The sequence below is a fragment of the Cricetulus griseus genome, chromosome 6 (assembly GCF_003668045.3).
Source record: "Cricetulus griseus strain 17A/GY chromosome 6, alternate assembly CriGri-PICRH-1.0, whole genome shotgun sequence".
In the NCBI taxonomy this organism is placed as follows: Eukaryota; Metazoa; Chordata; class Mammalia; order Rodentia; family Cricetidae; genus Cricetulus; species Cricetulus griseus.
Genome location: NC_048599.1, coordinates 49,544,571 through 49,616,659, shown reverse-complemented (window position 1 = coordinate 49,616,659; position 72,089 = coordinate 49,544,571). Strand labels below are relative to the sequence as shown.

At 38.8% G+C, this 72,089-nt stretch overlaps 2 protein-coding genes across 5 annotated transcripts in view; one reads left to right on the top strand and one right to left on the bottom strand.

Annotated features, from left to right (window-relative positions):
- The window catches only part of Zc3h8 (zinc finger CCCH-type containing 8), an 18,554-nt gene extending 1,978 nt beyond the window's left edge, over window positions 1-16,576 (bottom strand). Inside the window, exons 1-9 of one of the 3 annotated variants that reach the window (XM_027421841.2) lie at window positions 16,383-16,537; window positions 15,925-16,117; window positions 12,377-12,508; window positions 8,043-8,277; window positions 6,134-6,267; window positions 4,081-4,203; window positions 3,444-3,555; window positions 2,479-2,588; window positions 1,506-1,547 (exon numbers count right to left, since the gene is read on the bottom strand). In XM_027421841.2, coding sequence (XP_027277642.1) covers window positions 1,515-1,547; window positions 2,479-2,588; window positions 3,444-3,555; window positions 4,081-4,203; window positions 6,134-6,267; window positions 8,043-8,277; window positions 12,377-12,382 — 753 coding nt within the window. In that variant the 5' untranslated portion in view covers window positions 12,383-12,508; window positions 15,925-16,117; window positions 16,383-16,537 and the 3' untranslated portion in view covers window positions 1,506-1,514. Of the gene's footprint in view, window positions 1-1,505; window positions 1,548-2,478; window positions 2,589-3,443; window positions 3,556-4,080; window positions 4,204-6,133; window positions 6,268-8,042; window positions 8,278-12,376; window positions 12,509-15,924; window positions 16,118-16,382 lie in introns of all 3 variants that reach the window. The other 2 variants (XM_027421840.2, XM_027421839.2) reach the window with 2 other exon arrangements.
- Window positions 16,577-20,557: 3,981 nt separating this feature from the next.
- On the top strand, window positions 20,558-71,416 carry Zc3h6 (zinc finger CCCH-type containing 6). 2 transcript variants are annotated; one of them, XM_035446257.1, is made up of 12 exons: window positions 20,558-20,633; window positions 43,689-43,869; window positions 45,780-45,902; window positions 55,437-55,701; window positions 56,393-56,526; window positions 57,727-57,843; window positions 58,432-58,543; window positions 62,082-62,191; window positions 63,617-63,870; window positions 65,688-66,190; window positions 66,522-66,755; window positions 68,967-70,432. In XM_035446257.1, the coding sequence occupies exons 3-12, from the start codon at window positions 45,840-45,842 to the stop codon at window positions 70,430-70,432; spliced, it is 3,258 nt and encodes a 1,085-aa protein (XP_035302148.1). In that variant the 5' UTR covers window positions 20,558-20,633; window positions 43,689-43,869; window positions 45,780-45,839. The 2 variants fall into 2 exon arrangements, with proteins under 2 accessions (XP_035302148.1, XP_027277639.1); XM_027421838.2 differs by having other exon boundaries at window positions 20,607-21,027; window positions 68,967-71,416.
- The last annotated feature ends 673 nt before the right edge of the window (window positions 71,417-72,089 follow it).

Sequence of the window (72,089 nt, the reverse complement as noted above, 5' to 3'; positions counted from 1 at the left end):
CCCACTTGTGTTCAAGAGGGGGCCTTCAGGCTCTTTCCCATCACTCTTGCTGCCCTCGTGACTGGTGTGTGGTGTTGTCTCTGAATGCTAATTCTGCCATCCCATCCAGCCCACTGCCAATAAACAGCTATTTAAGGGGGAAAAAAAAAAATATATATATATATATATATATATATATATATATATATATATATATATATATTCCGGAACTCGGGAGGCAGAGGCAGGCAGATCTCTGTGAGTTGGAGACCAGCCTGATCTACAGACCAGGCTGTCTTCCAGGACAGCCTCCAAAGCCACAGAGAAACACTGTCTCGAAAAACAACAACCAAAAAAAAAAAAAACCAAAAAACCAAATTCACATATAGGCCAAGCAGTGGTGGTGCATGCCTTTACTCCTAGTACTTGGGAGGCTACAGAGAGAAATCCCATCTCAAAAATTAAATAAATAAATAAAAATAAAAAATAAATCATATATAGAATCTGAATCTAAAAGATCTTGAATAACTAAAACATTGGAAAAGAGTAACACATGGCAAGACCCTACCTCAAAAAAAGCTGGGCATTGTGACATATACCTTTAATCCCAGGACTCGGGAGTCAGAGGCAGGCAGAACTCTATATATCAGAGGCCAGCCTGGTCTACAGAGCTAGTTTCTGGACTGCCAAGGCTGTTATACACAGAAAGCCTGTCTTGAAAAACCAAAACCAAAACAAAAGATAAAAAGAAAGACACCTTACAAAATGGGAAATGACCCAACACTCTTCACAAAGGATGAGGAACATATAAAAACAATGCAAAAGGATAAACAGAACCCTTTGGCCAGTAGGCTGAAGATGTTGTATTTCATGCAAATAAGCTATGGGACACCATTTTTACATCCACTAAGTTTGGGGAAAAATTAAAATACAAAGTATTAACAAGTATGGGACAGAAATTCTCTGACTTATAGAAATGTAAACTGTTACAAAACACTTTAGAAAAATTGTGTTACCTTAAACCAATCCATTAATTCTACTCCTTGGTACAGACCCTGAGTAACTGCAAATTATAGCAAGAGATATTTATAAAGAGTTACAGTAACAATGTGCATTCCAAAAACTGACAATAGTCTAAAGCTCCATTAATGACATCTAATCATAACACAGTCATAAAATAAAATGTTATATAGGGCCAGGTGTGGTAGTGCGTATGTTTAATCTTGGCACTCAGAAGGTAGAGGCAGGTGGATCTCTGTGAGTTTAAGACCAGCAAGTTCCAGGACAGCCAGGACTACATAGAACCTATCTCAAAAATCAGACAGATGGACAGACAGAACTCAAGAGGAGAATTTTAAAAAACACATGACAGGCAAAACTAGAGAAGCAGGTATGCACATATTTTTATTGAGGAAGGAAGGAAAAGATGCTTTCATTGAAAAAGACAGAAAAACCTCTATTAAAGCTGTTATCTCAATTTCAAGACATGATTCAGAGAATAAGAACATTAGCAGAGTCACTTTTACCTTTTTAGTCTATTTACATGACTTCTTTTCAGTATCCAAAACCTAAACAACAAAGAAAATGTGAATTAAAAAAAAATCATTAACACCTACTATGTACACTGTCCTATCTTATACTTCTCAAATGGTTCTAACAACATTAGATCCAACAGCATGCGGTACTACAACAAGAAATAAAAACCTCATTTCACATAAGTAAGTATTGGCATGATTTCTAGTTCCATAGACACCTTCTCTATTTTAGACATAAAAGTGTCTACCAATAAGTACTTCCCTTTCTCATACTGGCCTATGCTCAGGGCACTTTTGCTGCAGGCAGTTTTAGGATTATTTTTTAATTTCCACATTTTATTTAAATTTAAATTTGGAGACACTATCCTTACCTAATCTATGGGAAGAGAATGTTAACAACCGTAACTTCACAAAAACCTTTTCTCAGAGACTAAGAATATCAGAAGACAAACTACATGGCCAGTTGTTGATGTAGCTAAAATGTTTGTCAGCAATGACTTTGGATTTCCTTCTGAGCTTGTAACAAGAGGACTATGCTATGCCTCTATTTCCTTTGCTTGTCTTGATCTAAAACAGCTATTTAAGTTGCCAACCAGGGTAAAGTGATGCCTCAGTGAGTAAAAGTGGTTGCTGCCAGGTGAGTTTGATCCTATGGACCCACATCATGAAAGAACCAACTGTAAGAGTTTTTTCTGAATGCCAGAAATCTGCACACACACACACATAGTAAACCATAAAAATTGTAAATCTAGAATAATAGTGAATTTAAGAACATTCTAATTCATACTATTAATGGATATTAATTTTCCTTTTAGTGACAATAAGATAAAAATAATTTTCCAAACCTAAGTAAACTTAGATTATCATATACTAGCCCATGAAGCTCTCTCTCTTTTTTCAAATGTTATCCTTGGTCCAAACATATTCTTTTAAAAAAGAAAAACAAAATAACCACAGTACTTACTCTAGCCAACAGTTCTTGTGTTTCTGCAGTCAGCGGAGCATGAGAAAAATTACAGTGATCACCCTGATAACATTTTGTTCCTGTGTGATAAAACTTGCAAGGGTATTCATGTAGCACAGTGTTAAGGGAAAGAACAATTTTAATTCAACTGAAATAATTCAATATTAATTTAATAATACTTTTCCTCTAAAATCTTTCTACCAGTAAAATCACTGAGTTTCCTATTTAAAATATGAGACAATAAAAGGCCTCATTTTAGAAAGACAATTTTTTTCTCCCTCATATATATTCTCATAATAGGCCACAGGTTTCATTCACAGATGAAAGAAATGTATTTTAATTCCTTGAGAGATGTGGTTATTTTAAAATGTTCTTTGAGGATGGGGTAAATTAAAGTCAATGATAACAATCAGGATGTTCTACAAATCTGGATTTTTTTTTTTAATGCATTATGTTTGTTAAAGTAGAACTAATTTATATAACATTGTTATCCAGAAAATATCAAGTTAGAATCTGATATTCTATGATATATGACTATAAAGAAACAACTTTTGTGTGATCAATGGTGCTATTACCTTAAGTGCCTGTATTTCATGTTTTTTTTTTTTTTTTTTTTTTTTTAACAAGTCTGTGCTATTAGAACTAAAGCTACCTTTCAAATTAAGGGAACCTCTATAAAATATCTCTTTTTCTATATGAATACAGACTCAATAAGACATGATCACAACAGAAACTGACATCTTCCGGGGCCTGACCTGGTCTCATGAACCTTCTACTACACAGGCTGAACCGAACAGACTTATATTTAGGAGGTTTTCTGAAGGGTCCCTTTCTTTCTTATGTAAAAGTGTATACAATGCAATCACTTTGATATCAACTTGGGCTTAGAACACTTTGTTAAAGCAACAGCTATGGTTTATTTAAATGTTCATGTTATAAGAAGGGAATCTTGTGATAAAGGATATTATGCAAATACAGGCAGTTCTCTCCTTTGGTGCAGTACCCTTGTACATAATACTTACACATTTCCTTTTTCTTCTCTATCTCTGCATCATGATCAAACTTACACTGGTCTCCCTGGGGGTAAGAATAAACACAAGTTATCAATCACAGTTAGACCTTTGCAACTTAACTTCTACTAAACTTCAAATGAGCAAGCCAGTCCAGAAAGAGTCCTGACAAGCTAGTGCCTCAGCATATGACAACATGCTGAACATTTTTTTGTTTTGTTTTGTTTTGGTTTTGTTTTTCGAGACAGGGTTTCCTCTGTGGCTTTGGAGGCTGTCCTGGAACTAGCTCTTGAAGACCAGGCTGGTCTCGAACTCATAGAGATCCACCTGCCTCCCGAGTGCTGGGATTAAAGGCGTGCAACACCAACGCCCGGCTCAACATGCTGAACTTTTAAAAATTCTTAAACATCTTTAGTAAATTACCTTTAAAAGCATAAAGTGGCATATCACTAATTTCCTAATTAAACTTTTTCCAAGAGCAAGTTTTTAAAATTTTAGAGGTATGTTTTTAAAAGGCTCAAACAGAGACAGCAGTTCTCATAGACTTATGCCATAAACACAGTGTAGTGTGTTTTTGTTAACACACTCATACCTTAATACATTTCCTTTCAAGAAAGTATTTGCACACTTGCTTCCCCTTACGTTCCACCGTGTGCTGATTGATGAAGCCTTGACTCATCCTTACACGAGGCTGCTTCTCTTCAGGTTCATCCATCTTTATACAACAAAAAACCAAAAAAAAAAAAAAAAAAAAAAGGAGAAAAAATTAAGTATTTCATTCTGTTTTACAAAATTGCTTTAAGCTACTTTAATACATTAGAATGTGCCTCTTTTCTTTTAGCTGGGCATGGTGACACATGTGTCATCTCAGCATTCCAAAGACAAAGCAGGGTTACAAGTTCAAGGCCAGCCTGAGCTATACAGCAAGAACCTGGCTCAAAAACATGTCTCTCCTAAAAGAGCTTTAAAGTTGGACTGTAGTATATCAGTTCATAAAATAAGTGTTCATTGGTTTCAACAGCATTCAACCACTGAGTAGTAGTGTTTGTAAAATTTGAATATCTTATTGTACTTTGTCCTTATTTTATAAAAATGAATTAAAAAACTAAAAAAGGAAAGAATGTTATTTGTAATAAAAAGTCTACAATAGAAAGCTTTAGGATTATGGAAACAAAGCTGGGACTCATGATAAACAAGAAGCACCAAAAACACTCTAGTTCCAATGATAGTTTTACAGCTTAATATTTAAAAAAGAAATGAGAGCCTTAAAATCTGTTTTAGCTCTTTAGAAACAAAAACTATTTTTAATGTGTTAACTTGTGACAGACAGAGCATAACGCTTCTGTGTGCCTAAGTAATAAACACAGTTTTTCGAATATGGTATATGCAATTAAGGAGCTAACCCATCTCCTAAGAGGCCTGTTTGGCAAAAATACCAAGTTATTGATTTATTAAGACCATAAAAATCATACGTGTATTTCAGCTCAAATCTTTGGTTTTAGATCATTATGCTGTGAGAGCCTAACATGTTTAGAACTTGCTCTTCATGTCAGTTCTGGGTGAAGAATCATCAGAGCCAATGTTAAGACTCAGAAGAGGGGGAGGAAAAAAGTGCAGCCCTGGCTTAGCCCTGTGTGCAAGCAGCAGTGATCTGAACTGAGTTTAGATTCCCCATTTGCAAAATATGTATAAAGAGACAGCTCTCATGTAAGTTTATTTCAATCTTTTTTTGTTTTGCTTTGTTTTTCAAGACAGGGTTTTTCTGTGTAGCTTCGGAGCCTATTCTGACACTCACTCTGTAGACCAGGCTGGCCTGAACTCACAGAGAACCACCTGCCTCTGCCTCCCGAGTGCTGGGATTGAAGGTGTGCGCCACCAACGCCCAGCAGTTTATTTCAATCTTTAACATTTGGTATTCCTCCTCCCTTTTATTGATATGGAATCTCACTGTCTGTTACCCAGGATGGTCTCGAACTCCTGCTACCACTCCAAAGCAGTAGGGACAAGGCATCCACAACCATATTTAGGTAATACGTTGTATTCTAGTATTTTAACCTCTCCAAACTCTTGACCCCGTGACTAAGCTGAGTAAAAAGCCTGCCATTCAGTTTAAAGGTCTTAAGAAGAGCAGTCACTTATTATCCTATGCTGAGTGCATATGCATGTCAAGGAAGAACACTTACAAAGCACAGTCAAAGAACCAGGAGCAGGACTGGAAGATCTGGTAAGATAAGTACTCAGAAATAGCTGTTTGTAATTCCAGAAGGAATCAGCCCAAAGCCTGGGGGGCTGTAATATATCAGCTGTGCAAGACTATTTGGCCTTTCAACTGCCTCCAAGGCTCTTTCCTTCTGCCCCACTCCAGTTTACTACAGTTAGTGATGGTCCAACACACAGAGACCAAAGGGCTGGTACACCTGTATTCTGGACCAACAGGGAAATCCCTGAGGCTAAAGATGGGCGCTGGCAGCCCATGCTGAGAGGGCAGGAAGCAGTGGTTAAGAAGAAAGACCACCAAGTCAACATAACCCTGATGAGTGGGATGCTCCTGCCTCTCCACATCACTGAGCACTTCTTGAAACTGAGGTGAAAGATAAAAACCAGGAAGCATGTGGGCATCCTCCTACAAGCACAGCTCTTTTTACCTTTTTCTGGGATACACTGTTCTTGAGGGAAACATTCGGCCCTTTGTCCCCAGTGCCAGGCCACTTTCGCTTCATCTTCTTCTGTTTAACTTTCTTGTGACCAGCTTTAGATTTTTTATTTTTCTGTTTGGCAGCTAAAAACAAACAAGTTCATTTTTTAAAATAGCATAAAGGTATGATATCAGTTTAACCTTCAGAAATAGGCCTTATAATTCGGGGAACCTGCACCTCAGTGAAGGAAAATGGGTAGGACAGTGACCTGACTCTCTAGAAGCTTTGCTATTAAGAAGCAAACAGAGAATTCTGATATCCTAATTTCAAATGCATTGTTTTGAAAAGAAGTGCTGGATGGGAGGGAAAAGCAAGATAATTAAATCAGTCTTGCACACCAGAGACCAGAACATTCTGAAGACATCAGCAATCAACCTATCTAACTACAACTGCCACAACATCTGTAGAAAAAAGCTAGAGTGGTTTAAAATGATCTCATATATTGTAGATTTTCTTTTGAAAATGTGTCAGAGCTGAGGATGACAACACATACTTGTGTGCTAGCTAGTTTGTTGTTTTTTGTTTTGTTTTTGTTTTTTTTTTTTTTTGTCAATTTGACATAAACTAGAATTATTTGGGAAGGGACATCTTAACTGGTGACTCCAACAGATGGCCTCCAGACAGGGCATGTTCTTGATTAATAACTAATGTGAGAGCCCAGCTCACTGTGGGTGGTGCCACCCTGGACAGGTGGACCTGGATGGTATAAGAAAGCAGGCTGAACAAGTCACAGGGAGCAAGCAAGCAAAGAGCACCCCTCCATGGTCTCTGCTTCATTTCCCACCTCTGTGTCCTTGCTGTGGCTTCTTTCAGTAAAGGACTGCTTGTTACCTGGAAGTATAATATGAGATAAACCCTTTCTTCCACAAGGTGCTGTCATGGTGTTTTCTCACAGCAATATACAGCCAAGTAAGACAACTGTAAGCCTCACACTGAGGAAACTGGGATTGGAGAATGAGAGGTACCAGGTTATCTTCAACTACATAGCAAGTTTCAGACTACCTGGACTACATGAGATCCCATCACAAAATATCTCACACATGCACGCACATACTCACAAGTGCCAAAAAAGAAAACATTCCATATACACTAAATTTACCTATAGCTGCATCTTGAATAGAAGAAATACTTGGAGGAAATCACAGTAAATGGAAAGCATTAAGAATTTCATTTATGCTGGGAAGTTATGGCATGTCTTTAATCCCAGTACTTGGGAGGCAATGACAGGAGGATCTCTGGGTTTGAGGCCAGCCTGATCTACAAGAGCTAGTTCCAGGATACCCTCCAAAGCCACAGAGAAACCCTGTCTCAAAAACAACAACAACAACAACAACAAAAAACCCCTCATTTACAGATTGTTATGTGTCCTCATATCTATGGCTAAATTCTATTGTAATAATTTAAAGTAGTACATTTCAATTTAAAATTTAAAAAGATTTTAAAAAGAAATACATTTCTATGCTGGGGATATAGTTCTGTGGTAGAATGTACCCTTAATACACATGAGTCCTGGGTGATCAACCCCAGCACTTAAAAATATATAGACTTATACACAATCATCCAGCAGTCAATTCTTTAAACAAGGGCCATATAAGCAGGCACAGCCCAACCTTCATACATACAGAAGCCAGTGATTCAGACTTTGATAACCTGCCAGCAGCTGCCAGTGTCTCCTACATATCAAGCAACCAAGTCTCAGGTTATGTCTCACATCAAACAAGTTCGTATCTGGCATAAAGAGCAACAAAAGTCACCTTCTCACCATAAGATAAAGTGCAGGTAAAAAAAACACTAAATACAGACAACCATGACAACTGCTGCATACAAACTCTAAGTGATAAAACAGTTTATCACTTACTCTGCTGGGTGTCTTCTGCTCCCTTTTTTTTCACAGATTCTTCAGGAAGTAGTGATGGTTGAGCAGCATTTGCCATTTCTTTGGCTTGTATGTATTGCTGAAGCTCTTTGTCAAAATTATCTTCTGATTCCTGACTGCAGGTCTCACCATCACTGTACGGGTCATAGTCCTTACTTCTCGATTTTATACGTGGCAAACTCTTTGGTGATGCTGTAGAGTTTCCAAGGTGCTTAAACTAAGTAAAGATGAAAAGATGATGTGTTTACTTAATTATTCTTTATCAATAAGAACTCCGAATCAGATAGAGGGGTAAGAATCTGAACGATCAGAGAAGCAGCAGCGAAGCGACCAGTGACCTCCTGTCTCTCTCAATCCTCCATCCAAAAGGGCCAAGACCCCCTCTGAGCTCTGTCCTAATACTTCCTGTGTCTATCTGTCCTCAGCCCTCCAAAACCTATATGGTTGATTTTGGTCAGCTAGTAGCTAGCTTCACCCTCTGATTTCAAAACAAAGTTTAGCCGAGCAGTGGTGGCACATGCCTTTAGTCCCAGCCCTCAGGAGGCAGAGGCAGGTGGATCTCTGTGAGTTCAAGGCCAGCCTGGTCTACAGAGCGAGTGCCAGGATAGGCTCCAAAGCCACAGTAAAACCCTGTCTCAAAAAAACAAAAAACAAAACAAAAGTAGATTTAAAAAAAAAATTATCAGTCTCAGGAACATCAAAATACAATCAAAATATCACACATACACACACACACACACACACACACACACACACACACACACAGAGAGAGAGAGAGAGAGAGAGAGAGAGAGAGAGAGAGAGAGAGAGAGAGAGAGACTGCAATACAGGCCATTAATTGACTATTATTGCATTTGTATGATGGGTACATAGGTTTCATATAGCATTCTCTACACTCTTTTTTTAAACACCTGAAAATTTTTGCAGAATTAAAAATGGGCTGGAGAAATGGCTCAGTGGTTAGTAGCACATAGCACTCTTCCAGAAGACCCAAGTTTAGCTCCTAGTACCATGTCCAGCAGCTTACACCTGTAACTCCAGCTCCAGAGGAATCTGATGCTTCTAGCTTTGAAGGGCAAACCGCACAAATGCATGCACACACACACACACACACACACACACCACAAACAAACACACACACACACACCACAAACACACACACACACACACACACACACACACACACACACACACACACACACACACACGAAGGACTAGGGAGATGATTCAGTCAGTAAAGTTCCTGCTATGCAGGCACAAGAACTCAAGTTCAGATCTCTAGTACCCATGTAAAAGCTGGTCTGGTAGCCTCATCTGTAGCCCTAGGAGACAGCACTAGTGAGTAGAGACAGACAGATCCCTGGAGTTGACTGGATAGCCAACCCAACTACATCAATGAACTCAAGGTTCAGAGACCCGTCTCAAAAAAATAGAGAACTGAGGAAGATAGCCAATATCAACCACTGGCCTACAGATGTATTCACATATGCGTACATAATTAGACACACACACACATTCACATACTTCCACACACATAAGCTTCTGCCAACGCTCATACACAATAAGCTTAGAAAATGCTTAGAAAAATTCAGGACAAAGACTGTACACTATTCTAAATATTCCAATTCCCCTCTAAATTATCTATAAATTTCACACATTCCCAATGAAAATCCTACCAAGACTTTCTGTGGTACCCAACAAACTGACTTTAAATTTACATAGATAGGCCTATGGCTCAGAATAGCTAAGACAAGTCAGGTGTGGTTTGGTGCACACCTTCAAACCCAGCACTTGAGAGGTAGAAACAGGCAGATCCCTGAATTTGAGGCCAGTCTGGTCTACAGAGTAAGTTCCAGAATAACAAGGACTACACAAAGAAACCCTGTTTTAAAAAACCAAACTCAAAAAAAATAAATAAATAAAACACTTCAAAGAAAACAAACAAAGATGCCAGGACTTGCTAATACAACACCAAATCATTATAAAACTGCAATAATTAACTCTAAGTACTAGGAAAGGAACAGATAATTCAGAGGACAAGAACAGATAGTTGAGAAAACTGAACATATACACTTGATTTTAACAAAATTGACAATGTAAAACCACAGGGACAAGACAGCACCTTACTGATAAATGAATGGTCCTCAAACAATTAGGTATGATAATAACAAAGTAAAGAAATAGGTTGCCTGCACCCCATCGTGATTATAAATTTCAATGTAAAAGGTAAAACAAAGCTTTAGAAGGTAATATATGTTCATCAATACACAAAGGACTAAATATACATTCTTAAAACCACTTATCACTGGATAAAAAAACAACTAACATGAGCAGGTATCTGTGACACATAACATACAGGAATGACAACCAAAAGCTACTCGTAAAGAACTGTAAGAAAACAATAATAATAGCAAAACAGGTAATCTCAATGAAGGCAAGGAGGACAGAAAGACTAGAACAAGTGGAAGTAAACAGAAAATTCACATGGGGAAAGGGCTGTCATGGCATCCTCAGACAGAGCCACATAGTCCTTCTCATCCATGGTATTGGAATAAAAACCGGTATAACCACTTTCTGACACAATTAAGTATTAATACAACAGCAATGATGTTCATGTGTGAGGATCTAGCATCATCTCTCCCAGGACAATGCAGAGTGCACATGCATGATATAAGTGAAAGAATGTCATAGCAGTGCTAATAAAAGCAAACCCAGGACCTATCCACATAGGGTGTTCTATGTTCAAATGATGGACTACTGCACTTCCATAAAGATAGCAAGCATACACTAGATGTATGGATTTTAAACTGTAATCTTAGGGATGACCACATAAGCAGTAAAACTGTAAAGAGCATGGAAGCAACCAGTATACAAGCTAGAACTGCTCATCTCAGGGGCTAACACAGAGGAAGGAGGCAGGAATACTCTTTTCTGGACCTGCAGTTCTTACCTGAGTACCCAACTAAGTTAGCCATAACCCTATATATATTTATATTAGTATCTGAAAAGCCTGGGCTGAGGATAACCTGGGTGTCTATCTTTTCCTATAACTTCCTTGGAAATTAGTTAAGATACAATGCTCTATCTGTCTATCTACTAGAGAGGCAGTACACAGATTGTGAACTGTGGGCACTACCCCTGTGGGATAATAAAGCTGCAGTTTCAGGATGTCAGCCTCGGTTCTTTTGTTTTTATTTCTTTTTTGTTTTTGTTTTTGTTTTTTTTTCCAAGACAGGGTTTCTCAGTGTAGCTTTGTAGACTAAGCGGGCTTCGAACTCACAGAAATCTGCCTGTATCTGCCTCCCGGCTTCAGCCTAGGTTCTTATGCTTGGCAGCTACACATGCAAAGACAGTATTTATGTGGTAGCTTAGAGCCTTCCCCAGGAGACAATGATGCCATGCCAGCTGTATCATCTCTCTTGGATCTTTTTATAAAGCCCATTTGTGCCTTACATTGCCAATATGAACATATTCTTAGGTAATACATTAGCATTTACTGCCTCCCTGCCAAAAAATAACTTCACAAAGAGAGGAGCTTATTCACTTTGTGATGGACTGAACATGAGTCTCCCTGACTCTAAATTTTTTTTTTTAAAGATTTATTTATTATGTATACAACATTCTGTCTGCATGTATCCCTGCATGCCTGAAGAGGGCATCGGATCTCATTATAGATGGTTGTAAGCCACCATGTGGTTGCTGGGAATTGAACTCAGGACCTCTGGAAGAGCAGTCAGTTCTCTTAAACTCTGAGCCATCTCTCCAGCCCCCGACTCTAAATTCTTATGTGTAAGTCTTGAGTCCTTCAGAAGGGGGCCTATTTGGAAGTCAGGTCATTGCACAGGAGGTCAGGATGCTTTCTAGAGTCATGGAAAACCAAAAAGCACCAGAGGGGTCTGGAACAGATCCCTCCTTACACATCCCAGAAGGAACCACCTTGCCAACACCTTGCTCTCAGCCCAAGAACTACAGGATAATACATTTTGTTTGTTCATGCTGCCATGTTTATATCCTGCTACACACTAATCTGGGTTTTAAGTTAGTAATTACTGAGGCTGCTTAAGTAGTGAGTCAGACATGTAGATTTTACATCTAATTTGATAGGAAAGAAACTTTTCAAAAACAGTTTACAGTCCATTTCAGAAATGGGAAATCGATCTTGTTATAACACTGGTACATTCTCCATCTGATGGTGAGGGAGTTCAAGCCACAAGGTAAGAAAGTTATTGAAAGATGATTCTGAGTTTCCTTGACCAAAGTAACTGGGCCCCAAATGCTGGATACAACGAGACAAACAGGGTCCCTCATGTTCTCACATCCATCCAAAGCTGTCTGTCCAGCTGAACCTTACTTTCTTGGGATTTGGCTCACAGTTCCGCTTTGCTTTCCATTTTACTTTCTCTGTCTGTGTTTCTTCAACTTCAGCACCATGTACTTCATCATCAATTCTGCATCGAAAATAACAAATAACACAAAAGTGTTTATTACGTTAAAACGCATTGCTTGGGTTAAGATAAACTGCAAATTCGAAGACTATTCAAAATACTCTATAACAAAAACATTAATAAAAAACAGCAATATAGGCCAGGTATAGTGGTGCAGTCCATTAATCCCAGCACTCAGGAGGCAAGGGTGGATCTGTTTGAGGCCAGTATGCTCTACACAGCAAGTTCTAGGCTAGCCAGGGCTACATAGTGAGGCTCTGTCTCAGAATAACAACAATGCAATGATGATGATGGCCAGTAAATGTTAATATGTATACACAACCTATAAAACTGAAAACTTTCCATTATATAATCTCAATGCTTAAGAATTTTCACACACACACACACACACACACACACACACACACGTCATCACTCACTCACCATTCCAGTCATTCAGTACATACTAAGTATTCGCCACATGTCAGGCTGTGGCCTCATATCATCAGGTACAACAATGAAAAAGACGAGTTGTCCCTGCCTCCTAAGGGCTTCCTAGCTGCTTTCGAGAAAAACAATACAGGTACATATATAAAGAACACTTTGTTCTTATGTTAGACTTGGGGTTTTCTAAACAGAAACGATATGGAAGAATTATTCAAAAGGAGCATAAAAAGAGAAGGGTATGCCAGGTACAGTGCAGGAGGCTTTTGGAGGTTAGGAGACAAACACCCGAAGTGAAGATGAAGACTCTTTTCAGACTCAGGCATGAGAAACTGATCATGAGTAGACATTGTGTGAGGCAATTACTGAGCATACTCTAGCATTGGTTCTCAGCCAGGGGGTGGGTGGTCAGCCAGGGGGGGGTGGGTGGGTGGGTGGGTGGGTGTGTGTGTGTGTGTGTGTGTGTGTGTGTGTGTAACAACCAACCCTTCCACAGGGCCACATATAAGATATCTTGCATATCAGTTATTTCCATTATGGTTCATAATAGTTGCAAAATTACAGTTATGAAGTAGCAATGAAAATAATTTTATGGTTGGGGATCACCACAACATAAGGGACTGTATTAAAGGGATGCAGCATTAGGAAGGTTGAGAACTGCTGCTTTAACAGAAAAATCAACCCAAGATGAAAGGACAGAAAACATCAGAAATGGAGAACCGTGTCTTGAATCACACCCTGTCATTCTACCCTGCCCTCTCCGCTTCACTGTTCCATTAAGGGCCATGATTCTCAGTCCTATTTCTTGACTCACCCATAAGCTAGTAAGCCAGCTCCAGTGGAACTGAGCTGTCCCTGTCTTTTCCCCTATTGCTGCTGCTACTTTTTTTAAAAAATGGGATCTTAGTTAGGGTTTCTATTGCTGTGAAGAGACACCAGGATCACAGCAATTCTTATGAAAGGAAACATTTAATTGGGGTGGCTTACAGGTTCAGAAGTTTAGTCCATTATCATCATGGCAGGATATGGAAGCATGCAGGCAGACATGGTGTTGAAGGAGCTGAGAGTTCTACACCCTGATCCACAGGCAACAGAAAGTGAACTGTTACTGGGTGTAGCTTGAGCAAAGGAGACCTCAAAGCCTACCCCCACAGTGACACACGACCTCCAACAAGGCCACATATACTCCAACAAAGCCACATCTCCTGATAGTATCACTCCCTATGAGCTGATGGGGACAAACTACATTCAAACTACCAGTGTCACTATGTAGACCAGGCTGGCCCCAATCTATCTGCTTCTGCCTCCCTATGACTGGGATTATAGGTGTGACACCATGCCCAGTTGCTACTTCTTTATCTCCTCACTTGGCTCCTCATCTTTGCAACTCTTAACAAAGCCAGTCCTCATCTTTCTTTCTCTACTTTCATTCTTGGTGACGTCTTTCAGTCTCCTGGCTTCTAGTATCATCTGTATATAGCTGATTCCAACATCCTAGTCTCCAACTTCCTGCCCTTAACAACCAAACAGGTGACTTTCGTTAAGGCTTTTCCTTAACTGTCTTCTTTGAATACTATCTACACTATCCTCATTATTCCACAAGTACTTCTTAACTCCTCACTCAGTTTCCATTTGCCCTGTGGTTTCCATTATCTTTAATACCATGTATCTGTCATCCACCACAATTACAATTCATGAGCATTAGTACTTTTCTACATTCCATTTATGGTTCTATCACCATGACCTAGAATGATGTGTTTTATGTAGCAGGAACTCATTAAAAATTGCTTTAAATGAATGAGTATTCCCATAATGAGCAAAAAGCCAGAAACTTAAAGACTGACTCACTTGCAAGATCGTACACACACACTCTTATCAGGTCGGAGAAATGGCTTAGTTGTTAAGAGCGCTGGCTGCTCTTCCAGAGGACCTACATGATGGTTAACAAACATGGTTAACACCTGTTTCATGGGAGCCAATGCTCTCTTCTGGCCTCCAAGGGCAAGGCACACATGTGGTGCAGAGACATAGATGCAGGCAAAAGAAATCATACATATAAAATAAATTAAAACAAAGTGTTTCAATACACTGAAAAAACTGCAGGCAAAAATCAAAAGATAAACTGAGAGAAAAATACAGAAACCTAAAATCTTGAAAAAGACCTAAAGCCAAAGTAAAAAGCAGCACATGAATAGATACCTTACTTCCATGCCATACTTCAACTATCTTTTGGCAAATCCAAGTGTCTTTTACATATTTCAGCCAAATTCTAGTAAACAAGTATTTTGCCTAATATATTCTCAAACTATTAGCTATTTTTAAAAACTTGCTCAGTTCTCATACAAGTTAAAATTATCAATTCATTTCTGTTGTTCTTAAATGTTATCACCTGCAAGCAATCTGTCCATTTCTTTACAGTGTGTCTATAGGACCTAATTTTCCTGATTAATTGTGCTTTAGAAGCTGGGTGATGAAATCCTACGTACTGAAGTCACACTACTGGAGCACCTTAATCTTAGATCTGCCACCCCCACTATACAATCTCAGCAGGTGACTTAGGCTCTCTATGCTTCAATATTCTCATCTGTGGGGGCTATATTTCACATGAAGCACACAGTAAAGCCCTTGATGTAGCCCAATTAGAGTAATAGTTCCCACTAAGGTAGAGACAGAGAAGTGAACACATACTCCCTTTCCCCTTGAGATAGGGTTTCACTATGTAGCAGCCCAGGCTGGCTTGCAACTGGCTATGTAGACCAGACTGGTCTCAGATTCAAAGGTCTGCCTGCCTTGGCCCCTCAAGTGCTGGGATTGAAGGTGTGGCCGACCCAGCACTGGAAATGTATCTGTATTGAGGATGGGGAAAAAAACTCGTGAAGGATGTGTGTCAAGTTTCCACTGAGGCAAGATAGGAACATACAAGACAAGGGTTTAGGAGAGAAGATGGAGTGTGGGGACGCGCTTTCAACTCGAAAGACTGAAAAGTGAATGGGTACCTGTACAGAAAGTCTGCACTCTGCGCTAGGTACGACATTAACAACATGCTTTTCCAATTTAACGGAAATACTAAGCCGAAATGGTGCTTGCTGCTTTATTCTGGGATTTTTGGTTCGGGATCACTGGCAGGGCAGTGTTTCTGTATCCTTCAAACTCTCAAGAACCAGGAGTCCGGGCAAAGCCGCCTCTGAGCTGAGACAGTGACAGGAAACAGGTTAAGCGCACGTGCAAGGGGAGCAGCCGGCCCCTGGGGGCAGATTCGCAGAGGCCGGAGCCTCCTCCCGCTGCCCGGCCACTGTCCTCGCCCCGGTCCCCCTCCGACTTCCATCCCACTTCCCCTCGCGACCGCTCCGCTCCGGCCTCCGCCCACGCGCTAGCCCAGGCTCGCGGCTTCCCGAAGGAGCGAGGGGGCGGAGCCCGGGCGGTGCCCTGCAAAGGACGAAAACATGTGGATCACCTTTTCTCAGAGTCGGCGACACGTTTTTTACCGAGGGCCGGATTGGGGGGTTTTGAGAAAAGATTTTCAAAATCCATAACTCAGACGGGGACCGTCTCCCTCCACGCCGAGCAGCTACTGAGCAACCACCAGAGCCGAAGGAGAACCTAGAGTCGCGCCAAGGGCCGCAGGCTCCGCCCCACGCACGCGCCACTTGGGCGCGACTCCGCGCAATCCCCGGGCACCGGCTCGCGCCCGTACGACGCACGCACGGCCCTCACTAGGGCGCCTTCAGTGCCTGCGTTGCGCATGCGCGGCTTCTTTCTCTGCCGGCCTTGCGGGTTTGCATACCTATTAGTACAGCAATCTAGTAGCATTTATATATACATATATATAAATTCTTTTTTAAGAAGATTATTGTTTTTAGGTGTACGAGTGTGTTTGCGTGTGTGTACATGAGTGTAGGTGCCCGCAGAGGTCAGTGATCGCGGAGGCCAGTGATTGTGGAGTTATTGTGACTCACCTGACTTGAGTGCTGGGAATTCACGTAAGTGCAGGTCCTCCTCAAGAGCAGTTAAGTTCTCTTTAACTGCGTGGCCATCTATCTCTCCAGCCCTTTTTACAGTTTTCTTTCAATTTTGTGGAAACCCACTGACTGCAATCACACCGTTTCTCGTACTTTTCAAACACACATTTGACAAGTGAATAAACAAAATTAAATACACACAAAGAAACTTAGCCGGCCTCTACAATAGAAGAGTAAACACAAATATATTTAAAGCAGGCAAGTTCATTAGAAAGTACTAAGTGTAATGGCTATTCGGAAGAGGGGAACCACAAGCTGGTTGGGAAAGCTCGGAAGGGGTGAACTCAGCCTTGAGATAATTTCCAGAGGAAGGGATGAAATTGGAGTTAAATGTATGTTCCAAGGAGAACTGTAAAGACAGGAAAATAGACTGTGTTTGGAAAACAGAGAGTCGCTTAATGGATGTAAATAGAAAGAAAAATTCAAACTATGTTCTGGGCCACGACAGAAAAACCTGACTCTGCTGTAACTGAAGGGATTATTTGATTCCTAGCATGAACCATGGTCCACTCCACAAATGAAGAGAATGATTTTAGGTCCGACCTCTTCCAGAGGACAATTCTACCTCCCCAGTAATATGGACAGTCACCTTTTTTGTATGTCAATGGTTATTAAAAATTATGAGAGAAAATTAAGGAGGTAAAAACTAATAATATCCCTCTTTAGAGGAAAATACTAGCTCATACAATCATTTTCACACACACACACACACACACACACACACACACACACACAAAATATTCCAGAATTTGGGCTGGTAAGAAGGCTCAATGGATAAAGGCACTTGCTGCCAAGCATGCCTGATGGCCTGTGTTTGATCTCTGGAACCCACAAGACTGAAAGAAAACCAACTCCCAAAAAGTTGTCATCTGACCACCACACTTGCCATAAATAAAATAAATGTGATTTTTAAGAAATGAAATGCCAGGCCGGGCGTTGGTGGCGCACACCTTTAATCCCAGCACTCGGAAGGCAGAGGCAGTCGGATCTCTGAGTTTGAGGCCAGCCTGGTCTCCAGAGCGAGTGACAAGATAAGCTCCAAAACTACACAGAGAAACCCTGTCTCGAAAAACCAAAAAAAAAAAAAAAGAAAAAGAAAAAAAAAGAAAGAAAGAAATGAAATGAAATGCCCTGACTGGTCTTAGTGAGTTTCAGGATATCCAGGGCTATACAGCGAGAACTTGTCTCAAAAAACTTAAAATAAATTGAATGCCCAAATAGAATGAAAAATAAGCAGGCACAAAGGAAATCAAACGGGGGGAGCATAAAATTCACATGGAAAGCATCAGATATTAGTATTCTTGAGTAACGATTAGAAAAGCTTACACATATATGCAGTAGATCGATCCCAAAGGGCTCAGTTGAAGAGCACTAGGTGCTCTCCCAGAGGACCTAGGTTCAATTCCGAGTACCCACATGGGGGCTTACAAGCTTCTGTACTCCGAGTTCCAAGGGATCCAATGCCCTTTTCTGACTTCTCAGGGCACCGGGTGTGCATTCAAGCAAGAATTCATACACATAAAATAAATATATCTAGTAACAAGAGAGAGCGTTGAAGGTCAGCGTTGGCTACATAGGAAGTTTGAGGCCAGCCTGAGCTACATGAGACCCTGTCTCAAACCTTCACACACATCAAATAAACCAGTATGCTAAATGAAATAAAACTCATGAGGACAAATATCTAGAATATTCTGATTTATAGAGTATTTATAGAATATTATAATTTATAGCAAAATAGGGGTACCAAATGCTGAAGAGTGGTTACAGCTTCTGTTTGAGGTGATGGACAAGTCTGGAAACAGGTAATAGTGATTGGTGCACAATAGTCTGAATGTAACTAACAGCACTTCATTGTGTGGTTCAACATGGATGGAAGGGCAACTTTTATGACATTTTACAAAAAGAGAGAAAAGGAAGTATCTGGCATGATGAGAGGGTGCAATGACCTCTTGAAGACTTTGTTCCAGCATTTGCTAGGTATCCTGTCTTGAGGGTGTATGTAATCACCAACAAAGGCTGCTGCATTTCTCACAGTTCTGGGAATCTAGGGTACAAATGGGAGTTGATGCCCTGCATGACCCCTCGTAGTGGCCCAGGGAACAGTTTACTTTCCTTCTTACAGCTGCAGATTTTAGAGGCATCTAAACCTCAGCCTCACTCAGCACAACTATCATTTGGGGTTTGACAGTTCTTTGCTTTGGAGGACAGTTGTGCATTGAAGGAGATTAAGCTGTTTCCACCACTAGATGTCAGTAGTACTTGCTCCTGACATCAAAAATCACAGGCTGCGAAAGACTGAGGAAGGGGGGAAAATCTTTTTGAAAAGCATAAAATGTTGCTAGAATTAATGAAACATATCAATTTATAGGCCTAAACAAACAAATACCAACTTGTTATCTTAGCAAGCAAAAATTTCTCCGTGACAAACATGGAGAGGGATTGAAGAACGATCCCTAGTCCAAAGGCACTGGTTCGAGGTTAATCAGTTCCCAAAGCAGGAAGTTACCTGTTAAAGGCTATGACAGTTTTCCACAGCTTCAAGTGAAGACTACCGTTTGTTCATGCAGGGCTCATCAAGCCTATGCATCAACAGGTAAAAAAGGAAAGACTCCCGCTGGTGCAGTGACGTATACCCACCCCCTCAAGTCATTCCAGCCACACAATAGGGTCAAGTAAAACGTGTCTGGAAAGAAGGGGGATTTCTTAGTCTGGGTAGCAGATAAACAGTCTTGTATCCTATGGCTAAACAGAAACGATCACTCCCACAAGCAACAATACTTGTGCTCCTAGCAGGCTACTAGCCAGCCAAGGAGACAAGACCAACTCAGGGTAATGGGAACATGACAAAAAGCGGAGGAAAAAGATATAAAAGTATCAACTACAAGCCCATTTAAGCTAATTTCAATAAATGACTTTCCTTCAGAACTAAGTATACACTACCCATTTCAAGATTATTTCCGAAGGCCACAGATAAATGAAAAATTGCACTGTCATGTTCTTGTTTTATGAAGTACTTTTAGTATTTCATAATGCCAAGACGTAAGATCATATTTTAATAACCTCAACAGCTATTTTTAATTCTGTAAAGTAATGAGTGAATTTAGTATTATCAGAAAAGTTGCGTGCCAACTAATCTTCCTTCTAGCGCCAATGCGCGCTAAATATTACGGAGATAGACAACAGCAACAACTTTGAGGGCCTAAGGATGATTTTTGCAACAAAGGTTTTTTCACAAAGGTAACTGGCAGTTCCTCTATCTCGCGCAGCTAACGGTGGCCTAGGTGCAGAGGGGGTTGTGTGATGCGTCCGGAACCCCGAAGCCCAAGCCCTTGGACGGCGAATATCGCAGGAACACCAAGAAACCGGCACAGAGGATCTGGTGGACACCGCAGGGGTAGCCTGCCCCTCCCGAAGTGACTCCAAGGGCCACCCGACCGCATCTCTGGCTTCCCTTTCCAGTCATCAGATTGCTGCCTCCGCTGCCGCAGCTGGGGGAGGGGGTCTCAAGAGCCCGCCCCTGCCGGTGATTGACGGGTAGTTTCCTCCAATGGCCAACGCGCTCAGCCCCGGCGGGCAGGGAGAAGGGCTGCGGCTGGCGGAGGAATCTCACTTGCCCTTTAGTCCCGGGCAAGGTGTTGCGGCCGGCGCCATTTTCCGAGCCGCCTGTCTCGGGTGCCGCCATGTTGGTGAGGAGAAATCACCGTTACGGCCACTGTCCAAATCCCCGCTTCGCTGCACGCCACCCGCCGGCTCCCACGCCTCAGCCTCCGGCGGCGAATACAGACTAGAGCGGCAGCGCCGGCAGCGCGGGGCCGTTGCCCAGTCCTTGCAGTTAGAGCCCCATCTCTCTGGCGTGGTTGTTAATAGACTGGAAAGTCTGTGTCTGTGTCGCTCACTAGTAACCGTGAGTTTTTACCACTTCGTCACCCGTCGGCGGCGGCCGGGAACAGGTGCCCGCAGGCGGCGCAGGGGTCCTCCCGCGCCCGCCGCCGCCGCCGCCGCCGGCCTCCAGACCTGCCCTCCAGCCCCGCCCCGTTCTTGACCAAACATGACAGACTCTGAACATGCAGGGCACGACAGGTCGGGAACCCTTCTTGTCTGTCTTTCTGTCGGATGAGAGAGAGGAGGAGGAGGAGGAGGAGGAGGAGGGGTCGGGGCGGCGGGAGCGGGCCGGGGCCGGGCGCCTCCTGCATGACTTAGACGTCTCTGTGTGGCTCCATCGGTTCCGTGACGCGCACCTTGGTCCACCGCAGCTGGCTGCCTGCCGGCCGGCCGCGGGGAGGCCGACCCGGCCGCGCCCGCCTCCCGGAGCCGGGGTCGCCGCCGCTCGCCGCCCCGCCCCGCCGGGCACGTGCGAGCCCCCCCCCGGCCCCCGGCGGCTCAGTCGTCGGCGCCGCGCGGGCGGCCGTGGCGTCTCTGCTCGCCCGGGCCAGTAACCAACCGGTTGGCCGGCGTCGGCAGCCCCGTCGGGACCGGCCCCGGAAGGCTCGCTAGTAGGCCTTTTGGATGTTTGCCTCCTTACCCCGAGTCCACCTCTGAAAATAAACATGTTGTAGTTTTGAGGAGGAGGAGGAGAAAAAAAAAAAAAGAAAAATCTCTTCCCATCCCCCACCCCCAGGCCGTGTGTCTGCTGCAGTCCTGTTACCCCCACCCCCAGGAATGTGAAATGGCAGTTTTTCAAATTGAGTATGGTAGTTAACACAGACTACAGATTTTTAGCGTAACCTGTTTTCCTAGGTGCTAAATACCATCTGATCATTTAGTTGAGATTCTGATTTTCTATTTTTTTTTTTTTATAAATCTTGCTGTGCTCCGAGAGGCACGTTCTTGGTGCCATTCAGTGATTTGGTGACATTTACAGACTACAGCATACCTAAATTTTAGTTAGACTTCAGATGTGCATTCATATAGCCAAATCATTTTTAAGGGGGGGGGGAGAGGCAGAGGAGGACTTTTATTAAAATTCCTGGCGCAAAATCTTAAGCATCTGATTCTTAGAATATTAACTTGAAAATCTAGGTGCTCACATTGCTTTGTGTATAGATATAGTCAGAAGTAGACATTGTGTTACTAGTGTGGCCCATAAGACTTAAGGATTGCTGAGTAATATGAGCTGCTTTTGATAAAGTACACACTTTACTAAATCCAGAAGCAAAACAAAAAGTACAAAGGGATTTTTTTTAACAACTTGAATAATGTAATAAGAATTCTCCAGAAAGACATCAAGTATGTAGCAATTTTTAGATAATAAAATACACCCTTAGAACTAGGTGAAGAAGCTTGTCCTTGACACATTTTTCATAATTTTTTAAATTAATACTTCTGGTTTTGGTGCTAGCAAATGGACCTAGGGACTCTTGTACCATAGGCAATCACTCAGCTACATCCATAGCCCGATATTACCTTTCAAAAAAAAAAAATGGAAAAAGTTCCTAGAATTAATTAATAATGTTGAAAAGTCTACTGATAAAGCCAATGACAGGGTTTTGTTAATGGACTTAAAATTCATTTATATGAAAGGAAATTTGTTCTCATTTGTTAGTGGACAGAGTCACTTGAGTATATAGAATTACATACTTTACATAATGAAAAAAGCACACCACCAAATTTAGAAATCAAAATAATACTCTACTAAAGAATGATGACATCAGGACTTTCTTTTTTCTTAGACATGGTCTCACTAGCCTTAGCTGGCCTGGAACTCTAGATCTGGCTGGCTATGCTCCAGCTGGTTTAAAGGTGTGCACTACCATGTCTGTAATCGCAACACTCAATCAGAGACAGGGAGATGGTGTGTACATGTCAGACCGCCTCAAACAGCAGGACCCTGTGTTTTTAAAAAGTAGAATTTGAAGTTTTAAAATACTGATTTAGAAGTTAAAATGAAGCTTCAGATTAAGAGCTTAGTAGTAGGAATGAATGATTAGTAGCAATAGTTTTGTTTCAGATTAGCACCCCAGAAGTATATCCAGTTAGCTCAGTGTTGTGGTGCTATGAAACAAATACTTTAAAAAAACAACAAAAAACAAAAACCACTTATGTGAAAACTACATCAAGAAACTGCAGTATCAGTATGTGGTGAGTTATACTGGTAATCCTAACACTCTAGACACCAAGGAAGACTGGGCTAAAGAAGGAAGAAAACCCAACAAAACGGGAATCTATACAAAGGGCCCTTGCTCCAGCACTGCAACCATTTATTTAGCTTTATGAACTCCGTAAGAGAATCCTCTCAGAAATTTTTAAACCTTACCAAAGCAGTTGTTTGTTTTTTGTTTTTTTTCCCCAGTTGCTTTGGAGAGTTCTGAGTGCACAGTGTTTCCACTGATATGATCTGGGCCTAAGTTTAAGTTTTAGAAGCACCCCATGTAATTACAAACCGTTAAGTAAATGTTTCTTAGTCTTATCTAATCAGATCTGCTTTGATACAAAATAAAGATTTGTGTACTGCCCAGAACAATTTGTATAGAAATCTCTAAGTAGATCTGTGGTTATCTGTATTTTTACAGGTTTCTAGTTGATTCTAAAGAAATTTGAGAGAAAAACCATCTATGGACTCCTCAACTATTCTCTGCTTCTATATTATAACTCTTTTATACTATAATACAAGTTTATATGAATTATGTGGAGAATATGTAAAATTTGGCATAGAACTAGGAATTTTCACAAAGATTATTTTCTATCACTTGAAAACTAAAATACACATTCAGGAAAATAGTGGAATCTCATAACTGCTTTGACTTTATATAAGTTAAGATATAGTTTTGGGGGGGAGGAGATTCTAAATGTAAGTGAAATTCATAAAAAATGTATAATTTTCTGCTTTAAAATTATTTTCTTATACATGTTTTATATGTTGAGTGATTATGTACATTTGTTATATTTTGAAATATAACATTTTTGAAATTTGTTTTGAAAAACAAATATATATTTGAAAAATGGAGAAATAGCTATAAAGCATTACAAATATTTATAGCATGAAAACTTACATATTTGATAAAGCAGAAAGTGAGATGAGTTCTGTGGGATGTTTCTGTTTTCAGTAGGGTTATTAGGTAACTACTTACTAAAAGAGTAGTATTTGTTAGAACTGTGAAATAGGAGAGCAGTCCAGACCCAAGCCATTTGGGGAAAAAGCATCCCAAGGGGCAAATGGGAGATAGAAAAGGTCAGGACTCAGGAATGAGCTTGGTAGGATTAGGGGAAAACAAGGAAGTAGAAGCAGTATGCCAGAGGGAAGTGAGCCAGGGAGACAGTAGTAGAAGTAGAATTAGAGGGTACTTGGGTGCAGTCTAGAGCCCTCAAGGCAAATGTAAGGACCTTGATTTCACTCTTGTGTGATGTGGGAGGCACTGGATGAGAGGAAAAGCAATTCCTGCAGCAACCTAGGTACTAGGCAGTGATAGCTGTGTTTGGAAGTCGAGTGTGAGGAAGAATGAAGCAGAGCCAGGATAGCTATCTAGTAATTGCTCAGTGAATACTTGATCATTGGTAATGACGCAGGCACAAAGCAAGATTCATGAGTTATCTCTTAGTTAATTCTTGGTAGAGATGTTAGTTGAAATTACTGAGATCAACTGAGATATGTGTTGTAATAGGCCAATGAGAAAAGAACACACGGTTTTAAAAAACCAAAGGAAGAAAAACCTTTCATGGATGTGAAGATCAAAGCACTGAAGGAAAGAAGTTTAAAAGTTCTTTGATACACATTTTTTTTTAAATTAGAACATTTTAGTACTGAGTTCAAAGGTGCTGTAAACTGATGGCCTTCAGTCTGAAAGTTTATACACACCTATTATCTGATTAGATGTTTTCTTCCTTCTGTATTGGAGATTGAACCAACAGCCTTTCACATTGCTAGGTATGCTCTCTACTACAGAGTTAAGTCCAGTATGTTTCAAAATAGGCTTGTTTGAATGCATTTAAGATTTGACTTAATATTTTCTACCCTGTAAGTCTGTTACCACTTCTGCATCTGTGGACTCACCACCCAAGGTGTACCTCATTCACAACTGCAGTTTATTTTCTGCTTTTTAAATTTTTTTTTTTTTGAGACGGTTTCACTATATGACCTGGAACTCACTATGTAGACCAGGCTGGCCTCAAACTCATAGAAATCACCCTGCCTCTGCCTTCCTAGTGTTGGGATATTAGGTGTGGGCTGACAATTGGAGTTTGTAACCCTTTGTTCTGTATTAAACCAAGGTTTTGTCCTGGACAGATGGAATGCCTATTTCACAAGGATGGCTGACCTTGAATTCATCAGATCAAGCCTTCATGCCAGGGCTGTCAGGACACTGTTTTGTGATTTTTTTTTCAGAGTCATCTTCCAAAGTGACCCTGCATTATCAGTTTTTCAGGTTCAGAAGTGGACTCACCTCAGAGCTGTTTAGATTCATCATGCCAACTCATGCTCAAAACTAGTAGCATTGATCACTTTCTGTGTGAAAACTAGTGTCTCAATTGCTTATATGAATCATTTAATCCTTACAACAGTCCAGGTCTTATTATTGGCCTTCCCTTTTAAAGGTAAGAAATCAAATATGAAGATTTAAAAGTTCCCAAAGGCCCTAAGTAAATTCCCAGTAATCTAACTACAGAGCCTACACTTTTAGCCCCATAATAAAGAGAGTGTATATACATAAGAGTATCAGTTTATTCCTGTGAAATGAAGACCAGATGTTTATATCAGCGAATGTGTTCTCCATATAGAATGTTTTGTAGAAAACTATATATCAAGAGTTGCCCAGTGAACAAGAGTATGGTATTAGGACAAAGGGGTTAGTTGTAAATGACTGGTAGTCTAATGGCATTAAGCTCCAATGAAGTGATACTCACATCTCCATAATGTACCTGTCAAGGACACACTTGCATCTCTCTTAAATGTTTTCTTTTCTCCTGGACACATGGCACTGCCCATATTGTATTTCTCTTTCATTGCTTCCATTGTTGACAGCCCCTCTTTCTGTTAAGAACAGTTCTTTGCATTGCATACTAATATCTTAAATTTAGTTCTCTCTCTTTTTTTTTTTCTCCATTTGGTCCTTCTTAATCTGGTATGGTTTAATCTTTTGGTTTTATGGTTGTTTTCTTCATTCATATTTTAGAGCATTCTTATTCTAAACACACACACTCACACACTTGTGCACATAGGTACATTGTGTGATGGTTGGGTTCTGGGAGCTGTTACTTGATTGGTGTGAACACATACCAACCAAGATTATGGTAATTACATGACTTTAACAAAGACAGTTTTAACAGGTTTACTCTTGGCAAAGTAGGCTTTTTCTACTATAACTGATTTTATATGTGCTTTGTTTTTAATTTTCTGGCTTAACATTAATACTTGAGATACTAATACTGTTTTAATGCTTAAACTTTCATTTATCATATGTATATTTTTGAGTGGAAAATAAATGACTAAAGCCAGTCCCAAGTAGCTTTTAAAGTCTTAAGTTAATTAACATTAAAAGTATAACATAAAACTAGAGGATAGCTTTTGTCCCCCCACAGAGTTGATACATAATAACCTATATTTGGAATTCTAATGAGCCTCAAAATTTTACATGTCATGGTTAACAATTCATATTTCACTCCATCTCATAGTTTAGGAGCAGATGCTGTGTGGCTGAGTGAGAAGGACTACCTTCTCCATTGCTTTAAAATTATGATTACTCTTGGACGGAAATTACTGAATTATAGATAATTCTGTTTTTGTTATTTATACATTCATCCTTTGTCATACGTTTGTCTGAATCCTAAAATATTCCTTCTAAATCTTAAAAATATCAAAACTTCCAGTTACTTGGACTAATTATCTCTATATTGTATTTTAAGGAAAGTCAGCCAAGAAAGCTGCATTTTTAGTTATAGAAAATAGAAATTCTGCTATTGCATATACATTTCAGTTTCTTAAGGAAATTAATTGATGCACCAAAAACCCTAATTCTCCTCTTGCTTAAGTTTTTAATGTCTACAGGCAGTTGAGAAATGTCTTGGAACACTTGCACTTTCATGGGGCATTGAGTTCTAGGTGACTTGATTGCTATGTCCTTGAAATATACACTTGTATCTTAAAATTTTATTTTGCATAAGCAAATAAAGTGCAAATGAATAATCTGTTGTCATAAGAAACACCTTCATGGTTTGGTTGTGCATATGTTGTATCAGATGCCTCTTTTTTCTGGATGTCAAATGGCCAAGTGTGAAAAACAATAGCCAACCAAAGCAGGAGCCAAAGCCAATGTCATCATCATTATATAAACAAACCTCCAGCATATGTGAAAAAGTAGGAACAACTGTTACACTTGAAGTCTTTGTTACAAGTTTTAGTGGTCTCATTTAGAAATAAGTCATTATAGTACAGTAATGATATTTTGTATCATTTAGTACAGTAATTGCTAGATTAGCCCAGTTGTTGATTTAATTCATACTAGGGTTACTTTCACTAGAGGTAGTAGGACACCAGACAGTTGGAAGAACTTGTTTCTTGTACCTAGTCATCTATGTGTATGTATCCACAGATACAGAACAAAAACTATTGGGTTAAACAAAACTTTAGTTTTCCTTATGCAATTTTGAAATGGAAAAGTCATTATCTAGTAGTTACTTTTTTACACAAAATAGCTAACATAAATATTACCTTTTCCACATTCATTAATGTACATTTATACTTCATCTAATTGGTAAAATTATTTCAATAAAATTTTTCATTCCAACTTGTACCTATAACACCTTCTTAATTTGGAATATTCAGATTTTTACAGCAATCTAAATGTCATGTGTATGCATAGAATTACCTTACTATACTGATTAGTTAAAATGGTAAAATGGGGGTTAGAGAGATGGCTCAGAGGTTAAGAGCATTGACTACTCTTCGAGAGGTCCTGAGTTCAAGTCCCAGCAACCACATGGTGGTTCACAACCATCTGTAATGAGATCTGATGCCCTCTTCTGGTGTGCAGACAAACATGTAAACAGAACACTATATACAATAAATAAATCTTTAAAATGGTAAAATGATCAGGCAGTTTCTGATCATGTGACATCTGGGAATATTAGAAATGACCAAAGCAGAATTTAAAAAAATACATTTTAGTTGAAAACTTAAACTGAAGTATAAAGTAGAACATTTCAATCAATAAACAAAAAAAGTATTCCTATCATACCTTCAAATCCTATGGTCTCATCACCTCAAATTTACAATTAACCTAATATCAAATGGTGGATTGGCGTTTTGGATACTTACAGAACTAGTGCTCTTTGGATGTTACTAGATGACAGGTGGTTCAGTGATAGAGCCATTCAAAAATGATTTCTGGAGAATTGCTATGTAAAAATGGGGGATATTATTTGATGAATATTTTCTGTGGATTTCTGCATTTTTCAGTTTGTAGTAGTGAGCTTAAATGAAAAGGATAAAATGAAGAATGAAAATAAATTGAATCTAGTTTAATTGGTTATCTAAATACAAAAAATACAAACGTTTTATAGATATTATTTTATATGTATACTCACACACATATATATACATACATACCTACTAAGTCTTGCTGGGTGGTGGTGGCTTACGCCTTTAATCCTAGCACTTGGGAGGCAGAGGCAGACAGATCTCTGTGAGTTTGATTGAGGTCAGCCTGTTGTACAGAGCTAGTTTCATTCAGGACATCGAGGGTTGTTGCACAGAGAAACCCCGTCTCAAAACAACAACAACAAAACTATTAAGTCTCAAAAGAACTTAGCAAGGTAATTAGAATTTGATTTATTCATATACTACCCTGTTTCTGCTTACTTCAAAAATATGTGAGAAGTGTAACTGTATTCTTTCATGATGTTAAAGAGCTAAGCTTAGGTATATATTTAAAGACTTGCTAAGTATGGTGGCACAAAATTGTAATCCCAGCACCAGCTGAAGCAAGAGGATTACTATCCGTTTGAGGCTAGTCTGAGCAACATAGCAAATTCCAGGCCAGCTAAGGTTACATATGCTTTAATAAATAAACAAACAACAATAACAATAAAAAACACAGAAGATGGGCTGATGATATACTAGACATAATAGCATGTTTGTAATCCTAGTGCTAGGGAGGCAGAGATGGGGGTAGCTTGCTAGCCAGTCCGCCTACTTGGTGAGTTCTAGACCAGTGACACCCTGACTCCAAAAGAAAAGGTAGATGGTGTCTGAGGAGTAACACTTGAGGTTGTCCTCTGGTCTTCACAGTCATGTGACATGTGTCCATGTATAATCCACCCTGACAAGAACACACAGAAAATCCCAAAGTAAAAATAAAACTTCTTAGAATAAAAATGAAATTTCCTAGAAAAAAAAGGCACAGCAGTATTTCCCTCTACTTTCTTGGAAAACGAAATGGGTCAGAGAATTTGGCATTAACAGATAACTTTGTTATCCAGAAGCCAATTTTTGGACACATTGAAAGAACTGAATAAAGTGTGTACCTTCCTTTCCTGTTTTACTGAAGTTACTTTTATTTCTTTTAGTTACTTTGGGTGCTTTACAAACACACTTATAATCCTGATGAACACTCCATCTTCTGTTTGGTTGCTTTGAGGAGACTCTGGGAAGATAGTCATTCACACAGACTGCTGCTGTGTGAATATAGAATACAATGAAACAGAAATACCCCCAGGAACAGACTCTGAACTTGGTGTGTCCCAGCTTCATTGCTGCTTTATCTGTCCAGATAACCTTTCATTATTATTCTCAAAAGGAAAATAAGGGCAATTTGTTAGAATCTTTGCTGCTTGGATTTATAACTTCTTTTAATTTCTTCTTGTGAAAATACATGTGGTCTAACAATATTTTCTATTCAGATATATATATATATATATATATATATATATATATATATATATATATATAAATCACAAAAAAATCAAATAAAAAGAAAATTCCATAGATTTCTATTAACCCAGTCCTTTATTGTCAGCCCAAGTTGTCTGCCTTGGAGAACCCCATTTCCTAACAAACACTAAAATATCCAAACACTTGAGGAATGGATATATGTGACTCAATGACACTAAGATGGTTTCAGTTCCATAGTGTATTGCTCTCTACACAGAAATTTTATTTGTTCAATCTGCAGAGATCTCTTAACTATGCCCATCTCTCAGGCTAACTCTATTCACAACTTCCTACAGTGTCATCCAGACTGCCCTGACAGATGGTGTTACTGTATGAGTCCACACTCTCACAGCATTGTTTACCTCCATATCCTTGGAAAGTTTTGTTTATTGCGTGATTTTTTAAAAAATTTCCTATCTCAACCATCACTAGATTAAAAACTCCATGAAGCTGGTCACCATGTAAGTATGGGAACCATACTTGGGATTTCCAGCATCCAAGAAAATGCCAAGTGGGCCTAGCCGCCTACATGTAGTACCCGCCCTTGAGAGGCAGAGATGGGACTCTCAGAGCTTTTGGCTAGCTGAATCTGTCAAGCTGAGTCTGGATTCAGGTCATACCTTGCCTCAATATTTAAGGAAGAAAGTCATGGAGGAAGACACATGTTGCCAGGCTTTGATCTCCACATTCACACACATGTGCATGCACACCACACACACACACACACACACACACACACACACACACACACACCACACCACACCTACCTTCCAGAGGTTGGGAAATGCATCTTGTTTTCTGCTGAATTGCTGCTCTAGACATGCATTTAATCCCCAGAGTAAGTCAGAACATTAGACAGTTGTGTACTTAGACAGTTTTATTTTGTTTCCCAATGTAATTGCTTTTTCTTAATTGAATTTTGGCAGCTTGTTCTTGTTCAAATTGTAATATGATGCTGTAAGCAATAAGCTGTCCTATCAGTTTTATGAATACCCTTGAAGATAGTGTCCATTGTATTGAGTATTGTCCATTATCTCAGGCAATACAATGAGGACTCAGAGGAGAAATTTCTCTTTGATTTTATTCTCAGAAAAAAAGAAAGTGGATCCTTATTATTATTATTATTATTATTATTATTATTATTATTATTATTATTGTCGTCCCTGGAAGCATTGCTATCCTACTCTTGATCTTGTTCTCTGAAACTCAGGGTTGAATTTGTTGCTAAGACTTAGTTTTTTTTCCCGCATATACTTGTAAATTTTTTTTCCTGAGATACTGGTGATTGAACCTGTAATGCTAGGCAAGTGTTCTACAGATGAGCTATGTCTACAGCCATTAAAAAAAAAAAAGTTCTAAAATGGGTGAGAGCAGTGGTTCTCAACCTTTCCAATGCTGCGACCCTTTAATAAGGTTCCTCATGTTTTGGTGACCCCAAACCATAAAATTATTTTTGTTGCTACTTCATAACATAAATTTTCTACTGTTATGAATTGTAATATATATTTGTGTTTTCTGATGGTCTTATGTGACCTCTATGAAAGGATCATTCTACCCACAAAGGGGTTGTAACACAGGTTGAGAACCATTGGGCTAGATACACAATTCAGCAGCTAAGAACATTGGCTGCTCTTCCAGAAGACCCAAAATTGATTCCCAGTATGTCATGGCAGCTCACAACAACCTGTAATTCCAGCTCTAGGGGATCTGACACCTCTGGGCTCTTTGAGCACCCACACTCATGTGCACAGACATGCACACACACACTCTTTCTCAAAAATAGTAGCAATTTTTTAGAAAATTACTCTAAAAAGAAAACTTTGACATAAATTTTTAAAAAATTGGCCGGGCATGGTACACACTTTTAATCCCAACACTCAGGAAGCAGAGGCAGACAATCTTTGTGAGTTTGAGGCCAGCCTGGTCTACAAAGTGAGTTCAAGGACAAGCAGGGAAGTTACACAGAGAAGCCATGTCTCTAAAGAAACAACAAAAATTTTATTAAGGCAGGGTTTTGCTACCAGGACCAAGCCATTCTTGAATTAACTTTAGTTCTGGCAGGCATTGAATTTGCAGAACTGCCTCAGCTTCCCAAGTAACTAGGATTACAGGTCTATACTACCAGGCCCAGATAATTAATCTTACCCCTTAGCCTAGTATAAAGGAAGCATGGTTAGCCTTATATTAAACTTTGGGATTTTAATTAATTTATTTGCATATTTTATAGTTTGTCCAGTAAGATTTTATAAATACATTTCTGGCAGTAATACAGATGTCACTAGGTCTTTTATAAAAGATAAGAAATCTGGTTGGTAATAAAAACAAATTCAGTGTTTTCCACATTGAAGTTAGAAATAGAGAGAAAAATAAGATTTATTTCATACCAAAAAGGAGCCTAGGTATTAAAGTTCAAATTGGTTCACTTAGGGATTATGAAATTGCCCCTTTTTTGGTTTATTTTGAAAAATCACAGGATTGACTTAACAAGGAGAGCTGAGGTATTTACATTAGAACTTGGTTTGAATAGTTTCAACCCCTTTGATCCTCAGTCATACAGCTAAAGAAGAGAACATTACACACCTGCTGTCTTATGAGTTGGGACCTACTTTGAAGGAATTCCGACTTACAAGCCTTGCTTTTAGAGCCCTGTTTGGGGAGCAGCAGCCCCTTTGTTTCTTTCTATTACAAAACAACTTTCTGAGAGTGTTACTTATCATTTTCATTTTGTATGTGTTTTGTTGGCATGTGTGTCTGTGCACCATGTGTGTGCAGTATTCTCAGTCCAAAAGAAGGTGCCTGATCACCTTGGAACTAGAATTATAGATGGTTGTAAGCTGCCCTGTGAGTGCTGGGGATTGAATCACATTCCTCTGGAAGAGCAGTCAATGCTCTTAACTGATGAGCCATATCTTCTACAAAACAATTTTTTGTGTCACAAATGAAGTAACAGCTTGAAGTAGCATATGTGGCTCAGGAGAGCCAAACTATAAGACAAAAATAACCATGAGTGGGGCTTGGAGAGATGGGTCAGCAGTTAAGAGTACTTGCTGCTCTTGCAGAGAGGACTAGAGATTGGATTTCAGTTGGGGTCTGTCACCCTCTTCTGATCTCCACAGGTACCCCTCCACATGCTTTTACATACACACACACACACACACACACACACACACACACAGAGAGAGAGAGAGAGAGAGAGAGAGAGAGAGAGAGAGAGAGAGAAATAAAAATAAATACTAAAAAATAGCCATGACTATCATGTAGACACTGGAAGGCATTTAGATGGATGAACAAAAGATTTCCCATCTTGAGTACAGGACAGGTGTCAGAATTCTATCTGCTTTTGAAAGGCATGTTGTCTTTGGTTATTGGTTGGTAACCTTCCCTGTATTGGTAATTTGCACAGCAGAAAGCACTAGCTGCATTGCAGATTTCTCCCTTGCTGTCAGCAAGAGCCCTAGGGCTGCACTGTTATCTATAAGTATTAGATCAGTTATTTCATATTGGTTTGTTGTGTTTCTTGGGTCACACAGTTTCTGTTTTCATTTTTAGTCAATAAAGTTTTAGTTAATAAAGTTTTTCAAGTTAGATGATCCTATCCAAAAAGATAAATTTCCTTTCAGATACTTCTAGAAAGACATGATCTTTTGAATTGAGAAGGAAATGTTTAAAATGGTCTAATTCAGTGATTCTCAGTCTTCCTAATGCTGTGATCCTTTAATACAGTTCCTCAAGCTGTGGTGACTCCAACCATAAAATTATTTTTTGATACTTCATAACTGTGATTTTGCTATTATTAGGAATTGTAATGTAAATATCTGATGTACAGGATGTTTGATATACAATCCCAAAGGGGTGGGAACCCACAGGTGGAGAATAGTTACTGAATTGTTACATAGTGGTTTTATTTAACAGTTATTGTACAAGTTAGGTGTTGAGTAAGTATGTTACTGATTGAGCAAGTAAAAGTTATTATTTGTAACACAAGAAAGGAATTCTGTTATCTATGCTATAGAAATACTTTTGCATAGAGTTAAGTAAAACTTTCAAAGGATGCCATAGGACTATAGAGAATGTTAGGATTAATGAAAATTCATTATATAGTTCATGTGTTTGTACTAAGTTCTACTCATAAAATAATCTTTATTTAAGTTGGTTTAGGCCTTAACATATTCTGAGATTAGCTTGAGGAGTAAAACAAACGGTAAGTAAAATAAATAAATAAAAATTGCCACAGGGGACTGTAGAGATAGCAGCACACAACTGTCTGTAACTTTAGTTCTACAGGATCAAACACCTTCTTCTCCCTTCTCCCTGTGGGCACCAGACACTACATGTACACATATATACATGCAGGCAAAATTCTTATACACATTTAATAAAATTAAATCTCAAATAAAAAATTAAATAAAAAAACATAGACATAGTTTTAAAAGTGTAAAAGGGGACTGGTGATATTACTCAGTGGTTACGAGCACTGTCTGCTCTTCCAGAGGTCCTGAGTTCAGTTCCCAGCAATCACATGATGAGTCACAAATAGAGCACACACACACACACACACACACACACACACACACACACACACACACACATATAATTTAAAGCCAGGTGTTTGTGGCACATGCCTTTAATCTCAGTACTCAGGAAGCAGAGACAGATGGATCTCTGTGAGTTCCAGGACAGCCACACAGAGAAACCTTGTCTCAAACAACAACAACAAAAAAGCAAAAACAAATAAGAAAGGTAGTAAAAGGGGATCCTGCAAACTAAATAACTTTGAAAAGGCAAAAGAAGCCAGGCGGTGGTGGTGCACACCTTTAATCCCAGTACTCGGGAGGCAGAGGCAGGTGGATCTCTGTGAGTTTGAGACCAGCCTTGTCTACAAGAGCTACTTCCAGAACAGGCTCCAAAGTGACACAAGGAAACTCTGTCTTGAAAAACAAAAAATAAATAAATAAATAAATAAATAAATAAAAATAAAAAAGAGAAAAAAGCAAAAGAAAAGAATTATATTGGATAAAGCACAAGGATGGAAAGGTGGTAGTGTTCATTGGATTTTACCTCTGGCCATTTATAAAGAAGAAATTTGATACTTACAACCATGTGGTGGAAGGAGAGAACAGGCCAACTCCTAAAAAGTGCCTTCTAACCTTTGTACTAGTGCACACACACATACACAAGGTTGTTTTTTATTACTGCTTTTTTGTTGTTTGTTTTTAAAAAGGTAATAGCTGGAGAGGTGGCTCAGCAGTTCAGAGTATATACTGCTCTTGTAGAGGAACCAAGTTTGGCCTGACATCCTCTCTGGACACCTGCACTGACAATATGAATTTATCCCCATACAGACACACATAATTAAAAAAAAGAAAGAAAGAAAAACTAGGCATGGTAGCACACACCTTTAAGCATTTGGGAGTCAGAGGCAGGCTTATGAACTCTGTGAGTTCATTGCCAGCCTATTCTACAGAGTGAGTTCCATGCCAGCCAAGGCTACATAGTGAAGTTCTCTCTCAAATAAGTAAAGAAATAAATACATCTTTTAAAAAGTATCTTAAAAGATGAACTATCCAGGCTATAAACTTCTAAGGTAAAATCTAGGTTAATATAATATAACGTCAGGTAGCATGGCCTCATGATGGCCAGGCAGTGGTTTTGCTTAAGTGGAAATAACTGGTGTAGGTGTGTAATTCAGGGAGCTACCTACAGCTTGATTCAGAATTTGTTGAAACAAAAGGTGAGAGTAAGCTGAGAAAAGCCCTTAGAATCTGCCAAGCCTGTTGACAGATTCCATTAGAATCAGTTTATTACACAGAGAGCAGCTTAGTTTCATCTGCTCATGCCCCTTGTCCCCAAGATAGCACTAAAACAGAAGGAGCCTGATGGTAAACAGCATTGGGGGTGGGGCGGGCATTTTGTAGTTGAAGAGCTGTTTGAATACTGTGCTATCGATATTTCTTTAACCTGAAGCTACACTCTAAGGAGCAGGGAAAGTAATCAATTAGACATAATTGGACCTTGGAAGGTGGATAAAAAAACAGCCTCACAGGAACCTCCCTCAAAATCGGGAGGTGAATGAGAACTAGCTCTCTGGCATCATCTCCTAGCACTGCCTGTCTTTCCATATTTTAGGGGATCATAGGTTCAGGCTGCCTGTGGTTCAGCCTTTCTTAAGGGCCTCTGAAGACATGAAAGTACAGTGTCCTACCTTGTCATTCAGGGTAGGGAGAAATGACAGCATGAATTAATACAACGTGTAAAAGGAAACTATTGGTTAAGTAGAAGTTTCAAGTACTGAGAAGATTCACATTGTTTTTGGGGGGAGGATCCAGCTTCCATCTCTGCATGTGCGCTGTGAAGAAATCCTGGCAGTCACTTAGTATATTTAAAGAATGTCTGTTTGGGGGTATTTATATCAGCAAATGTGTGTATTTGTGATTAATGCTGCTAATGTCTGTTAGGAGTGCTTAGCTAGTCTTTTATTAAGGATTTTGTTTTTCTGATCTTGTAATGAACGAGCCTTTAACCAGTCATCATAAAGACAGAAACTGTCTGGAGTCAAGGCTGAAGAATTCAGGTTACTCTTCCTAGTAGTAAAAAATACATAATGGAAGAAGGTAGAATTATTGAGGCTTGAGATGGTAACACAATAAATAAAAGATCTAGAGACCAAGATTGGGGTTCAAGCTTCAAGCTAAAGATTAGAGAAGCAAAGCAGCCAAGCCAGTAGATCTTAGGTTTACCCAGCTGAAATGGCTGGCAATCCTGTCTCTACAAATCCTCAGAGGAAAAGGCTCTGAATTCCTGTCTTCTCCTCCTCCTTATATTCCTTTCTCTGCCCAGCCATATCCTCCTGTCTCCACCTCCCTAGTGCTGGGTTTAAAGGTATGTGATCCTAGGTACTGAGATCACCTTTGTGTGAACTGTTTCTTTTAAGACTGGATCAATTTCGTGTGGTCAGTGTAGCCTTGAATTAACAGAGATTTGTCTACCTCTTAATCCTGAGTCCTGGGATTAAAGGTGTGTACCACCACCACCACCACCACCACCACCACCACCCACCACCACCACCACCACACACCACCACCACCACCTAGCTTCTATAGCTAACTAGTATGGCTGTTTTGCTATTTTGATCTCCAGTAGCTTTAATAAATCATAAACAATATATCACCACATGAGGCATATCTGTTTTTTTTTGAGACAGGGTTTCTTTGTGTAGTCTTGGCTGTCCTGAAACTAATTCTGTAGACTAGGCTGGCCTCAAACTCAAGAGATCTACCTGCCTCTGCCTCCCAAGTGTTGGGATTAGAGGCATGCACCACCACTGCCTGGCCAAAACTTTTTTTTTTTAAATACAGATATATAACCCAAACTGGGATTAAATATGTGATTGCCTTAGTTGCTCAAGTGTCAGGATTATTGGCATGCATCACTATCTAGTTCCTAAACAGTTACCTTCAGAATGAGAACATAGGAACATTTGAGCCTTTAATTTACATAACAGTTTATTATGATTCTCTCCACTTGTTCATAATTTAGATATTTAAATATCCCACATTGGTGGTATTGGGAATCAAAGCCAGAACTTTGCACATGCTGGGAAAGTTCTCTGTTACAGATATGTTCCCAGATCTTAGACATTTAAATCTAAGGAAAAAATGTTTTAGGCCTAATGCAGTCTTAATTAAAATAGAATTCCATCGCTTTCTTCCTCCCATTTCCTCTCTAGAGCTTCTCCCAATTCTCCCAGGTACTCTCTCTCAACCACTTTTGTGCCCCCCACTCTCAAATTGTTAGCCTCTTTTTCTTTGGTTATTGTTGCATAAACGTAGAAGTATATGTAGTCAGACTTTCCTTTGGGCAGCCAATCACACAGACTTGGCTTAGATTAGGCTTGTCCCACTAGCTCTTATAACTTAAATTAACCTGTTGCTATTAATCTACATTCTGCACATGGCTTTTACCTCCCTCCCATTCTGTATATCTGATTTGATCCACATCTCCCTGGCATCTCCCACCTCTCTTCTTCCCAGAGCTCCTCTCTCTCTGCCTTTTCTGTCCTGCCTAGCTTTTGGCTAATCAGCCAGTCAGAAGACACTTTAAGGAGAGACACATCTTTACAGATGTCCTAACACACACACACACACACACACACACACACACACACACACACACACACACACACACACACACACGTTTACGAAGCTATTTCTAGAAGAGACTTTTTCACATTCAGACTTCTGGCTCTTTGAATCGTTCCATCACCTTTCCATCTGCTCTTCCAGGATATTCCCTGTTGGCCTAGGGTTCCTATGACCTCTGCATTATGTGCAGATGTAGTTTTTGTTTGTTTGTTGTTGTTGTTTTGTGATGGCCTCCATCAGCTGTAAAGAGAAGATTCTTTAATGAGGAGTGGTAGCTACACTTTTCCAGGAAAGGTGTATGGCAAACCAGAACAACAAAATACTTTAGTCTTTTAAAGACAACTTTATTGAGATACAGTTCAACATCTTAAGTATATATATTGAATTTTAAATGTATTCAGGGCTGTTTAATCAGCACCACTGTGTAATTTCAGAACATTTTCATCATCCCACAGAGAAACTTGAGGCCCATTGATAATTACTCTTTATTTTCCCCTCTAATCCACCAGGCAACCCCTATTTTTTGTCCTTGTGGATTTGCCTAAGAGATACACTCTTAAAGACTGGACAGCTATTTATCAAGTTTTTATACAGTTTTTTTTATGACTAACGTTATTAAGAACATTTTTGTATTTGCCTTTTAGTTAACATATTCACTAAATTTGTTGGGTCAAAGAATTCTGTACTTGTTTTCAAGTGCAAAAAATTAATTTGAACAGAATGAGGCCAGTGAGATAGCTCATCAGGTGAAGGTGGTTGCTGTGAAGACTACGATAAGCTTGATACTGGAACCCACTCAAAAGTAGGACAGAATTGTCTCTACAAAGTGGTCCTCTGATGTAGATGGAAATTTCTGTCCTGTCTAGTCCTGCATCTCAAACATCTCAAATAAGCACACAGAAGCTAATATTAATTATAAACTCTTTGGCCAATAGCTCAGGCTTCTTACTTGCCAGCTCTCTTTAACCTAGCAAATTTATATATAACAAAACAGTTATCAAGTAAGAATTATAGTCATAATATTTAGTCCATTTACATTTGGCAAAATTTAAAGAAAATATTCTATCATCTGTCCCATCTTTGTGAGTCTAAAGTTTTATATGTAACTTATCTTTTATCATAACTAAGGAAAACCATAGCCATAACTATCTATCTTCAACTCCATCAAAGATGCCAGAAAGATAATATATGAACTCTAGAATTGACAGAGACATCTTGATGCCTGGACAGTCACCTCTGTAACATTAGGGCAGCCCTCTTCAGCCTGTAGGCCCATAATGTCTGGCAGATGTTTTGATGAAGCAGGAACCTTGAAGGACCATCCTGTCCCTAGGCAAGTTCAACAGTCACTTTTCTTTGTAACCTGCTTGTCCAGTTTGGATAGTATGCTGTCAAGCAGTCCAGGCAAGAGCAGTTACTTGTCTAAATGGCTATTCCTGCCATGTTGAAGGCAAACTCCATAATGAGTTTCTCTGATGCTCTCCTTTCTCTCTGACATAATTGGTGTTTCCAGGAGCAGTTGTGTCCTAACACACCACTTTAAATGACATATTCTATAGGTCTTTGAAAGGTTTTGAAGAATACCTATCCATTTGAAATATATCTCTGTGTATCTAGAAATCCTAACGTAAGTTTTGATTATTATAGGTGATTATCTATAGTCTGCATTTAATTATACATTTTAAAAGAGCTATAGACACAATACCTAAACAAGAGTAGAAATATACATACAACAAATTGACCTTAAATTTGTATCAATAAACCAAAATCCATACTAATGCAAAGTATTCATTTTTATATCATATTCTCTTTTTTATCTTTAGAAAGTAATTGACTGCAATCATTAACCATTTATAACTAACCCTGTTTAAATGAGAACAAATATTTATAAACAATATTTGGGAAAGTGGGCATGGTGTTCTCTCCAAACTGCTTCCTGCTGTTTGTGGTGGGTGGGGGAGGTTCTATCAATTCCAAGGAGATTCTGAGAAAACCCAGAATCATGGCCAAATCCTGGCTGTAGTGGCCTGTGGAGCTGCATTGTCTCAGATGTTTTGGATATTGGATCACTGGGTCACTGCTTCAGGGGGGTCTTGTTTAATCAAACCATATTCGTCTGGAAGGAATCCACAGCTTTTCATCTTCTGTGGAAACAAAAGCAGAACCTCTTTTCCAAAGTAACATGTCCTTAGACTTAAATTATGAAAATATACAGGTTGGATTAATCTAGCAGCATTTATAATCAACAGCTCTTTTAGCAGCTGTTGCTCCTTCCTCAGCAGTCAAACAATTCAAAGACAACACAATAACATACAGTATCCAGACTCTCTGATTGTTTTCCATCTTTACATGGCCATTTTTATTACTCTTATTTCTTTTTATTTTTTTAATTATAAACTTTGTCCATTGGCTCAGACTTCTTATTGGCTAGCTCTCTCTAAATTATTAACCCATTTTATTTATTTATTTATTTATTTATTTATTTATTTATTTTTTCCGAGACAGGGTTTCTCTGTGTAGCTTTGGAGCCTATCCTGGCACTCACAGAGATCCACCTGCCTCTACCTCCCAAGTGCTGGGATTAAAGGCATGCACCACCAACACCTGGTCCCATTTCTATTAATCTGTGTCTCTCCATGTGGTCTTGGCTTACCGGAGAATGGCCAGGTGTCCTACTATCCCAGAATTCTCCTAGTACGGAAGCCCCACTTATTCTTCCTGCTTGGCAACATCCTGCCTGTCCATTGGCAGAAACAGCTTTATTCATCAACCAATAAGAGAAACATATTCACAACATACAAAAGAGCACATCCCATCACTCTGATCTCTACATGCATGCTGCAGCATAATGTTCTTCCCCACGCATCAACTACACACATAACAACAATAATAATAAAAAATACATTATTGTTGTCATTAAGATAGCAGAATGCAAAGCCTGTCTCACAGAAAATTTTAAGTCCATGTAAGTGGAAATACATCACTGTCTTAGTTACTTTTCTATTGCTGTGAGTAGACCAAGGTAAAAGAAAGCATTTAATTGGGGCTTGCTTACAGTTTCAGGTGGTCAGTCCATGGCTATTATGGTGGGGTGTATGGCAGAATGACAGAGGGAGAGATGAGGGAAAGGAGAGAGGGGGGTAGAAAAGGAGTGAGAGACAAAGGAGTCAGTGGGAATGGCATGAGCCTTTAAAACTCAAAGCCCACCCCCAATGACATACTTCTTCCAATGGAGCCACACCTCTTAATCTTTCCCAAATAATTCTACCAACTGTTGAACAAGCATTCAAATATATGCGCCTTTGGGGTAGCATTCTCATTCAATCACTACACTATTTCAATTTTATAACAGAGCTGGGGGAAAATAACAATGACCATTTAGGATGCTATCCTATACTTCTTCTGGATGGGTGTTACAGATTCAGTGATTGAATAATAGTAGGTACTATGCAAGATACTAAAGATACATATATGAAAGATAGCCAAACCCCTTCACTCACCAAGAAATAAACAAATGATCAGAAAACAATGTTAAGAGTGCAACAATAGGACAAACAGGGCAGTACTTGGAGTATCTCCTCTAAACCAGAGTAAGAGGAGGCATCTTGGAGGAAATGGCATCTAATTTGTATTCTAAATATATTGAAATTAGCTATGTGACAGAAGCAGGAGTTGTTATTTGAGGTGAGTAGGTTAATGAGAAATTGTAGATGATGTTTTAAGTCTTGGAGACTTGAAATACTAAAATTAGATTAGCTGGCCAAGTGGGGGCTCAATTATTAAGGGCCTTTGAATAATAAATATCAAGGAGATTTGATATCATCCTAGGGTCAGAAGGAAGCCACTGTAGACTGTTTATTAAAGAGGATTTGAATACATAAAGAAGAGTAGAATCTTTACCCACACAAGCCAGTTTCATTAACTACCAATTCACAGTCCTCTTGAGACCACTTCCTCTCTTACAAGTAGATAAACTTGAGGCAACTTTGAGCTATTGTATTATTATTGAAGATTTTAAACAGGAGAATGACAGGAACAATTTATATTTTATACATTAAACATTCCTAGTAATTCCAACTTACCTATACGATGCCCACATCATAATTGTGTTTATCATTGGTTTGAATTTTAAAATGGAATTAAAACTTTGGATTCTATAATTAAAAACGTGACAGCATTAAAAGTTAGTTCCGGGCTGGAGAGATGGCTCAGAGGTTAAGAGCACTGGCTGCTCTTCCAGAGGTCCTGAGTTTAATTCCCAGCAACCACGTGGTGCATCACAACCCTCTGTAATGAGGTATGGTGCCCTCTTCTGGCCTGCAGGTGTATATGCAAACAGAACACTATATGTAATAAAAATAAATTAATTAATTAAAAAAATAAAAGTTATTTCCCAGTATTTAGCTTTGATAATAGCAAAGATGCTAGTCACTGGAAAGTGGAATTAGATGTATAATTTTACATATTTTATAAATGAAAGTTGAGCAATTTGTAAATCTTTTGTGGCTTGGATTTTTATTAAATCTATGCATACAGTATATCTACCTACTGAAATTTACTCTGATGGTTAAAAAAATACTATAGATTGCCTTTATTTACTGATTTATTGACTTTTTGAGACAGGGTTTCTATGGGTAGCCCTGGCTGTCCTGGAACTAGCTCTTGTTGACCAGGCTGGCCTGGAGCTCACAAAGATCTGTCTGCCTCTGCCTCTGCCTCTCAAGTGCTGGAATTAAAGACGTGTGCCACCACGGCCCGACTAGCTTGCCTTTATTTAAAGCTACCTACAGACCGAAAATTAAAAAGTCTTTCTTGCCAGGTGGTGGTAGTTCACACCTTTAATCCCAGCAGTTGGAGGCAGAGATAGATCTCTGTGAGTTCAAGGCCAGCCTGGTCTACATACAGAGTGAGTTCCAGGACAGCCAGAGCTACACAGAGAGAGACCCTATCTCTGGAAAAAAAAAAGGTCTTGTAATTATAGTATTTCTTTAAATAATTTAGTTTTCCTTCAAAGTAGTTTAATTACTGGTAATTGTAATAGTTTGTGATAACATTTTATTCATTCATTTTGGGAGAACCAGTAATCTGAATCTAAATTAGAAATCGACAAACTTTGGTTTCGAGAATAATTGTTACATTTTAATTTCTGTTTTTGTTTTGTTTTTTGTTTTGTTTTTTTTTGTTGTTGTTGTTTTGTTTTGTTTTTCAAGACAGTTTCTCTGTGTAGCCTTGGCTGTCCTGAAATTCATTCTGTAGAACAGGCTGGCCAAGAACTCACAGAGATCTGCCTGCCTCTGCCTCCCAAGTGCTGGGATTAAAGGCATGTGCTACCACTACCCGGCCCATTTCAATATTTTTTAAAGATTTATTTATTATGTATACAGTGTTCTGCCTGCATGTATGCCTGCAGGCCAGAAGAAGGCATCAGATCTCATTACAGATGGTTGTGAGCCAACATGTATTTGCTGGGAATTGAACTCGGGATCTTTGGAAGAGCAGGCAGTGCTCTTAACCACTGAGGCATCTCTCCAGCCCCCACCCCATTTCAATATTTTTAAGGGAAGAATTAGTAACAGAAACCACAGATACTTGCAAAAAAGTAAAATATTAACTTACTGGTCCTCTTATCTGTATGAATGTAATTTTTCTTGGCACATGGGTCTTTTTCTTTTCAAAATATTTTCTCATTTGTTTTAGAATTGACATTTGAAGTGTAAAATTTTCATTACTTTCTACAGAGAAGATGGGGAATTAGAAGATGGTGAGATAGATGATGCAGGATTTGAAGAAACACAAGATCAGGAAGCAAAAGAGAATGAAAAGCAGAAAAATGAGAAAGCCTACAGAAAATCAAGAAAAAAACACAAGAAAGAAAGAGAAAAGAAAAAATCCAAAAGGAGAAAACATGAGAAACATAAGGTTAGTTAAGCTAACATCAACTTTCCATTCCTTTTTGTTGTTGTTTGCTTGCTGGCTTGTTTGAGACAGTATCTCATGTAAGCCAGGCTGACCTTGAATTCATTCTATAGCTGAAGATGATCTTGAACTCCTGTTCCTTCTGCTTCCCACCCCACCTGCAGGACTTCTGTGTTTGGTCCGGACTACATACAGAGACCATGTCTTAATCCCCCCACACACAGAAAGGCATTTTGTAATGATAAAAGTTACAATTCAAATTGAATATATTATTAAATTTTACATTCTTCAAAGTAACAACTGTCATAAAGCAGGAACTTTTAATGACTAAGAAGAAATAGAGCATAGTAGTAATAGGTTAATATATTTCTCTCATCAGTTGAAGCTTTTATCTAGTTATTCTTTATCAGTGAAATTCAGGAGTCAGATATTAGAGTAAGAACTTGAATGATCAAAGAAGTGGCAGAGAAGAGACCAGAGACCTATCATGTCTGTCTGTCTGTCTTGTTCCTCCATCCAAAAAGGCCTGAGAACCTCTGTAAGCCTACTATTTCCTATCTCTGTTATCTGTCCTCAGTCCTCCCAAACCTCTTGGTCAGCTAGTAGCTAGATCTGCCCTCTGATTCAGAGCAAATTTTTTATCGGCAGTCTTGGGAGCATCAGAATGTGATCAAAATATCACCAAACAATCAAGTAATTACTTATTTCAAACCCCAACCAACAATGGCTATGTATTTGAAATATTTGGCAGCATAGTTGTAAAAAGATGGTTCATCTATCAAATCAATAAAATCAAGACTAAAAACAAAACCAAACTCCAAACATTTAGAAGCAAAATAGTTGTTTTTTTTTTTAAAGGAACACTTAACAGAATGGAGGAAAGAAGACCCTGCCTCTGTAAGAATCTTAGAGTTCAGTTCAATTAAATAAAATTTCGCTTAGCTTGTGCCATACTTAGGTTGGGAATTCACAAATTAAAAAATTAAAAAATGCAGAGCTGTGTGTTTTATTGTGAAAAATATTAAGAACTGCATAAAGAACTCAAGTTGATGAGGTTATTATTTGGTCAGACAAAAAAAAAAAAAAAAAAGACTTGTACTAGGGAGGCAGAGGCAGGTGGAAATCTGTGAGTTTGAGGCTAGTCTGGTTGGTATACACAGAGAGTGCCAGGCTTGCCAGTGTTAGTGAGACCTTGTCTCAAAAAAAAAAAAACAAAAATACTTGTTGATTTTTATATTTGAAATTACATTACAATGTAAATAAGCTTTCTCTCATTATTTGCCAGCTATTATCATTCACTTGGGGTTTTTGTTTTACTTTTGTTCGATTTTGTGGGCTGGATTCATTTCAGGTAGGTAATTTGAAGTAGTTTTAGTATTTTCATGCCACTAAATAACTCCAAAGCAACTTTAGACAAAATTAAATGAACAAATAGTCTACTCATGTTCTGGAACCTTTTGGTGATAAGGAGCCAATTTTATTTCCTTCAATATTAGCTTAAAGTGAGCATGGTGGCACACACCTGCAATCCCACCTTTAGGAGGCTGAGGCAGAGAGGCATAAATGTATAAATGTCAGATCATTTTAGAGCCAAGTGATTTCTGTTTTAAGCTCTTGGCATGGAGTTGATGAGAAATGCATGTCCATAAAGTACCTGAACAAAAGGGGGAAAAAAAAAACTTCAGCCTGTAGGTGGTGGTGACCTTTAAAGGAAGACTTTATCCTTTTGGTTGTGAGCCTAGCCTTTAATGGCTGAGCCATCTCTCCAACCTAGAGCAAGAATTTCTCAATGTACTCAAGAGTCTAAGGGAATAGTAGACCCTCTTGGTTGCCACCACTGACTGAAACAAGCTTATGTGGTTATGAACTAGTTTCCTTCTTGTGAATGTAACATGTGGGTTTGTTGGTTTCAGCATAACTCTCCATCTGGTGATGATAGTTCTGACTACAGCCTGGATTCAGATGTTGAACGTATGGAAAGTTCCTATAAGAAAAGAAGTAGTTTCTACAGGGATTATGACACTCCATTTTCTCAGGTATTGTCTTTTTGTTATGATAAGACATGTATAACATAAAATATACCATGTAACCGCATTTCAAGATTATGACTGGGTGGCATTAAATATATCTGTCGTATTTAGCCACCACTGCCTTCCATGTCTAGAACTTCTTACTCATTTGAAACAGAAATCCTGTCTCTAGGAAGCAGCCCTACTCCTCACTCCTCTATCTACCGCCCTCACTTTCTGTCAATGAATTTGCCTCCTCTAGAGCTCTTGTAGCATATGCTTTGTCCTTTTGGATCTGGCCTATATTACTCAGCATGTTTTGAAGATTCATGCATGTTCAGTGTATATAAAAACCTCATTCTTTTTAACACTGAACAACACGCTGTTGTTGTGTGTGCTGCATTTTTGTTTATTCAATCATCTGTTGAGGGACTGTAGGGTTATTGGCACTTTTTGGTTGTTGTGAATAATCCAACTTATTAAAAAATTGTCTTCAAAGCCTTTCAATCATTTCCTTGGAGCATATGCATAATCGTGAAATTATTGGTGGTTCCTTTTAACTTTCTGAGGAACCACAACCAAGCTGTTTTCACAGATTGTACTGTTATATATTCGATTTGAGATGCTTGAGGCATCTTCTCTGCATCCTTGCCTGTGCTTGTTCTTTCCTATTTTCATTGGCTGTGGGGAGTAGAAAATGGGTGTTCAAGTGGCATTCATATTTTATGTATTGCCTTTTAAAAGTGTAAAATGCAAGCTTAATTTGCACATTTTTTGGAAATACTGAAAATCTGTTTGTCATATTAGCATATATTTATCATACTACAAATTCCCAAGTCTTTGAGATAAAGAATGTATTATATTATCAAGTTTACTGGCACTGGTGTTTGTCTGGACACATATTAGACATTTTTTCTGAATCTGAAGTCTAGAAGTCCCTGTTCAAAATGCTAACGGAGTTTCTTTCCAGTGGCACCTATATGGAAGTGTCTGTGTGGTGCCCCCCTCTGGTTTATAGATGGGTGCCCTCTCACAGCTTTGCCCTCACATGGTCATGCTGCTGTGTATAGCAGCCCCTGATGTCTCTGAATGCACAGATTATTCATCTTTATAAGAACAGCCGTCAAGCCAGGCATTGGTGGCACTTGGGCACTTGGGCACTTGGGAGGCAGAGGCAGCGGATCTCTGTGAGTTCGAGGCCATCCTGGTCTACAAAGTTACAAAGAAACTCTGTCTCAAAAAAAAAATCCTGAACTTGTGGAGCAAAGGTAGGCAGATCTCTGTATTCAAGGCCAGCCTGGTTTACAGAGTGAGTTCCAGGATAGCCAGGACTACACAAAGAAACCTTGTCTTGAAAAACAACAACAAAAGAACACCAGTCAAACACCAGAGGTTATTTTCAAGGCCTATCTCCAGATGCAGCCACATTCTGAGCTACTGGGGTTAGGGCTTCTGCACAGGAATTTTGGAGTGATACAGTCCAACCTGTAGTGCACCAAGATCATAATGAATTGTGAATCTATGTGACATTGGCTTCTTTAAATGCAAAAATCATCTGGAATATTTTTTTTAAATGAAAGAGTGGTAGAACACTTATTTAGCATGCTCTGGGTTCCATCCCCAGCACTAGAAAAGAAAACAGCCATAAGGCAACATTATACATTCTTTCTTAAATATGTATTGTATAAACAAAGGAAAGCAATATTCTTTTCCTCAAGAACTTTATTCTTTGCCCTAATTTGATAGTACTAATCTCTTGTTAGTTTAGAAACCAAATTAGTCTGTTTGGTTATATGGTTTCTCTCTCAGTTGTCCTTTTTTTTTTAAAAATTTGATTTTATTATTTCGTGCGCATGCAGTGTCCCCAGTGGCCAGAAGAGGGCACTGGATCCCTTGGACTGGAGTTACAGATTATTACAAAATGCTGGAGATTGAACCCTGATCCTTTGGAAAAGCAGCCAGTAATATTATCCACTGAGCCATCTCTCTAGCTCCATATTCTTTTGTGTGTGTGCACAAATGTATAAATGTTGCAGATGAATTTGCACTTGTGTGTACACATGTGGAAGCCAGAAGACAACCTTGACAGTCATTCTCAGTTACTATCACCTTGCTTTTTGTTTGTCTGAAGATTTGTTTTTAATGATGTATATGTGGGGTGGGGGACAGTGTGTGTACGCGTGCAGGTGCCCATGGAGGCTAGAAGTGCTGCATCTCCTGGAGTTCCTAGTGGTTGTGAACTGCTTAACGTGAATTCTAGGAATCAAGCTCAAGTCCTCTGGAAGGGCAGAATGCAGTCTTAACCACTGAATCATCTCTCCAACCCCACAGCTCATCTTGCTTTTTGAGAAAATGTCTTTCATTGTCCTATTGTCAAATAGGCTAGGCTAGCTAGCCAATGAGTCCTGAGAATCTACTGTCTCCATCTCTCCAGCGCTGGTAATGTCCTGCCAACATTTTGCATGAGTTTTGGGGGACTGAACTCTGTTCTCTATGCTTGCAAGGCAAGCCCTTTGCCAGATGAGCTAGTGTCCCAGTTTCTGGTGCCTTCTTTATAGTTGGTGTTGCTAAATGACTGCCAATAAATGTTTAATTAAATCACCTTCTTAAAAAATGTAAGCAATAATTATAAATCTATCTAATTGGGAAATATTAGAATTAATACCTTATGGCTGGGTAATGGTGCACACACCTTTAATCTCAGCAATAGGGAAACAGAGGCAGGTGAATCTCTGTGAATTCAAGGCTAGTCTGGTCTACAGAGTGAGCTTTAGGACAGTCAGGGTGACTGCCTCAAAAAAAGAAAAAAGAATTCCTACCACACCACATTTAAAGTGCAATAAACTAAGAACAAGGTATGGTATTTGCTTTTTATTGGTCTTCAAATCATAATTATGTGGAATTTTTCTTGTTTTATTAAAAAGTTGGCAGAAGATATGATAGAACTAATTATAAAGTACTTGTGAAATATTTAAATGACTACTATCATTAAATAAACTTCTAGGACTAAATTATATATTTGTTTTCATGTTTTAGTAAGATGTAATGAAATTAATGTTTATTGTAAACAGTTTTTTAATAAGATTTTTATTTTTTTCACTCAGTATTACTTCACTATTAGAGAAAGCTTCTCTATTAGTGATAGACCTCAGAGATAAGTGATTTTTACAAAAGTTCTGCAATTTTATTTACTATACATTTAGAAGGACATTTTCACACAAGTGTATATTATATTCTTAACATATTCCTCTCCATACTTCCACCTTACCTTACCTTTCCTCACCTTCCCTGAGTAATCCACTTTGTTCCCTAAACAGTTTTGATTTCTACTTTCATGGCATGTATACATGTGTCTTTTTTGTTTGTTTGTTTTTCAGGACAGGGTTTCCCTGTGTAGCTTCTGGAACTAGCTCTTGTAGACCAGGCTGGTCTCAAAGTCACAGAGATCTGCCTGCCTCTGCCTCCCAAGTGCTGGGATTAAAGGTGTGCACCACCACTGCCTGGTTCAATTTTATGTGTCTTTATAAAGTCTAAGACACAAAGAAAACACAATATTTGTCTTTCTGAAATTGCCTTAATTTGCTTAATACGATAATCTCCAGTTACATCCATTTCCCTACAAATGGCAAAACTTTGTTCTTTATGCCTAAAAAGCACTCTATCAATCCCACTGTTAAAGGCCACCTAGGTTTGTTTCATAACTTAGCTAATGTGTCCAGTGCTGCAGTAGACATGGATGTGGGAGTACCTCTATGATATACTGGTTCAGACTCCTTTGGGTAAGTAGTCATTGTTTTTCATCATCATCACCAACATCATCATTATTGTTATAGCTTAGGATTGCTTTGACCATTCTGAGTCTTTTGTGTTTCTATATGAATTCTAAGATTTTTTTTTCAGTTTCTGTGAAGAATTAGGTATAGGCATTTTGATGGGGACTACCTTGAATTTGTTGATTGCTTTTGATAAGATAGCCTTTTCATATTAGGTCTTCTAATCCATGAACATGGGAGGTATTCCCATCTTCTAGTGTCTTCTTCAGTTTCTTTATCCAGCATTTAAGTTTTCATTGGGGGGTACTGCAGTAGGATTTTTCTTTTCAGACTGCCAGCTCACAAATAATGACCACAGACTTATTATTAATTATGAGGGTTGGAGAGATGGTTCAGAGGGGCTGGAGAGATGGCTCGGAGGTTAAGAGCATCGACTGCTCTTCCAAAGGTCCTGAGTTCAATTCCCAGCAACCACATGGTGGCTCACAACCATCCATTATGAGATCTGGTGCCCTCTTCTGATGTGCAGATACACATGGAAGCAGAATGTTGTATACATAATAAATAAATAAAATCTTTTTAAAAAAAAGAATGATTATGAAAGCTGGGCCTTAGCTTAGGCTTATTCCTAACTAGTTCTTATAACTTAAATTAACCCACATATTTCTAATCTGTATTCTTCCAGGAGGCTCATTACCTCATCTCTCTCTGTACTACCCATCTTGCTTCCTCTTCATCTGACTGGCGATTCCACCTTTCTTCTTCCCAGAGTTCTCTCTCTGCCTGGAAGCTGACATATACTCTCCTGCCTAGCTATTGGCTGTTCAGCTTTTTATTATACCGATCACACAATACATCTCCACATAGTGTACAAATATCCCACAATAGTACTTTTTACTTCCTTAGCTAGATTATTCCAAATTTTGGCTTCTAAGAAAACAATTATGAATGGGATTGTTTCTCTGGTTTCATCTTCAGCATGTTTGATATTGTATATAGGGTAGCTGCTGATTTTTGTGTGTTAATTTTATAAATTGCTCTGCTATTTTCTGAAACTGTTTATCAGATCTGAGAGTTTGCTGATGGATTTTTCAGGATCTTTAAAATATAGAATCCTATCACATTGAATAAAGATACTACTCTTTTATTTTCTTCTTTGTCTTATTGCTGTAGCTAAGACTCCATGCATTACATTGAATAGGAGTGGAGAGACTGAATATTTTTGTCTTGTTCCTAATTTTAGTGAAAATAACTTAAGACCTGTCTACCTCTGACTGCATAGGTTTAAAGATATGTAATGTGCCTTCACACTCAACCTTACACCATCTAGAGAGCCTTAGTGAGTGTTTATATGGGTTAGGTTAGCCTCTAGGGGATTTTCTTAGTTAGTGAACTGAGGTTGGGAAAACCTACCCTAAGTGTGGGCAGCATCATTTTATGGACAGGATCTTGCAATAAAAAGGAAAGAGCAAGCTGAGCACTAGAAACATGATGGATGCATGGATACATGCATCCATCCATCCATATGCTCTCCATTGTGGAGGTGATGTGACCAACTCCCTGAAACTCATGTGACTTCCCAGTTATGATGGACTATAACCTAGAACTGTGAGCTAAAATAAACCCTAAATTGCTTTTGTCAGGGTGTTTTTAATCACAGTAACAGGAAACAAATCTTGGACACATACATTTTTCTGTGTTATGTTATAATTTAGTTCAATTTTAGGAATTTTAAAATTTCTGTCTTGGGGTATTAGATGACCGATTCATCATTCAGGAGTGTGGTGTTCAACATCTATGAGGTTGTGTATGTTCTATAGTTTCTAGTTTTATTCCATTGTGCTCAAGTTGAGTACAGGAATTATTTCAGTTTCCCTCTGTTTGTTAAGATTTGGTTTATTCATTAGCCTGGCTCATGGGAACTCAAAGAGTTTGAACCAACAACCAGGGAGCCTGTATGGGACGGACCTAGGCCTTCTGCATATTGTCTTTTTGGTCCATTTGATTAGTGATGTAATTTAACTAAAATGTTTCTCTTTTTCTTGTCACAATGACCTGTCTACTGGTGAGAGTAGGGTATTGAAGTCACCACAATTACTGCGGTGAGGTTAATCTTATAACTTTACATCTAGTAACATTTGTTTTATGAAATTAGGTTCATCTGTGTTTGGTATGTATGCCTTTAGAATTGTAATATCCTCTTAATGGGTTGTCCCTTAATCCATAAGAAATAACCTTTTTTAAAAAAATGGTTTTTTGAGACAGGGTTTCTCTGTGTAGCTTTGTAGTCTGTCCTGGAACTTGCTCTGGTAGACCATGCTGGTCTCGAACTCACAGAGATCTGCCTGCCTCTGCCTCCCGAGTGCTGGGATTAAAGGTGTGTACCACCAACACCTGGCAAGAAAAGGCCTTCTTTTATTTTTGTGTGAAGTTTATTTGATCAGATATTAGAACAGTGCTACCTGCATATTTACTATTTCTATTTTCTTGGAAAACTTTTTTAATCCTTTTACTCTAAGATTGTATATGTCTTTGACTTTTTTTTTTTTTACAAAATTTTTACATGTTTTTGATTTTTTTTCATTTTCTTTTTATTGAAAATGGGTTCTTGGGCAAGGCATGGTGGCACATGCATTTAATCCCAGCATTCAGGAGAGGGAAGCAGAGACAGGTGGAACTCTTCACAGGCCAGCCTAGTCTACAAGAGCTAGTTCCAGGACAGACTACAAAGCTACGCAGAGAAACCCTGTCTCAAACAAAACAAAATAAAAAAGAAAGTAGATTCAGTATATCCTGATTACCCTTTCCCTTCTTTCTACCCATCCCAGTTCCTCTCCTCCCTTCTAGATCAACTCCCTTTCTATCTCTCATTAGAAAATAACAGGCTTCTAGGAGATAACAACCAAATATAACAAAATAAAATACAGTAAGATAAAACAGAAACCATCATATTGAGTCTGGTCAAGGCAACCCAACAGAAGGAAAGGAGCCTCAAGATGAGGCACAGGCATCAGAGACCCACTTGTTCACACTCTCAGGAGTCCAATAAGAACACTAAGCTGAAAGTTGTGCTATATATTTAGAGGATCTGGTGCATCCCTGTGTAGGCCCTGTGCTTATTGCTTCAGTCTCTGTGAGTTCATATGAGCCTTGCTCAGTTGATTCAGAGGGTCTTATTCTCCTTGTGTCCTCAGGGATATTCCCTCTGTATTTTTATGTTCATTGGTATTTTACCTGCATGTATATCTGTATGAGGGTGTTAGATCTCCTGGAACTGGAGTTACAGACAGTTGTGAAGCTTCGATGTAGGTGCTGAGAATTGAACCCAAGTCCTCTGGAAAAGCAGCCAGTGTTCTTAACCACAGAGCCATCTCTCCAGCCCCTACCTTTGGCTCTTATACTCATTTTACCTCCTCTTCCATGGGGGTTCCCTGATCTCTGATGGGAGGGATTCGATGAAGACATCCATTTAGAGCTTTGTGTTTCAAGGACTCTCTCTCTTCATGTAATGTCTGGCTGTGAGTCTCTGCATTTGTTCCTGTACACTGTAGAAGGAAGTTTCTCTGATGATGACTGAATAAGGCGTATCATTAGGAGTCATTTTATTGATAGGTTTTTTGTTTGTTTTTTGGTTTGTGGGTTTTCTTTTCTTTTCTTTCTTTTTTTTTTAGGCCAGTAGTGTTTGGTTTTACCCTGGGTCTCTAGGCTGTCTAGTGGCTGGTTCTTGGTCACCCAAGCATTGGGCCTCAAGTCAAATCAGTCATTTGTTGACTATTCCCACCAGTTCAGTGCCACTGTTGTTCTAACATATCTTGCAGACAGGACAGATCATAGGTCAAACGTTTTGTGGCTATGTTGGCGTATATGCTTCCTTTTGGTAACCTGTAGAGTACCTTCCTGCACAAAAACACTATAACATAGAGCTGAAGGCTCCCTGTTGGCACCAGCTTGACATCTCCATGTTCAATGAATTGTGTGTGTGTGTTGTCCTGGCAATGGAGCCTGTAGCATTAATTTTTTTTTTTTTTTTACTCTTTTTGCTTTTTGTGGGGCTCACCACCTAGCTCCCAAGTGTGTCATTCAAGGAGGCTTACTCTTAGTTGTGAGTGCCTGGCCTTAGCTTGGCTTGTTTCTTGCCAACTTTTCTTAACTATAATTATTCCATCTACATTTTCCCTCTGGGCCTTTATCTTTCTTACTTCTGTATATCTTATTTTTCTTCTTACTCCATGGCTGTCTGGGTGGTTGGGTGGCTGACTCCTGATATTCTCCTCTCCTTGTTCTCTTGTTGCTTTTCTCCTCTCTTCTTCTATTTATACTCTCTGCCTGCCAGCCCCACCTATCCTTGCTCCTACCTCATTATTGGCAGTTTAGCTCTTTATTGGGACCACCAGGTATTTTAGACAGGCAAAGAATCAGAGCTTCACAGAGTTATACAAATGCAGCATAAACATAAGTCACACACCTTAAAATAATATTCCCCAACAGGGGCCCTGCTGTTAGGTTGCAGAGAGCAACCTGTTGTCTTAGCAACATCCTGGGTTGTTTGGTGATTTCCATTGAACCCCCTTGGCCAAAAACTCAATTGAATGCAACCCCATCCCAGTACTGGAAGCCTCATTTGGTGACAAGAGACAGCCAGTTGGGACTCTGTTTCCCTCATTATTAGTAATCCTCATTAGGATCATCTTCATATATTTTAGGAATTTTCCACTGCACTAGGTTTCCATATCATCCCTCAAATGTCTCACAATTCTAGCTGTTTCTTCCTGCAATCCCTCCCTCAACTCTACCTTCCCCTCCTGTCCCCACCGGATCCACCCATTCTGTTCCCAATAACCCAGAAGTCCTCTCCTATTTAATCTTTCAATATTTGATATATGAATATTTTCTGTATTACCCCCAAGCTGCTTCTCTGTTTTCTTTAATTTTAGAAAGACCTTTTATAAGTGTTACAGCTATGAGGGGAAGAGGTTCCCCAACACAAGTGTTACAGCTCTGTTTCAATCTGTATATCTTAATATTTCAACTAGAAAGGTAATTCTAATGTTTTTAAATGTATATAACATTATAATAAAACACCCTGGCAGTCTGGAGCCAAGGAATACCACAAGTCACACCATACAACAAACCTCACACAAGAGATTTGTTGGGAAAGACACACAGGATGGCTCTTCTGCTTGGGTGAGAAACAGCAAGGAACTGAGCTGGAGGCAGGTTTTATGTAGGGTTTCTTGGCAGTGAAGTTTTCCAGGGCAGTGATTTGCAGGATGGGGATTGGTAGGATTTCACATCTTGATCTTGGGGCAAGCTTAAGGATTGGTGGGGTTTTGACTCCAGGGATTGGTGGGATTTCAAGTCCCAGAATTGAGCTCAGACTTTTTACTTTGTGTAAAAAGGACTTAGCTTGGCCTGTGTCTGGAGGGGCTGGTTCTGTGGGTGGAGCCTGACAGTTGGAGTACTGAAGGGGCTTACACCTTCTTCTTTGGAAAAGGAATTTACATATGATATAGACTTAAAAATATCTGCATGTCTGTAACTATTGAGACACAGATCATGGAAAATAAAAGCTAAAGAATAAAAGTACAATATTTAATAATATAAGTGGCATTTAGTGTACTGAATTTATTGTTAAATATGGTCATAAGGAAATACTAATGTAGTCAGAACTAACAACTATCTTCTATCCTTTGTTCTCCCAACTTTCTAGGGAAAAGATACTCTGTGTTTCTATCAGTTGCTATTGTTAGTTGAGCATTTCTGATAATGATTGTCCATTTTTACTTAGCATGGACATATATCAGGAAGTTACATGACATCAAAGAAGAGTCAACATAACAAAAAATTCAGCAGTAAAGAGTATGCTGAATCTAGTTTCTACAGTGATGACAACTTTGGTAACTACAGTGATGACAACTTTGGTAATTACAACCATGAGGGAGAAGACGACTTTTCCAGTCAGCTGAAATATTATAGACAATCTCAGGAATCCTCAGGGTCATCGTTTTCTAAGGAATCAGGGAAAAAACAGAGAACTAAAGGAAGCCCACCAGGTGAGTTTAAAGCTAGTCTGTCTTAGAATATGAGAACCATATAGGTTTACAATAACAAATTTCTTAGTCCCTTTTCAAGAATAAAACTATTTTGAAAAGGGGGGGTAGCTTTTAAAAGAGGTGTGGTTGTGCATGCCTTTAATCCCAGCACCAGGGAGGCAGAGGCAGGAGAATATATGTGACTTTGATGCCAGCTTGGTCTACATAGTGAGTTCTAGATCAGCCAGAACTACATAGAGACCCAGTCTCAAAACAAAATAAAAAGAATGAATTATGAACCAGATGTAGTGGCTCATGCTTGTAATCCCAGTAGTTGAGAAACTGAGATGGGAAGATCACTGGGAGTTCTAAGCCAGCCTGGGCTACAGGATGAGACTCTGCCTTAAAACAAAGACAAATGAAAATAATAAATTGCTAATCATCTTATCCCAAGATGGGAGGGGAGAGACAAGAATGACTTCTCTAGACATGGGTACTCAAGCCTTGCGTCCTTTGTTGCTAACACCTGCATCTTCTGAGCAGGAAGCAGTACTCAGAAGGTAGAGATGATTGGTTAACTTTCTCACTGGCTCTTAGGGGAAAGGAGGATGACTCACTGTAGACTGTTAAAAATATATTGCTACTTGTAAGCTGATTGATATTAGTTACACTGCTTTTCTGTGATATTTGAAATACATTTTAACTTTTTAAGGTACTGAATATCGGATTAAAAGTTTTAATACTAGTCATGGACGTGTTTTACCGAAGAAAATCAAAAGAAAAGAACACCATGGGGCAAGAGTCACTAAAGGGCCTGTCTTTTCAGGAATGGATGACTTTCAAGAGGTATTGAGAACTTATGTGTAAGGAGGGGAAGACCTTTTTATTTTTAAATCATTTGGGTGCAAGTAATGCATTGTAATTGTAATGTTACTATCTGAATAAATGAAAAATTTTCAGCTAAGATACAATGAATATGAAAATCCTCTCAAAAGAATTTTTTTAATTATCCATGGTGCTAGTATATAGGTACACATTTAAGAGACCTAGAAATAAAATGATTGTATGTGAAAAGCCTCAAGATAAAACTGATGTTTCCAAGCAAAAACACATCCCCTATTCCTCCTTCATTGTGCTCTCCTTTCCTAGAGGTCATTCTCCCCAGTGCAGATGGCAGTGACAGGGTAGTACAGGTCAGTGGGCCAACAAGGAGGGTGCTGGTAACTATTTATTTATCAGAGCTGAAAGCATTGAAAAGGGGGAAAGTTAGTATAAATGATCAGCAAGATGAACTTAAATACTTGTTATGTAACAGTTATTCAACAAATATGTGTTAAATTGAGCTGAGTTCTGAACTTGTACATTTCAGCGACTCTGACTTGGAGTTACCAGTTCTTGTCTTCTATCACGGTTCTAGCTTTGATTCAGTTAGACGGAGGCAAGGGTGAACTTTTAAATGTTCTCATTACATTTTATGTATTTTATGCTCATGTGTGAATATTTAGGGACGACACACATGGAGGTCAGAAGACAACCTGCTGGTTCTCTCCTTCCACCATGTGGATTCCATAGGGTTTGGTGCAAATGCCTCTACCTGAAGGCTGTCTCACAGGCCCAAGTAGACTTCTAACAGCTACATAGCTGTAGTTTCAAAATGCTTGGTTTTGACCTGGACCTTGTGCAACGCTAGGCAGGTACAGCCTTGGCATCAGGGCGGAAGTTTTAAAGTTACTTATGATATATCTGTCAGCAATACGCAAGATAATATATTTTATAGCACCTTTACCCAACCTGAATATGATTATGAAATTTCAAGCCTTTATAATTTTATTTTTAAAATATATCTTTAAAAGGCTCCCTTGCAGCCAGTAGTAGCAATGAACAAGACTACCAGAAGAAGCATTTCTCTCCAGTTAAGTGGATAGAATCAGAGTGTCTAATGTTGATTGTTATTAATAGCCAATTTATACTGCTTTCCAGATCCATGTATGTCTTAATACATGTTAATATTTCATATCTTACATTCAAGTGAATGTTTTCTTGCAGTACAGTAAACCGGGGAAAAAATGGAAAGTTATGACTCAGGAGTTTATTAACCAGCACACAGTGGAACACAAAGGAAAACAGATCTGTAAATACTTCCTGGAAGGGAGGTGTATTAAGGTAAATATTATCATAGATGGTATGATAGAGCATTCTAACTTTCAAAGTAGTCTTTAGAATTTAGTCCTTCGTGGAGTTTTTTTTTTATTGCTCATATAATTGCAATAATGACAGATTTTTAAAATGTACCTTGTATGAAATTACTATATATACAGACTCATTTAATTATATTCTGGGACAGCCAATAATGGGTAGAAAACAGATTTCACATAGCAGATGTGTTAACATTTGTGACAGTTACAGTTGTGCCTATCTGACAGTGTGACAGAAAGCATTTATGGTCTGGCTGATGCATGGTGGCTTAATCTTACAGATGCACTATTTAGTTGATGCTATTAGCTTTGATTTATACATGACACCAATAGGTTAATTAAGTTCCCGTGCTACCTCTAGAAATGGTGGGTGCTAGTGGGACACTGGCAGAATCCCAAGGCCACAGACACTGCTTGGGCAGGGCTTGAGAGGGATTACCAGCATCATTAGTGATAGCTCAGTGTCTACCACTAAAGATAATGACTAGAATCCACCATGGACATAAGCAGAGAGTAGAACTGAATTAATTCTTTCTGCTTTCTTTTGTTTAAACAGGGAGATCACTGTAAATTTGATCATGATGCAGAATTGGAAAAGAAAAAGGAGATCTGCAAATACTATTTACAGGGATATTGTACCAAAGGAGAGAACTGTATTTATATGCATAATATCCTTTATAGAAATTGTGTATTAACCAACACACTGATACTTCATCATTGTGGCTTTTATTTATTTATTTATTTATTTATTTATTTATTTTTTGGTTTTTCAAGACAGGATTTCTCTGTGTAGCTTTGGAACCTATCCTGGCACTCGCTCTGGAGACCAGGCTGGCCTCAAACTCAGAGAGATCTGCCTGCCTCTGCCTCCTGAGTGCTGGGATTAAAGGTGTGAGCCACCAATGCCCGGCTTCATTGTTTTTAAAAAGTCATAAATACAATCTAGAAATCCTAGCTTGGTTTTATACTTAAAATGACACATTATGTAAACTCAGTCTTGTCAGCCTCTGAACTTCAAACAGGCAAAGTGCTCAGGAATATAGGAATGCATTTCTTTATAACCCAGGAGAATGAAAAACCTTATTGTGGCTCAAAATCAGTAAGGGAAAAAACTAAAAATTTGACTGAGATCATTTAAATTTTTACAACAAAAACCTACAAGCTAAGTAAACACATTAAAATATGGGAAATATTTTATATAAATAAATATATAAGAGTTCTGTAAATTTTGTAAGAGTTTCCTAAAAATTGAGAAGATTGGGAGCAGGAGAGAAAGATAATTCACAGAAAGAGAGACATAAATGGTACAAAATCAAATGGAAGAATGCTCTTGCTCATAGTAAGAGGAATATAAATTTTTTTGAAGCTCAAGGGTGATTTTATTAGAGTTTCAGAGAAAGGCAAGAGGGCAAGCAAACTCTTAGTGTCAGCAGCTGCCCTGAGTGAGACATGGGGAGGGAGGGAGAAAGGAATGCTTTCTAAGTTAAGCAAGAAAGCTAGTTAGCAAAATGGCAGTGAGATAAGCATCAGTTTGGGGAAGGAAAGGGTAGGACACTTTGGAGGAAGAGAAGCCCCAAGTGTTAAGAGAAAGCATACCTAGGTTTTGGTCAGTGTTGTAAAGAACGAGAAAAGAAGCCAGGTGGTGGTGGCGCACGCCTTTAATTCCAGCACTCTGGAGGCAGAGGCAGGCTGATCGATGTGAGTTTGAGACCAACCTGGTCTATAGAGTGAGTTCCAGGACAGCTGGGACTACACAGAGAAATCCTGTCTCAACGCCTCCCAAAGAGTGTACTTGATATTTAATCTGGCAAATACACCTCATTTGTCTTAGTCAAGAAAATACAAGTGTATTATTTTCAAATTTGATAGGGCCATCTTTAGAAACCAGATATCAAATTCTGTTTTTAAAAGTTTCTACTCTGTTCTTGGGGTCTCATTTCACTTGTAAATAAATGATATTTTATTTAATTCACTTTTGCTATATTTTGTGGTTCTGGATTTTTTCTGTTTGTCTGTTTTCTGTTTTTGAGACAGTTTCTCACTGTGTAGCCCATATTGGCTTTACAGTAACTGTATTGCGTAAGGCGGCCTTGAATTATCTTGGTCTTATAGGGTTTCAAATGTATGCCACCATGACTTTTATAATTTTAATTATACTCAGAATACCTTTACAGTAATGTTAAATAATAGTGATTGGAGCAGACATAATATTTGTCTTAACAAAGGTTTTTAAAAAAATCAAAATAAGTATATTTTACTAAGATTTTTATTAATGTAAAAAAGAATTTTCAATTTTATCAGTTTTTTGCACTAGCCAGAATTAGTCATATGAGTTTTCTCCCTGGAGTTTGTCATTCTGTTTTTGTTTTGGGTTTTGTTGTTGTTGTCTTTTTTGAGACATTGTGTTGCCCTGGAACCCAAGAGGATGTTGGTCATCCCAACTCACAAAGACCCACCTATCTCTGCCTCCCAAGGATTGGGATGAAAACTGTGCCACAGTGCCTGACATGTCAGACAGCTCTAAAGCCACACATGTATTACTCAAATGCATGCCACCCAAATATAAATCTAGAGTTTGTATTTTATTTAGAAATTGTCTCTAAAAATTCAAGTAAAACTAGTACTGTGGCTTTAATTGTTAGGAATTTTATTCTTAACATGACATATCCAAATACTTTTATTTCCTTCAAGATAAAAAAATTTTTTTACACAATTTTTTGTTTTCTGTAACAGTTATTAGAAAGGAATGGTACCTGTATATTAAAATACAACACTATTTTCTATTAACTTTGTAAATGTTTTTCTTTAAAAAGTACATTTGTGTTAATACATCTCCTAACCCTTGTCAAGAGCAGCTTCTGTTTGCAGTAGATGGTGGTTAACACAGAGTCCCATAACCAGTCCAGGTACAAAGAATAGGAGAACGGTGTGCATGCTAGGACTAAATGGGACATGTATGTCACCTCCCCATCCAAGGCTCAGGTAATTTTTAAGAATGGGTATAACTTTAGGCAGATTTTCTGTCCTTCATTTCAGCTCCCAAATCATGACACTTACTAATTATAAAAGATGGACTGGTAGCTTAGGTTTGTTTCTAACTAGCTCTTATAACTTAAATTAACCCATTTCTCTTAATTTACTTTCTGCCTCGTGGCTTTATTACCTCATCTCCATAGTGCTCATACTGCTTGCTCTGCATCTCATGGCATCGCGACCTTTTTTCTTGCCCATGTCCTCTATGTCTGGCTGTCCCACCTTTACTTCCTGCCTAGCTAATGGCCATTTAGCTTTTTATTAAAGCATAGGCACATCTTCACAGTGTACTATCCTCCTGTAGGAGGTCACACTCCCAAAAATATATGGGCAGCACAAATTAGATGGTGTTTTTGTTTGGGGGGGCACAAAGTTGGGTGGATAGAGAAGGGAGTGTATCTGAGGGGAGTTGAGGGGTGAATACTATTTAAACTTTCTGAATGGAATTTTCAAAGAACTAATGAGATGAAAAAACCAAAAGTATATTTGTAGTCATAGAATAAGAGTTTAAATTTTTTAAATATTCCTACATTATTAAAACATTGATCTATAATACATTACTAGATGTGATTACAGGTTCTTCAGTACAGCAAATACTAGCAAAGTTGTATTGACTTAGCATTTTTTCTCGTGGTAAGAAGACTTTTAATATGAGATATATTCTCTTAACAATTTTTAAGAAGGTACTATGCATGTACCTAAAACCAGTTGGTGCACTTATAACATGTAAATGTTGATTGTAGGTACAATGTTATAAAGCAGATATTGGAAGTGAATCATCTTTATAACAGTTACTTTTCCAAATGAAAAAGACTAGACCTTGGGCCTGGGATGATGGCTCAGTAAAATGCTAACTGTTCAAGCATGAGGAGCCGAGTTCAGATCTCCAGCACCTGTGTAAAAGTGGCGTACAGTAGTGTGTGTATGTAGTGCTGGGGAGTGGATGGGACAGATAAATCCCTAGAGGTCACTGGCCAGCCAGTGTAGCTAAATGGTGAGCTCCTGCCTCAAAATCAAGGTTGAATGTGATAGAGAAAGACACTCAGTGTTGACCTCTGACCTCCATATAGATAGGCACACGTGTGTTCACATGTGCATGCACACACACACACACACCCAAAAAAAAAATTATCCTTGATTTTATTTGGTCTGTTCCTTAATATTTTTGTTTACGTGAATTTCCTTGCAAGTTCTATCATAGTGGAGCAAAGTGCTATCAAGGAGACAACTGTAAGTTTTCCCATGATGATCTGACTAAAGAGACAAAGAAACTTTTGGACAAAGTGAGTAGTGCTTTTGCACCATTGATCATTTGTTTGATCTTTCCTCAGATTTTACTTGAATCATATTTTTTTAATTTTAAAGATTTATTTATTATTATGTATACAATATTCTGCCTGCATATATGCCTGTTGACCAGAAAAGGGCACTAGGTCTCATTACAAATAGTTGTGAGCCACCATGTGGTTGCTGGGAATTGAACTCAGGACCTCTGGAGTAGTCAGTGCTCTTAACTTCTATGCCATCTCTCTAGCCCCCTAAATCATATCTTATAAAGAGTATTTTGTAAAGTTGCTAAGAAATTGAGGAACTGCTGTAGGTTTTGTTCTATTAATATAGTTTGTTGGAAAATACAATTATTGGTCTAGAAATTTGAGAATATTTTAATATGATCCCTATTCTGATACTAAAAGAAATAATTTGCTTTGAGAAATACTCCAGGATGTTACTAGGGATCATATTATCTTATTTTATGAGTGTTTTGCTACATGCAGGTATATGCACAGTAGGTGTGCCTGGTGTCATTGGAGGCCAGAAAATTGTGTTAGATCTCCTGAAACTAGAGCTACAGACAGTTGTGAGCTGCCCTGTGGATGCAGGAAACTGAATCTGTATCCTTTGGAAGAGCAGCAGAGCTCTTAACCACAGGGCCAAATTGCTCCTGCCCCTAGTTCTATTTTGGTTGGTACATCAGATCATATAATAATTTTTTATTACTCATGCCTCTTCCCATAGTACATCTGATTTTATTCATATACATACCTAATTTCGCTTAAGCATAAATAAGATGGTAAATAGACAGTTATTCCTAAAGTTCACTTGAAGGACATAGTCTGCCTTACTATGCATGTACCTAAAACCAGTTGGTGCAGGATCAGCCCTTCTATTTTTCATACTAAACATTGAGTATACACTTGAATAGAAGATGTCTAAATTTGATTGTAACTGGGAGTGGAGCAATCTGTACTGATGTTCAGAGATGAGAGTATGTATAGCCAAGCAGGTAGGGATCCCAGGGGTTTCTGGGGTTGCTACGTGCATTATTTGGAGAGGGATGTGTATGCATAGTACATGCAGGTAAAGTAGCTAGGCTTCCAAGTGCATTCTTAAGAGGTGTGTGTGTGTGTGTGTGTGTGTGTGTGTGTGTGTCTGTCTGTCTGTCTGTCTGTCTGTCTGTCTGTCTGTCTGTAGTGTGTACCAAAACTAAAGAGGGTTCCAGACTAAATTACCTTCTATGCTTGACTACTTTAAACTACTCTGAACCTCATTCTGCATATTGAAAATAGTTACTCATCTCTGATCTAGTTAAACTTTAATGCTAATCTTCATTTATTAGTTTAACAAAAGTAGCTTACTGAGGTCTTTAGTGTTAAATGTGAGGAAGACAGCTTGTTCTGAAGTACTTACTAACCTTTACAATTGTCCAGGTTTTGAATGCCGATGAAGAACTTATACATGAAGATGAAAGAGAATTAGAGGAACTTAGGAAGCGTGGCATAACTCCTCTCCCCAAACCACCCCCAGGAGTCGGGCTTCTGCCAACCCCATCAGAGCACGTTCCCTTTTCTGATCATGAAGACGATTTTGAGACAGATCTTTCTGATGATTTGAAGAAAATTCCATCTCTTTTTGAAATAGTCGTAAAACCTACTGTGGATTTAGCACATAAAATTGGGAAGAAGTAAGTTAAACCCATCAATTTGGCAACATTTCCCTTGAAGCTCAACATTCAGACACTAAGGAGCATTCCAGATCACTCACATGATTAAACTTAGGCAGAGAGCAGTTACCTGGCCTGGCTTGGGGCTGCTACTTCCCCTTTCTCTTTCCCTTCCCCTTCTTTCCTGCCCCCAGCAATTTTTCTCTGCAGAATTTTCCACAACGTTAGAAGCTTTGCTGTATAGTAACACCAAGGGGCACTCCCGGATGGATTCATATCCTTCATGCTTGTTATTGCATTTTCAAATTGCTGATACTGTGTCTCTTGTACACTGGGTTTTTTCTTAAAGCATTTCCTTGGGGTATTAGAGGAAAGACTCTGGATAGGCCGTGTCCGATTTTCATTTTCTAGCAAGGCCATTGTAGCCCTGATTCCCATCCTCTAGGCCCTGCTATACATTATTCTTCAATCCTGCGTGCCCAGGGATGCAACAATATCTCAGCACATGAAGCACAAGGAACTAGAGTAAACATCACAACTGATGTGAGCCAGTAAGAGTATTGCAGTTAAAGTTCTGAAGAAATAGTGGTAAATGTGCTTTTAAAGTCAGAATTTGGGAGTTGCGAGGTATGCTGTTTTTGGTCACCTTGACGCAGCTGGAGTCATCTGGAACAGGAAACCTCAGAGAAGATGTCTTTGTCATACGGGCCTGTAGGCAAGACTGGAGGGACATTCTCTTGATTATGGGGGAGGATACAGCCCACTGAGGGTGATGCCTCTTTTGGGCAGGTGGATCTGGGTTGTAGAAAGAAAGCAGGCTGAGGAAGCTATCAGGGCAAACCAGTAGGAGGCAGTGTTCCTCTATGGTCTGTTTCAGTTTCTGCCTTGAGTTCCTGCCCTTGATTTCCTTCATGATGGACTGAACTGTAAGATGAAGTAAACCCTTTCTTCCCCAGGTTACTTTTGGTCGCAGTGTTTATCACAGCAATAGAAAGAAAACTAGGATAAGAGTTGCTATGGGCCATATACTGAGGCTTTGCCTCAAATTTAAAAAGGATAGGAATACCCACCATTTTGCTAATATTATATATCATAATCAATGAAGTAAAGGAAAGATATAAATAATCAAGATTAGAAGTGTAGTGGGAGACTCTCACTAGGCAGTTTCAGTAAAACGTAAAAACACAAACTGACAAATCTATTAGAAATGATAAAGAAGGTCTGCATTAAAAATGAAATCTTTTGTATGCCATCAACACAATAAGCTTCCATTGGAAATCATGATCAGAGCTATATGTTTAGATAGTAGGATTTTAATTTGGCTGTAAACAAGTCTGTGTATACCCAGGAAAACAGAAGAGTCTCCTAATGTTGGGTTCCAAGGTGACTTTTATTTATCTTTGCTGTTTTCTGTATTTTCCAAACATCTGGTAGTGAGTAGTAATTAAGAAAACCAATTCTGAAATGAAAGCAAGAGACACACTTTTAACCTGTCAATGATATGGAATAAGTAATCTCTTAAATACACAGGATTCTATTTCAACATAAAAGATCATTCTTGCTGGGCAGTGGTGGTGCACGCCTTTAATCCCAGCACTTGGGAGGCAGAGGCAAGTGGATCTTTCTGAGTTCAAGACCAGCCTGGTCTACAAGAGCTAGTTCCAGGACAGGCTCCAAAGCTACACAGAGAAACGCTGTCTCGAAAAACCAAAAAGAAAAAAAAAAGATTCTTAGCTGGTATCTATTTAGGAGTATAACATTTTTGCTTCTCTCTTTGCTTTGAACTGAGAAATATTGGGGTCTTTTTTGTTTTTATTTTGTTTTGTTTTTACTTATAGACCACCAGCATTTTACAGCAGTGCCTCACCACCAGGACCACAGTTTCAGGAAAGCAGTCCCTGTCCACAGCATATGTACAATTCTGAGTCAAGTCCAGGTCCAGGATCTAATGTACCTCAAGGATGTGATAGTCCTTTGAGGCACCCAGGCTCCCCTGGACATCACCCATGTGTGGGACCTCCTGGTCCACCAATGCAAGAGAGCCCACCTTTGCCACCTGGCGCACCTGAAATTGTAGGCCCTCATAGTCAAGCTGGAGGGCTTGTTCAGCTGGACTCACTACCAACTCTGGGTGGAGCTTATCATTCCCCAAGCTTTCCAGGACACGTGATGAAAGTCCCTAGAGAGAATCACCGCTCTCCAGCTTCATTGTACCAGCAAATGCCTGGAGATATGCAGCTTCCCACCGACTCTGAGTCCTTGCAAGCCCCAGCTGAGTTTTATGATGATTATTATTCACAGAATGCTGCACATAATTTTCAGCCACCTGATAACTGTGCTGGTAAGTTGTAAACAACAGTTTCTAATTTAAAATATTTAGACTTGCTTTCCATTAAAAACATGCATTTTTAAGTTAAGTAAAATTGATAAAATTGAAACCTTGAAATGTTTTCAATTTCTCAAAATTATAGAAACAAAACTTTTAACTTTTGATGCAATAAACTTTTTGACAATTTAAAAACACAAAATTTGAAACAACAGAATTTTAAATTTTTTTAAATATTTAATTATACAACAACTTAGGAATCCAGTGTGATGATTAGGAAAGATTCAGTCTCTTCCACTTGAGTGGGGTGTGAGCTCACAGTGTCTCTCTTCTGTTGTATCTGTAGATGAGCTGTGGCATGAAGAATTTGCACAGCAGCAGCCTCCCATTGCTCATGACTCACCTAACCTTGGGAGTGGGCCTGACATCAGCAGCAATGTGACAGGTCACTGCCCTCTGCCTACTTCAGGGCTCCCTCCTGCAGTGCAGAGAGCTCTTTTCATCCGATTGACTCAGAGATACCAAGAAGATGAAGAACCAGCTGGTGCCCAGTCTCATAGAGCATCAAGCAAGGAAGAAGGTTTAATAGCTTCTTAACTTTTGAAATAGGTTAAGATGTGAAATGAGTTCCTCTGCACCATCCCCTTCCAGTTTACCTTGTAGTCCTCATCTTAGAACTGTTTCTGGCTTCAATGACAGGCTTTAAATAACAGTTGCATCGGTTATATTTATACACAAGCATAAAAAAAGATGGCGATTGTTACTGGAGGCTTTTCTGTCCCTCACATCTTGCAGCCATTTCTAAATAATCACTCAGAGACTTAATATTAATTATAAATGTTTGGCCGATGGCTCAGGCTTATTACTATCCAACTTTTACATTTAAATTAATCCATTCCTATTAATCTTGTGTATTGCCTGTGGCCTGTGGCTTACTGGTAGTGCTCTGGCATGTTGCTCCTTGGGTGACTGGATGACACCTCTCAGACCTTTGCCCTTCTTCTCCTGTATCTCTGTTTGGATTTCCTGCCTGACTGTATCCTGTCTTGTCATAGGCCAAAGCATCTTTATCAACCAATGAGAGCAACACATATTGACAGTGTACAGAAAGACATCCCATGTCGTTTCCCCTTTATATGTGATCAAAAAGGAAGGTTTTAACTTAATATAGTAAAATTACATGTAACAAAACCATTATCGAGCAGGAGTTATAGGTACAGTATTTAGTCTACTTGTATTTGGCAAAATTAATGGAAATACTTACTGTATCAACTATCCTATCTTTGTGAGTCTAAAGTTTCATATCTAATTTATCTTTTGTCATAACTAAGGAAAACTATAATTATAACTATCTAGTCTTCAACTCCATCAAAGACCCCAAAAGGATATGGTATTTCCTGAGTAAACAGGAAGTGCATTGCAAGCAACTTCCAAAACTCTAGAAATGGCAGAGACATCTGGCTGCCTGGACAGTCAACCAAATTTCTTCTGTAATATTGGGGCATCCACCTTCAGCCTACAGGCCTGTAGTATCTGGCAGACTTTTTATTGAAACAGGAAATTTGAAAGACTGTCCCGCCTATGTTGGCGATTTGTCTGTCGGTTTCCTCTATGTACTGCAGTTTGTCTGGCAGTTTCTTCTGTGAAGCAGGAACCCTGAAGGACCCGCCTTGTTTTGACAAAGTTGAGCAGTCATTTCCTGTGGGTCCTGCATGTCCAGTTTATACAATATACTTCGAACCGTCCAGGCGAGAGCACCTTCATGCCCAAATTGCTAGCTAGCCTTGCCACATTGAAAGCAAATTCCATAAGGAGCTTCTTCAATGTTCACTGTTTAGAAAAATCTAAGTTTTTTGGTTTTTTTTTTTTTTTTTGGTTTTTCGAGACAGGGTTTCTCTGTGGCTTTGGAGTCTGTCCTGGAACTAGCTCTTGTAAACCAGACTGGTCTCAAACTCACATAGATCCACCTGCCTCTGCCTCCCAAGTGCTGGGATTAAAGGTGGCATGTGCCACCACCATCACCACCCATTAGAAAAGTTTAAGTTCTTAAAAACATATAAATGCCATATTTTGTAGTTCTTTGAAGTGTTTAAAGATTCCATCTGAAATATATCTCTGCATATTTAGAAAACCTAACATGACTATAAGTTTGACTATTATAGATGACTATTAATTTGTATTTCTTAACTATACATTACATTTTTAAATGAGCTGCATAGACACATAATACCTTAAACAAGAGTAGAAATATGCATACATACAGTATAACAAAATTGACCTTAAATTTGTATTAATAAACCAAAATCCATACCAATGTAAAATATTTTGAGATTGACAGTTGTCTTTTGGGGTAAAAATAGATTCAGTAATCTACTCTTCTTCTTTTTATCATAATAATCTACCCCTCTCCCCATCATTTCTATACCATATCCCTCTTTATTCTTTAGAAATTGGTCATTAGGCCAAACGGCCAAATCCCTACAACAGCAGATAAAGTAGTCTTCCTAAGTCACAATTTGCCTTACTGTACATGTACTCAAAACTAGTTGGTGCAGGACCAGCTCTTCTATTTTCATACTGAACATTGAGAACACACTTGAAACTGTCTAAATGTTTGTTACTAGGAGTAGAGAAATTGATACTGCTGTTCAGAGCAAGAGTCCATGTAGCCGAGTAGGTGGGGATCCCTTATAGTGACTATACTAAGTTCGGAAATAGTATTGCTTTTAGTCTTAATTAAGGTCACATATGAACAGTTTGTTTTTAACCACAAGCTTCTGTCTTTATTTAGATGATACAGTTAACTGGTACTCCAGTAGTGAAGAGGAGGAAGGAAGTGGTGTCAAGTCAATACTGAGAACATTACAGAAACAAACAGGGTCTCTACGAAGTCAGCAGCACACTCCCACAGAGCTCGGCATTCCTACTGATCCAAGACTTGCTAAAGAGAAGAGGAAAGGGAGTCAGGTGGTTGACCCAAGGCTACGGACTGTCCCAAGGCAAGATATTAGGAAGCCTCATGAGTCTGTCCCAGTGGACCTTAGACTTGCGTGGGATCCCAGGAAATTCAGAGGGAATGGAAGTGCTCCTGGAGGCGCTTCTGCTAGTGGAGCAAAGTTTGATTTACATCCTGCAAATGCTGGTGGGAATCGTAAACCCAAAAGCAGAGATGACGATGATGAAGATACAGAAAGAGAACTGAGAGAGAAAGCCTTCTTAATACCTTTGGATTCTTCACCTGGAGTAGTACTCCAGGATCCACGGTCACAGTTAAGACAATTCAGTCACATTAAAATGGACATTATCCTAACCAAACCCAACTTTGCAAAACACATCGTGTGGGCTCCAGAGGACTTACTTCCGGTTCCTTTACCTAAACCCGATCCAGTATCTTCAATCAATTTACCTCTGCCTCCACTTATAGCTGACCAGAGGCTCAGTAGATTATGGAATACAAAAAGTGATCATCAAAGTGCCCTGTCCCTTGATCCAAAATCAGCAGCCAAAATGAATATAACACAGAGAGAGGGCTACTTAGAACAGTGTGGAGACTTACATAGTTCAGGGGGTAAATTAGGAGACCCTAGGCTGCAAAAGAATTTTGATCCTAGGCTTCACAGACTGCCCAATACAGAGTCACATCAAGCAGCTATAAAGGACTCACATGTATCAAAGAGTGGCCCAAACCTAGCCAGATCAAACCCTGGTTTGTCACAGTCATCAATAGCATCACCTATCAATGCTGGTCCTGTGGCTCTTCCTCCATATGCCCCCAAACTCTCTTCAGCTGGCCTCCCACTGGGAACTTCAAGTTCAGTTCTTACTAGCATTAGTTTGTACGATCCTAGGGAGAAGGGTTCATTGCCTTCATCAGAGCTAACTACCATTTCTTCAGAAGAAAATGCAGAGAACCAGGAAAAAAGTGGTTCAAAGAGTAGTGATAAAAATGAGCCTTCCCCTGGAGAAGTGATCCTACAGAAAACTCCTGCAGACTCGGACGTCCCAGGTGAGGGGCCAGTCGACACGCAGGCAGATACTCTGAGGAGTGCGGATAAGGTTCAGGTCCCCGCTGTGCATAGTCTTCCTATTCAGGCCTTAACAGGCTTAATTAGACCTCCATACAGTGATCCAAGGCAGGCAAGAGAGCCAGAACAGGCAAGCCCCACCCCAGGTGATGATCCAAGTAGAGAAACAGATGACAAATCTCTGAAAGAGGTTTTTAAGACATTTGATCCAACCGCGTCACCATTTTGTTAGCTGTTGTGTAATTAAGCTCTTCTCACGCTGTCACAGTTCTCTGCTGTTTTGTAACTGGTTTACCTCTATAGTTTATTTATTTTTTAAATTATAAACATTTTCAGCTGCTAGTATCAGAACCACATGAACTTACATCCTCTAAAGTCTGTGGTATTTTATATAATATTTTTATAACTTCAAGAGACTGTAGTATAGAAATACATATCATGTGAGCATTAGTAAAAGTACTTTTATTGTAAGTGAACCATCATGAACTCAACAGTCAGCTTGAGTGTATATATGTATATATGCCAGTTGTCTTTCGTAATCAATGTTTAGGTTAACAGTTACCACTTTTGTATGGTTGTTTAGTTTCAAGCAATATGATAAGCATTAATTTTGAGAATCAGTATTTTAACTAGGATCCTCTTGCCAGCACAAAACCGATTAGTTTGTAACACCAACTGCTAAGTAAAATGCAAGGTGAAAACATTTAAAACCATAATTAGCTCAGCTCATGTTTAAGGGCATCACTTTATTAGCATTGGCAACACTGTTTGTGTACATGAAGCACTTGAATGTTGTATCTTTTAAAAGTATTTTATTGAACACTGTATCATAGAAGCTGAAGGAATATAAATACAGTGTTTTGCTATAGTAAAAAAAATTTCCAGGTTCTCTAACAGAACTTTTAAAATTTAATTTTTCATATTAAATAGTTATGATTTTATTGCTCTATCACATTGTGATATTTATGTATTTCAGTGTTTTGTCTTTAGCAGCATAATTTTTATCTCTTTCAAATGATGTAACTGCAATAATTGTGCTCATCATGACTGTGGCAATTTTTAACAGAATTTTCAAAGTGAGACTGTAGTAATTATTAAGCTGATAATGTTTCAAATGTCTAGATTCTATATTTTTTCTTGCATAGCAAAAACACCCACTGAGATGATAGGTATATTCCACTGTATATGGTACCAATAAACAGTCTTTTAGATCTCACATGACTGGTTTTATAACAGAGACCACCTGTGTTTTAATTATTTCATGTCTTCATAGCTTAGAACTCTAAATTAATTAGAAATTGTATTTTATGAAAAGTAACTTGTATTCATTCTTGTATATTCACTGACATGTATAGCAATGGCACCTGTGTTTTATGATACAACTCATAACTCACAGTGTTACACTGGCATGATCTCTGGAACTTCTGGTTTATGGCAATATTTTGTTGGGATGATGCCAATAAATTGCTTGAAAAGGAAAAGCTTTTGTGAGACAAAGGAAGTAATAACTCTAAACTTAGTTAAAGAGAGCCCCCACAGAAGCAATTTTCCCAGTTCACAACAAATGTTTTTGTTTCTGTTTGTTGCATGAAATGGCTCTGGATAACAGGATAGCATTAAAGATACTGTTTAAGCCACCATAGAAACTATTTTTTGATTTACTATTCAAATGAACTTTACTGTTAATTGAAAAGTGAGTAAAACAGACAAAACTGACAAAAAATGTATCCCAAAATAGTACAATTTCCTCTTTTATTGGATTTTTTAAAAAGCCAATAAAATATCTAAATTTTAGTTAATCAAAAATTGCAACAACTCTTTAGTTACACTCATGCATTTATCCTTATTGTTGAATTAGTAGTAATTCTAAATTTACAAGAAAGATAATT

Bases quoted from the DNA above. Each gene is read 5' to 3' on its own strand.
- Zc3h6 (XM_027421838.2), top strand. From the start codon at position 20,996: ATGACAGACTCTGAACATGCAGGGCACGACAG. The intron at 62,192-63,616 runs GTGAGTAGTGCT...ACAATTGTCCAG, and splicing joins CAAAGAAACTTTTGGACAAA to GTTTTGAATGCCGATGAAGA. The intron at 66,756-68,966 runs GTTTAATAGCTT...GTCTTTATTTAG, and splicing joins AGCATCAAGCAAGGAAGAAG to ATGATACAGTTAACTGGTAC.